The sequence below is a fragment of the Malus domestica genome, chromosome 05, assembly GCF_042453785.1.
Source record: "Malus domestica chromosome 05, GDT2T_hap1".
NCBI classification, from domain to species: domain Eukaryota; kingdom Viridiplantae; phylum Streptophyta; class Magnoliopsida; order Rosales; family Rosaceae; genus Malus; species Malus domestica.
This window is the reverse complement of record NC_091665.1, coordinates 3232325-3291058: the sequence shown is the minus strand read 5'-3', so window position 1 is coordinate 3291058 and position 58734 is coordinate 3232325. Positions and strand designations below refer to the sequence as shown.

Here is a 58734-nt window from a genome sequence, read left to right as displayed (position 1 = left end):
TTGATCCAATTAAAACTTTGTTTCCAAAACTAAAAATCAGTGATTGTTGGTCCCTGTTTTAATGTGGAGTAATAATCGTTTTGGCCAACTCCGTACGAACTTCCATCCAAAATAAAGGGTTTAGAAGGGACAAAAAATAGATGGAAGTTCTAATGGAGTTAGCCAAAAGGACCATTGCTCTACATTATAACAAGTTCAAGGACCAAAGCTCCAATAGGACTAAAGTTCAAGGACCATCCTCCAATTATCTCTTCATGCAAGAGATAATTAGGTCTTGTTCACAATATATATATAAAAAATCATTAGGTTTGTTCACAATATATATCATAGACTCTTTAACATCAGAAATAATGTAGTATCGTCCGACTCATAGGAAAACTTCAAAAACTTCAAATCATAGCTCTGCCCCTGAATTTAACCTAAGAATTTCTCCATATGATGGGTGTGTTTTGACCTACCTAAAAATATTTCTATGTTTGAAGTGAGTTGTTGATGAATGAAAAGTTTGCCATAATTCATTCTTGAAAATCATATGGTTTTTAAAACTTGTTTTTGGAACATTTCATAACTTTCTTGACCACAATCATATATGGATCACCTACTACACTAGATAATTGATATAAATGAAAATCAAGGACAATGCTTGGTTGTTTTGGTTGAGATGTCATTATTTAGTTTACATAAAACATATACCAAACACAGGTCATTACCAAGAATCGGTGAGAGTGGTTAGGTTCAAGTCATCTAATCCCACTACTAGTTAACATAAATAAACCCTATACCAAAGAAAGCTTATAAACATAATTGAGTGTTAAGTGTATCACATCACTATCACCTTTGTTTTTTATTTTTGGAAACACTCATTTTAAGGAGAGATTAGTCAATGTGCCGGAATACAGGCACATATGTTATATGTCATTATACAAGTGGGGTGATACTTGGAAAAAAAAATACCTCCCTCTACTTGTATAATAACATGTGGAGTATCACTCTATATTTCGGTCACATTGAAAGTCTTTAACCAGCCCTTAGTTAATGAGTCTTAAATAGTCTAATAATATTTTTCTTTCCTTTAAAAAGGATCGTCACAGCAGTCCACCCTTTTGAGGGCCGAGAAGACTCACAGAAGCATTTTAACATCTCTTGCCACCATCGTGTAGGATTTTGGCACCTCTCTAGCTATTTCTCCAATAGGTAGGGCTTTTTTTGCCCAAGCACTTATTTGGTGGGGAGAAACTAATCCAATTTGAAGTTGTTGATGTTTATATCCGTCGATCATAGAAGAAATTTTTTTATTCATTTCATTATGATCAAGCTTCCTTCCTATTAATCTAGAAATTCTTTTTAGATACAAGGAAATGGTTCAGTTCCAGAGCCAAGATTTGTAGTTCTTGAACAAGCAATTGAAAAGATTTTGGAGCATTCTCAGGTTTAGGTATTGTTCCTCCAATAATTGTAATACCAATTACTTCTTGGCGAGCTCTAATATGATCAGATTTATAAGTAAGCATCTTTTGTAAAATATGAGCAACACCAAATCCCTCTAGAACCCAAACTTCCATTCTCCTGGCTATTGTGCTGATTGCTTGGCCCTTCCTCTAAGGGGTTGTTGTGTAACAAGTGCATAATGTCCATTGGAACGTCCATGTATTTTAACAACTTGATGAATTAATTTCAAGTTATAAGGCTTTCCTATTATAACAGGTTGTTCAAAAGGATCTCTTGTTCTTCTATTCACTAATGTCAGGAATTGAAGTCAAGATGTGTAGTGTGAAGTACAAACCTAAAAATCGTCTCCAACCTTTGAGTCACACCGTAATGGTTAATAGTCTAATAATATTAAGTTCAAATTAGCATTAGCCTTTCTAAATTTGATAAGTCTCGGAACACGGTAAATGCTAATAAAAAAGATGACATTAACCAAAATTAGGAATTCGACAAAAAAAAAAAAAAAAAAAAAAAAAAAAAGGGAATGAGTAGCTAATTGGTACTCTATTTGACACGAATTAGCTGTCTACATTAGCAGCATGTCTAACATTATGTTTTGTAATTGTATTTTGAATTGAGTGAGATTCTACCCAATCTAATCATTTCGATTTTAAGCGATATAAAGTGTACTAGAAAAGCACACTATTTTAAAGAAGTTATTTGCATCCATGTGTGTAATATGTTTTATAATTAGAGTTTTGTTGCAATTTAGTATTACGGTATAGTTGTATTCTTTTTTATTGTAAGTAAGAGGTTTTCGATTCTCATCAAAAGTTGAATTTGAATCACATTATTACTTATCAATTGTGAAGTTTATCTCGCTTCCTCACACCCTTAATCTAGATAATATCGTTGTTTTGAAATTTTTTTTAAAAAATAATAATAATATTCACAAGGATCTTCCCTTGGATTGGGTCTTGAGCAAAATTACAAAAGAAAATATCTTGTTTTAGGGAGCATTTTTGCTCACCACCATAAACTATGGTGTATGCTCACCATACACCTAATTAATTGACACGTGTTATTTCACTCAATCTTGGTTAATTTTTTTCAAAATTGAAAAACTAAAATTTAATGTGAAAGTTAACTAGAGTTAACTGAAATGACATGTGTCAATTGATTAGGTGTATGGTGAGTATACACCATAGTTTATGATGATGAGCAAAAATGCTCTCCTTGTTTTAATCCTCTGACCAAACAGAAGCCACGTGTCGTTGTTTATATGGCGTTAAGTTTTTTTTAATATTACTTTTCAAGCCACGTCAGTTTGGAGTCGTCCCTATCAATTTTCTAGGTTACTTTACTTTTGTAATTCAGGCAAAAGTCTATATTTTTCTTTAACAAGCCTTATTATTTAAATTAAATGAGGGAAGAGTGGATTAAGTATTACAATGAACTAATAATAATGTGATTTAAATTCACTTATAATGATAATCAAATTAGGAAGTAAAAAAAAAATTATCATATCGTAATACTAACTCGCATTATTATTGTTATTATAAAAATGAGATAAGAATTGTTGTTGACTGTTTTAGGAGAGTAGGTTTGCTTTATATTTGAGCCTAGTCTTCTACATCATTAATCATTATTGCGTAAAGATAGGGAGAGAGGGGCCAAAACAAATGAAAAACTTAGCGTAAAAACTTTGGCACCGATGAAAGAGGGTGATACTAACTAAGGGATGTATTTAATTGAGATTTTAAAGAATTTTAATTCTTTTAATGAATCTATGGATGTTCAATCAGGATTTTAAATGATTCTCTGAAATTTAAGGTGTATTTAATTATAATTTTAAAATAGTTTATTAAAATTCTTAGAAATCGGGTGTATTCAATTAGGATTTTAAAGAAGTTTATAACATTCCAGGTGTATTCAATTGGAAATTGATTTTAAAGAATTTGAGAAAGTTGAGGAATTAGAAGGAATTGGAGAGATTTTGTAGTGGATTTTAAGCATCCACAAATCTCACATCTCCCTATGAGATTTCGAGGGAATTGAATCAAAATTTTATATGGAATTTCTATAAATCAATTAAACTCCATAAAAATCCATAGATTTATAAATTCATTAAAATCTCTCAAATTCTCAATTGAATATACCCCCTAAATTTGTAGATTAAATGCTAATAGAAATTAGCACGTTTATCAATATGTACGTAATAATCAAATCATCAAGTTACAAGTTATCTAGTTACATGATTTTGTTTACAAATTTAGTCTCCTCAATATTAAGAAATGAATAAGACCAAATAGGTGTACCAAAAACCATAATAGGATGACCTAACCCACAAGGCAAAGCCAAAGCCAAGTTTCATGAATTGACCAACCGCCTCCTGACCTCGTTTGTCTCTCAGTGACTCAGCCAACCAAACTCACTCCTTTCCATCACATAACACATCTCTTATAATGACTTCTGTTTGGGCTGGATCTGTCCTTCACACAGCTTCCTGGGGTCTTGCCTATCGAGCAAGGCTACTTGGTGTGCTGCAATATGAGTTTGCTATTAGTTTGAATGGTGCCTTTGTGGGGCATTTGTTAGGTCTTTAAGCTCACAATCAAAACTATTATGGATCTGAGCGTGCCAATGTTATCTTTGTATAACAGATTGTTCTCTTTTTGTTATTATCTGGGTTGATTACTTAAACCACAAGCTACTTAGACTTTTTGATCTTATTGGACTGTTACATATGGGTTAAGTCCGTAAAAGGTTCTTTTTTCTTGCCTTGTAAACAAAGACTTTTACTCATAATATTGTATGTCCAGATAAAGCGAGTTCATGACGCTTCCAACCATTTCTTTGATTACAGTTAATACTAAAGAAGTAAAGTTAATCTGTTTAGCGAGATTAATCATAGATGAAACTTTGAATGAAAAGCAGTTGAAAATGAATTAAAAACACAATGGAAGATGCATTAAACAACAAATCTACTCTATGCAAGCACAAACAAAAAAGACTTGGGCAAGATTATAACCTTGTCATGCAGGGTTCATCTTCTTGCAACCACTTCTCTTTGTGTTTTACAAGGGTTGTAATGTTTGGAGAATGAAATATAAAATGGGTTTACTAAAGGGATTTTATACTATAATACTGGGAAAAGGTAGCAGAGCTTCTAAAACTTGACAAATGATGGCTTTCTATGGTTTGCTGCGACTGTGTTTTGAATTCCATCACACAACACGACTCTTATAACGACTTCAAATCCATTTGTTGCGACTGTGTGTTTGAATTCCATTGTTTCTTTTATATAAAAAAAGGGTTTTCTAACTTTAATCCTTGAAGAAGATTGAAATTTAAAATAAACCTGGTGTTAGATTACATATCATTGATTATAGTTCTTTGATGTGTCTTTAATTCAAAATAATTCATGTGTATTTTATTCAATGTCTCCCATTATTTAAATTTATTAATATTACACATTTTAATATATTTTTTGACCAAACAAAAGCTTTTTTAATTTTTTAATTTTATTTAACATTCTTCAAACTTGAAAGACTCAATTAATTCTACCTAAATATTAGTATCGAAATGTATGTACCGAAATGTATTATATTGAATTAATGTATTTAAATGTTAGTACCCAAATGTATGTACCCAAATATATGCACCGAAATGTATTATATTAAACTAATGTGCCTAAATGTGTGTAGTGAAATATATTATATTAAACTAATGTACTGAAATGTATTATGTTGAATTAATGTACCTAAATGTTTGTATCAAAATTTATGTACTGAAATGTGTGTACATAAATGTATGCACCAAAATGTGTTATAATGAATTTAATGTACCTAAATAAAGAAGACAAAGTATATCGAAATATATTGCAAAATAAAAATTAGCTTATCTAAATGTTTACAACAAAATATATTACGATGAATGAAATGAAAATGAAAATTATAATGAAATAAAATTAATACATTAAAATTAGGAAGAAACAGAAAAATAATTAAAAGATAAAAAATATAATTAATAAATGAGGTGATTAATGTATCAAGGAACTAAAATTAGATTTTGATCTTACTCATGATTTTAGTCTAAAACATAATTGCCGAGGATTAAAATGAAGTTTCCTAATAAATAAAATCTCAAAAACAGCACAAAGAAATAAGAATCGTAAACGAAGAATATTGTGTGCAATAAAAATATTGTCATGTGCACGTAATGTTATTTTTATGTACCGACGAAGGGGATGAATAACTTTGTATTTTTTATTTCAATGGGAGCGAATAACTTCTTTGTGGTCAATGAGAAAGTAATGTTGTTGTTGTTGATGTTGTTATTACTAGCATATGTCCCACATAAAATGAAGTTTCTTATATATAGAGAGAGGTGTGTGTATATATCAAATGAGGAAATGCTTCAGTTGAATCAGCAGAAAAGATGAGAGGCCCCTCCCCTACTACTACTCCCACTGAAACCAGACACCGCCTTTCTTCACCACCTCAGTCAGTCTCTCTCTCTCTCTCTCTCTCTCTCTCTCTCTCTCTCTACAGTTTAAATTTTCATTTCTTAGTGATTTATTGTAGCTTGACTTCATTTTGATTGGAGTGTTTGGTTCTTTTAGCTCCATACTAAGCATGTAAGGAATTCTGTTGGCAAGAACGAAGTCGGTTCTGTATCCGCACATGTTCATATGTTTTGCATGGCGACAATCATATCAACACATTTGGAAGGCATAGGCTTCGTGATTTTAATTACCAAACTCACTAGATGACCTTTTTCGTTACATATATGTGAATGTATAGTTGCAGATGAAGAGAAGGCTAGTTTTGTTAAAGGGAAATAAAATCCACAAGCTTCTTCTCTTGCAAACCCCTTAGTTACTGCTCTCTTTAGTTTTTTATCCATTACATTTGTCACTCTTTGTCCTTTCTTTCACTTGCCATTTAGAATGCGCTCATCTTTTACGTATCCCTTTTGTATTTCAGTGAAGACACCAACAAAAGAAGGCCGCAGAGAAACAAAGTTCTCAAAGATATTGAGAAAGCCCTCCACTTTCACGCTCAAGAAAGAGCCTTAAACTGCAAGCTTACCTTGAAATTGGTGTTGATCATTCTTGTATTCGGGACTTTTATGACGCTATTCCTATCTTCTACTGTTTATAATACAGATCACCTCTCCAGCTCTGTATCTCAGTACGTCCTATGCGCTGATCACCTTGTTTTCACTTCTCATTTCGTGGAATTTATTTACTCTTAATTAGGTATTTTCTTGCTTCAACATTCTGTCTCTTTTCTGATGTTGAGGCTTTTGAAAGTTTTGTTTTTCCTCTTTTGAGGGTTCGTAGTTAACAGGCAAAAGAGCATTGCCTTTTGTTCTTCTTTGCTTTCTCTTTATCTCTCTCTCCAGTGCTAATAGTTGTAACATAAGTTTATTGGCTGCAGCCAAACTTCTCAATGCGGATGGATGAAAAGGAGCGTTCCAGCAGATTTACGTTATATATCATCTTTACACATAAACTGGAGTGAAATTTTGGACTTCGTTGGAAAACTTACTCACAAAAATGATTATCGGAGAATTGGCCTATTAAACTTTAATGACAATGAAATTGACAATTGGAAGGAGCTCTTTCCAGATTCTGAGCAGGTTGTTCTGCATCTCAACCATGCACCAAACAACATAACATGGGAATCCCTCTATCCTGAATGGATAGACGAAGAACAAGAATCCAAAGTTCCTACTTGTCCCTCTCTACCAAAGCTTCTAATTCCTGAAAGTTCACCACTTGGTCTGGTTGCTGTCAAGCTTCCCTGCAACAAGTCAGGCAGTTGGTCAAGGGACGTGGCTCGTTTCCACTTGCAGCTTGAAGCAGCAAGGCTGGCTGCGTTATCGGAAGGATATCACCCAGTGCATGTGCTTTTGTTGACTGACTGCTTCCCCATTCCAAGTTTATTCACTTGCAAAGATCTTGTTAGACGTGAAGGGAATGCATGGCTCTATGAACCGAAACTTACTACCTTGAGGGAGAAGCTACAGCTCCCTGTAGGATCATGTGAGCTTGCAGTTCCTCTCAAGGCTAAAGGTAAGAGTTAAACCAGTGTCTTGTGTTGCTTTTTCAATTTTTCTGTTTCAAAGTTAGATTTTTCTTTTGAGTCGTTTTTGCGCAATGAAAGCTTTTGGTATACCTCTCTTCCATTACTCTTTCTGTTTTCACTTTTAACTTTCCAAAACTTAGCGTTTCAAAGTTAAATGAATTACTGATTTAATAACGCATCTCACAAGAAAATAAATACAAGTCATTGTTAGTTTGAAATTCTACTGAGCTCGTAACTGCATTATACTTGAGAGTGATCAAATACATGTTTGTACACAGAGCATTTTGACTCGGAAAAACCCCACCGAGAAGCATATGCAACAATCCTACACTCTGCAGATGTATATGTTTGTGGAGCCATTGCTGCAGCGCAGAGCATCCGTATGGCTGGTTCAACACGAGATCTTGTGATACTGGTCGATGAAACAATCACTCAGTACCATCGGAGAGGACTGGAGGCTGCTGGGTGGAAGATCCACACAATCCAAAGAATCAGGAACCCAAAAGCTGAACCAGAAGCTTACAACGAATGGAACTACAGCAAATTCCGTCTTTGGCAGTTGACTGATTACGACAAGATCATTTTCATTGATGCCGACATGCTTATACTTCGGAATATCGATTTCCTGTTTCAAATGCCAGAAATATCAGCCACGGGAAACAATGCTACTTTGTTCAACTCAGGTGTGATGGTCGTCGAACCATCAAATTGTACATTCCAGCTGCTCATGGATCATATCAACGAAATTGTATCCTACAACGGTGGTGACCAGGGGTATCTGAATGAGGTATTTACATGGTGGCACAGGATTCCGAAACACATGAACTTCTTGAAACATTTCTGGGAAGGTGATGAGCCGGAGATAAAGCAAATGAAAACTCACCTCTTTCAAGCTGACCCTCCAATCATCTATGTCCTCCATTACCTTGGTAAGAAACCGTGGCTTTGCTTCCGCGACTATGACTGCAATTGGAATGTCGATTTTATGCAGGAGTTTGCGAGTGATGTTGCACATAATACGTGGTGGAGAGTGCACGATACTATGCCAGGAAACTTGCAAAAGTTCTGTTTGCTTCGGACACAGCAAAAGGCAGGACTAGAGTGGGACCGAAGGCAAGCGGAAAAAGCAAATTACACCGATGGTCACTGGAAAATTAAAATAAAAGACAAGCGTCTTAAGATATGCGTCCAGGATTTCTGCTCCTGGAAGAGCATGTTACGGCACTGGGGTGAAAAAAGTTGGACAGATAACGCTACTGTTACTCCCTCACTACCTGCACTTACTACTTCATCGGTCACTTTTTCTTGACATGTTTTCTTCTTTTTTACTCGATGACATAAATCAATAAAAATGGGAGAAAGAAAATTGTATCCCCTTACTTAGTATAGCTCAACAACTGTCTTGTAAAATTCTCTACTCGTATTTCCCTATACCTATTTTCATCAAGGTGGCATTGATTTTTCTTCACTTTTGAGTGCTTTCTTAGGCTGCAAGCCATGATATAATGATCCGTAGTCATCTGAAAAAGTTGTATTTAGATGGTAGCTACTGTCTGTCTTGTTCCAACTTTCCAGACACATTTTGTTATTTTGAGTACCAGAGAAGTATTGGCGTAATTCTTACCTTTGTAGGCAAGAAAAGTTCCATTTTCTTGGTATTTCTGATGTAATTGACACCAAGAAGGTAAAAATCATCAATCGCTGATGCATCAACAAGAGAAGTTTGGAAAATCATCGATGCACTGTAATTCTCTTATCCATCATCTGAAGTAAAACATCGATATATGCTCGAGACTCGAGCAGAAGGCATTGGTTTTCCTTCCTTCATTTCTCTCTCTCCAAAACAAGGACAAACAAGATACTCCCAAATTTGCCAGTCCTGCATGCGTATACAAACGAGTAACGTGTAAGATTAGTTTAATACATAACTGATTCACTAAAACCAAATAACCACTAACCTGTAGAAACCATGTCGGCTAGAATGCGATCGAGATAGGCTTCTTCTGCAACTCGTCAATCTCAGAATGCAATGGCTCAATACTATGGGGCGTGAGGCTCTTTTATTGCGTGTCAATTGAGAGTGCAGGGACCCTATATTTATACCTTATGCAATGGTGTTCAACTAGGAGACTTCCCATAATGTTAGTCCTAATTGAACTCAACCTTATCATGCAATCCCAAGTATCCATATCAGATAATATAACAGTAGTATAGTTTATCAGGATTGTTTAGCTACATTCCTTATCGTACACACCTTTTGGTAGCTTACAAACAAAGTCATACTCGAACTCTATAACCTCAAACCTTAGATACATGTATTAACAAGTGTGCAGCTCTCATGAGACTTACATTCTCCCACTAGAGCCAACACTTGTTAATCATAGTAATACTGAAGAGAGATTATACTTAAGTGGCCATGAGTTTAGAGTTGAACATAAACCTGAAAATCCAGTTTCTGTCATTGCAGAGTATTCATAAAGAACTATAAGGAATTATATGCTCATCTCCAGAACAGCATCCCCATAATCACTTCATGAAACCATACCATACATGAAACTCCAACAAGACATGGAAATATGTAAATGTGACTGTACATATATATTTAAACACATTTGACATGTGGTCCTCCTTATGACTACCAACGTAGGCTTTCTTCATGCTTCATAAGAAACCTCAATGGTTGTTAATCTTTAAACAATAACTCAGATTGATATTCATGTATTAAAACATATCATTATAACTAATGCTGTATGCTTTAAGGGAACTTTGAACAACCAACAGCAACATCTTTATTAGTTATAAATATAACCTTATTCTCAATGCATAAATCTAAACATGCTAAATTAGAACTTAACAAATTGAACAAACACGACTCCCACTATTCCACAGCTTCAAAACCTGCTAGCACACCCATTTTAGCAACATGCCCTTTGAACACTGCAGCTGGCACCGGCTTATTCAAAGGATCTGCAATCATAGAACCAGTTGCCAAGTAATCAATCTTAACAAGTCCTGCCATTACCTTTTCTCGAGCAATGAGATATTTAATCTCCAAATTCCTTGTTGCAGTTGACCTTTTGTTGTTCTTAGAGAAAAAGATGGCTGCATTGTTATCACAGAATATCTGAATAGGCCTTTGAATTGAGTCTACCACTCTCAATCCTGTAATAAAATTTTTCATCCATATTGCCTGATTGACTGTTTCACAACATGACAAGTACTCAGCAACCATAGTTGAGGCTGCAACTATATCTTGTTTAGAACTTTTCCACGACACAGCTCCTCCTGCCATAGTGAAGACAAAACCCGAAGTTGATTTTAAATCATCAGGACATCCTGCAAAGTCAGCATCACTATAACCTTCCAAAACCAAACGTTCAGTTTTCTTGTAAATGAGCATGTGAGATTTAGTTCTTTGAAGGTATCTCATAACCCTTTTCCCTGCATTCCAATGTGCTTCTCCAGGGTTGGACTGAAATCTCCCTAGAACACTAATGGTAAATGCAAGGTCAGGCCTTGTACAGACCTGAACATACATCAAACTTCCCACTAATGAAGCATATGGTTTGTCCTTCATGTTCTCCCTTTCAATCTCGTTTCTTGGACTTTGTTCTTTGCTCAGTTTATCACCCTTCGAAATTGGCATTTCTGTGGTTCCACATGATGCCATATTGAATCTTTTTAACACTTTCTCTATGTACCCTTTCTGCGATAGTCCCAGAAGTCCTCTCTCTCTATCTCTTTTGATTTCAATTCCCAAGACATACGAAGCTTCACCCAAATCTTTCATTTCAAACTTGCACTGCAAGAAAGACTTAGTTTCATCCAATAGGCTAGAACAATTTGCTGCTAAAAGAATATCATCCACATAGAGCACTAATATGATATAAGTGCTCCCACTGACTTTCAAATATATACAAGCATCAGATGGATTTTCTGTAAACCCATGCTCCTTAACGACATGATGAAACTTCAAATACCACTGCCTAGATGCCTGTTTTAAACCGTAGATTGATTTATTCAGTTTACATACCATATTTTCCTTCCCTTCTTCTTTGAAGCCCTCAGGTTGTACCATATAAATATCCTCCTCTAATTCACCATTTAAGAAGGCTGTTTTTACATCCATTTGATGTAAAAACAAATCATAGTGTGCTACCATTGCCATGATGACTCTGAATGCATCTTTAGTAGACACTGGACTAAATGTTTCTTTGTAGTCAATCCCCTCTTTCTGTGTAAAACCCTTGGCAACAAGCCTTGCTTTGTGTCTTTCCACATTTCCATTTGAGTCTCTTTTGGTTTTAAAAACCCATTTACAACCTATGGGTTTTATTCCTTCTTTTAACTCTACCAAGCTCCAAACTTTATTTTCCTCCATCGAGGACAACTCACTCCTCATTGCATCCATCCACTTATCTGCATGAATGTTTGAGGTTGCATCTTTGTAACTCCCAGGATCATTAAACTCTGACATATTAAAGTCTAATTCTGCCATATATACAAAATCTGAACAAAAGGTGGATTTTCTTACCCTACTCGATTTCCTCACAAGCGGTGCAACCTCACCAATACCCATACCATCGTGTCGGTGTTCATTGCCATTCACCTTAACCATCTCCACGTGCTCTCCATGAACATTTGCATGCTGCTCTAGTCGGTGCTCCAGTCGGTGCTCTTGTCGGTTCTCTTGTTGGTTCACATGGCTGCCATTTGCAGCTGCATTTTCCACGTGCCCTTCCTCATTCTCTTCATGTTGTTCATCATTTAATAATGCCTCAATTTCATTACCATTCACCAGTGCATGGTTGCTGCCATGTTGAATTAAGTAATCATCATTTCCCATGCCATGGTCCACGTGATTTGGAAGTTCAACCACTGACTTTAGTACAGTTTGTTGTTGATCATATTCAGCCCCTATATCTCCTTGTTCCTCAAAAACAAATTCTTCTATCCTCGAACAATGTTCAGCATCCATCCCTAGTTCCATAAATATTGCTTTGCCAGTCTCAACAATTTTCATGTCATGACTTGGACAATAAAACCTAAAACCTTTAGACCTCTCAGCATATCCCACGAAATAACAAGAGAGTGTCTTGGGATCGAGCTTCTTGCCATTAGGGTTGTAAACCTTAGCTTCAGCCTTGCATCCTCAGATATGTAAGTGATTAAGGCTAGGCCGCCTACCTGTCCATAATTCAAAAGGTGTATTCACAACTGCTTTGGATGGCACTCTGTTAATAATGTAGTTAGCAGTCTTGACTGCTTCTCCCCATAAAAAATTTGGCAAGTTCACCTTGCACATCATGCTTCTAACCATGTCCATAAGGGTTCTGTTTCTTCTCTCCGAGACTCCATTCTGCTCAGGTGTACCAGGAGTGGTATACTGTGCTACAATGCCATGATCTTGAAGATACAATGCAAATGGTCCTGGTTGCCTGCCAGTTTGACTTTGCTTACCATAGTACTCACCTCCTCGATCAGACCTAACCACTTTGATCTTCCTTTCCAATTGGTTTTCAGTTTCAGTTTTAAAAATTTTAAAGACTTCAAGAGCTTTTGACTTCTCAGGGATTAAATATATACAACAGAAACGTGAAAAATCATCTATAAAAGTTATAAAGTACTTGTTTCCATCGATTGTTTTTGTAGGAAAGGGGCCACAAATATCTGTATGAATGATCTCTAAAAGTTGTTTGCTTCTAGTTGATCCTTCTTTTCTTGAATTAGTCATTTTTCCCTTGATGCATTCTATACAAAGTTCGAAATCATTAAAATTCAAGGGTGGTAAAATTTCACTTTTGATCAAGAGTTCCATTCTCGGTTTTGAAACATGTCCGAGTCTTTTATGCCAAAGATGGGATGACTGTTGTGGTTTTTCATGGTTCTTTTCAACATTAAAAATCACGTTTTCAACTCTTAATTTGAACTGAAACATCCCGTCACATATAGAACCAGTGCCAATGTGAGAAGAATTGTAAAAGATGTTGAAGCCAATTTTATTTAATGTAAAATAATAACCTAGCAAAACAAGTTTTGAAACCGACACTAATTTCCTCCTCATGGAAGGTACATAAGCAACATTTTCCAAATCCAAATGAAAACCAAATTCTAACTTAAGTCTAACAGTTCCTAAGGCTTTGACTTCAACCCTTCTTCCATTGCCCACCAAGACCTTCACTTCATCTTTATTTGGTGTTCTCCTTATTGTGAAGTCCTGCAATGAATTCGTAACATGAATAGAAGAGCCAGAGTCAAGCCACCATGCATTACTAGGTATGTCAACTGAATTAGACTCAAAACAAACGAAAACATTTTTACCTTTTTTCGTTTCTTGCTTGGCAAGCCAAGCTTTGTATTTTGGACAATTTTTCTTCATGTGGCCTGCCTTTTTGCAGAAAAAACATTTGAAAATACTTGGTTTGTTAGGTTTAAAAACTTTCTTAGAGGAGGAAGCACTTCTGGTAGCATCTTTTCTGACAATATCATGGTTACCATGCTTGGGGTTTTGGTTGTAGCTTTGGACATAATTCACTGATTCAGCCCTTTCTTTCTCAGCCCTTTCTTTCTTAATTCTGACTTCCTCACCCACACATATGGAAATCAATTCATTGATGTCCCACTTAGCTTGCAGTGCATTATATGAGACTTTTAACTGAGTGTAACTTTCAGGTAGAGAATTCATAACTACATGAACCAAAAAGGTCTCAGAAATTGGTACCTCAAGCATCTTCAATTTTCCAGCAATGTCCACCACTTTGAGAATATATTCCCGAACACTTTCAACTCCATCATATCTAATAGTGGTGAGAGAATTCATCAGGTTACCTGTCTCGGTCTTCTCAGACTCCTTGTATTTTTCTTCAATGGATTTCATAAGATCCTTGGCTTTGGATGTTTCTGGGAAACCCCCGCGCACAACATCAGTCATGGTCCTTCTGATAATCATGAGAGAGATTCTGTTTGCTTTCTGCCATTTCTCATGCTTAGACCTTTGACTTGCTGTGCATCCTTCATCGGGCAGCAGTGGTTCATCACTCCTTAGTGCCAAATCCATATCCATCACCCCAAGAACAATCTCAAGGTCTTGCTTCCACTTCTTATAATTCATTCCAGTCAGTGGCTCAATGGTATTGAGATTCATGGAGCTTGGATTGACACCTTTAAAACCGCAATATGCAAGGAAATTAAACTTTAGTCCCATATCCATATGTCACAGTTTCAACATCTTTGAATGTTAAAATTTATGAACAATTTTCTTTATCACAATGCCAACATATCCCATGAACGAACCTGACTTTGATCATGACTATAAACCTTTGTGGTTTTGTGGTCATGTCGGTGCTCATTCATGGTTTTAATGAAGCATTCTGCCACTTAGAATTTGATATATAAACAACGGATCATCTTTAGATGATTAGTGTTTACATATCAAACTCTAGTGCAACTACTGATGTCCAAGTTTTTGAAGATATGCATTTGAACACAAACAGCTTTAGCTGATATATGCTTAATACATGAATTCCCTGATAACCTGTCATCAGTCCATAATCTGCAGTAAAAAAAAAATTGTTCTTGATGCTTTCATCTTAGGGTTAATTGGTATGTGAAAGCTCTGATACCAAATGTAAGATTAGTTTAATACATAACTGATTCACTAAAACCAAATAACCACTAACCTGTAGAAACCATGTCGGCTAGAATGCGATCGAGATAGGCTTCTTCTGCAACTCGTCAATCTCAGAATGCAATGGCTCAATACTATGGGGCGTGAGGCTCTTTTATTGCGTGTCAATTGAGAGTGCAGGGACCCTATATTTATACCTTATGCAATGGTGTTCAACTAGGAGACTTCCCATAATGTTAGTCCTAATTGAACTCAACCTTATCATGCAATCCCAAGTATCCATATCAGATAATATAACAGTAGTATAGTTTATCAGGATTGTTTAGCTACATTCCTTATCGTACACACCTTTTGGTAGCTTACAAACAAAGTCATACTCGAACTCTATAACCTCAAACCTTAGATACATGTATTAACAAGTGTGCAGCTCTCATGAGACTTACATAACGTCCAGTCCATTATTGCTCGTTTGTATTTGCCTGACCACCTGCAAATTCCAGCCAAATGGATTCTTATTCGTCTCAAGTTTCAAACTCTTGGTATGTATCTGATGAAAAGGGTCACCTTAAGTTGAGTGATCAATGCTTAAACCCGAGTGGGCGGGTTTTTTCTTAGTCGTAACCTGCACGAATCCATACCCAACCAAACCAAACCCAATTGGTAAACCCAACTCAACCCGATTGTAGCCCAAATTAATTGGTGCACATGTTAAATCCAAGTCCAACAGCCAACACCCTTCATAATATCATTTAAGCTTTTGTATGAATTAAGAGCTTTTATAGTTAGCCTGAAGCTGATTGTCAGACCCTTATTACCATTTCATGTGACAAGTGATGTATAATTAGGGATGACAAAGTACAAATTGGGTTATGATGTGCCACATCCCCATAACATAATCCGTTTATTTTCTTAGAACCTAAAACCTTTTAAAGAAAAAAAAATGAAAACAGGATGGTTTCGGATATGAGTTTCGAATAAATACCCCAGTAATCATAACCGAACTAAAATCGGACAGTTTATCCGGCAATTACCCATAATTAAAATATGCTCAAAATTTGATCCTCAAAATAAAACTATTAGGGTCAATTATTTGGAGATCAGATTTGACGGGTTAAATTAGCATTGCAACGTCAACTAATATTTAATAAGATAAGTACATTAATTAAGGTGTTATATACACATTATTTGTTACGTCAAATGATACTCAAATATGATACAAAAGAGTAATTTTCTAGATTTTTCCTTGATTGAAAACATTACCCTTAATATCCCAATCCTAATTTAATCGGACGCATTCCAACTCCGCCGTCGGTCTGCTGAAGCTGGAGCAGCCCAAGGGAATTCAATTCAATTCAAATACTGAACTCTGTTACCGCTTTTCTCACTGTCGGAAGGAGAAGCAATGGACTCAACATTGAATTTCATAGCCTCTGCAGTTACATTCTCGCCAATCACATCCTTCGCCAGGCCTTCTCTCTCACCTCTCAACCTCTCTTTCCAATTCCTGCCATGCCCAATTCCCTTTATTCCAAACAAGTCCTCTGCCCTCCGCGCCCGCAAGCCGAACTCAGAGCCCGAGCCACTTCTCAAACCCACCATTATTGATGAAGTTTCAGAGGACGACGAAGATGACGACGTTATCTTGGACGACGAAGACGACGATGGTACTTCTGTAAATTCACCTGTTTCCTCTTTTTATCTATAATTTTTTTTGGATAATATGTCAATTGCTTTAGGGTTCTGGAATTTGAATGTTTCTTTGTAATGCTGTTTTGGTGCTTGTAAAGTAGTTAAGGAGATAATGGTGGATTATGCTTTGATGGGTAGCTGTAAAATCTAAGCAATGGCAAAAATTACCATGCTTTTACTCATATTTTTATTATCCGAAAATTCGGCCACAACTGTTTAATGTTTTAAGTGTGTTCTTAATCATATAGACGCATTAATGGATGATGAGGGTGATGATTATTACGAAGAGGATGAGTTTGTGGCGGATGCTGCTGAGCACTACGTAAGTTGTGTGTGAGTTAGTGGCAGTGCACTGTAATCTTAGGGATTGATCGTATCTAACAACCTTTTGCTTGTGTATCAAGGCTGGAGACGGAGGCGGAGGTGGTGGAATTTCTCTTGCTGGGACGTGGTGGGATGACAAAGCACTAGAAATAGCTGAAGAAGTTATTCTGTCCCTTGATGGCGACTTGAAACTTTATGCTTTTAAAACGTTGCCAAATTTCAATGTTCAAGTGCGCATTGAGAAGCTTTCGAATAAGTAAGCATCGTACCAAATCTAAATGTGACTAGTAACATACTTGTTAACCTACAACGTATAGGATATTAGTATGTGATGCATATTCCGTGCTTGCCATGTGTAAGAGCGTATCTTGACAATTTCAGATTGCAATCAAGGAGTTGATTGATATACATGCTGAGTTGATTGATATACATGCTGAGTATGTCAAAATTTATGTTTGATGTTATGGAAGTGGTGTTACCTTGTGTAAACAGATCTCGATTTGCAAATGTCGTCAGAATTCTTCATTTTCCTTTGTTATAACAACTCGTCCTGACTATTTCTGTACGCATCTAATTTCCAATCATTTTCAATATTGCTGGAAATGATTAAGAATTTAATCAAAGCATGTCATTTGTTTTTCTTGTGGTTTAAAAAATCGCTTTTAGATGATAGTACTGGATAATTCTGGATCCTTTGCAACATAAGTTAAATGGTAAAAGTCTGATTTGTGGGTTTAATTATAGAAAAAAACCACATCTTTTGCTAAAGGTTTCATCCGAAATTCTCATTTGGATGTGGGACTTTAAAGTTCATTGGAACTTAAGCTAAATTTGTTAGGAATGCACTACAAAAGTTAGATAGAGGGACTTGAAAACGACTAGAAGCAATACATTTAAGAGATTTTTGAAAGGTGTCTTTCCAAAGTCCTTTGTTTAGTGTCTTTGTACCGCGTGTAGTGTTTTATTGGATGCTTGGGTAGTTCTTTGGTACTGTTCTTGTAGTTCATTTTTAACAATCGAGTTTGAAATCCTTGCTACTTTTAACGTCCCTTATCCAAACATAGCATAAAGATTTCATGTATGCAAATTTAAAGGGGGAATAATTGACCTAAAAAGATTAAGCTTTTAGGATAAGAGATAACAACGCATATGGAGCACAACTTAACTGCACACAATAACACTTCCTCTCATGTGTAGGGTGTCCACAGAAACTTAACCAAACTGGACCTTACACGTGCACAATAGAAGTTACCAGAACCAAGACTCGATCCACGACTCAAGTACATGTCTCTGCAACTATGTTAACTTACCGCTGCTGCTGAAAAGCTTAAGGTATTATATGAGACTACCAAAAAGCAACATCAAAACAGGTGTAGTCGCCAATTTAAGTTTTCAACAGCCAGGAACCAGTTTAATAATCCATCTGGAGTCTGGGAAAATCGTAAGATTTATATTTTTACCAGTAAAACACTTGAATGCTTATCATGCATTAAGAAATAGGGATTACTGAAATCTTTGTAGACTGTAATCAGACCGGTTCATCTAATATCTAATGTTGGTGTGACAAAGTACCATAATTTGTTGAATTTCAGTTCCTAACTTTTCTCATTTGTATTTGTTTTTCCATTTTCTTATTAGTAGACAAACCAAACGTGTCTGTTAATAAGTCTGTCTCCACAAATTGTGTAAGCTGTCATATGAATGCCCTTTGAGCTCAAACCACATGGATTTACTACAGATCTGGTTCCCCGAGTATGGAAGATATTGAAGCTTTTTCTAGAACCTATAGAGCAAAACTGGATGAGGCAGAGCTTGCTAAATCAGTTCCTGAGAATTTATCTTTGGAGGTATACTTCTATTTCTCGCTCTTTACTTTCGTATTACCCTTTTCTTGGTTTTCTATTCTTTAGCTTGAGATTTTTCAATGTTAAGTGGTTGCAAAGACATACAATTACAGATTATTAATCTTGGAACGAAACCCTAAGTTAAGACTTGTGCTTGGTTGCTTCAGTTCATAATGCCAACTCGTCTGCCTATGTTTTTACCACCATGGATTAAGCTGTAAAGCTGAAACTTCTGAAATTTGTACTCCCTCATAGTGAGTGTTTTTACCTTGTGGTTCTAAAGACATAAGTTTGCTTTCAGGTGTCATCTCCAGGCGTTGAAAGGGTAGTTCGGGTTCCACATGAGTTGGATCGGTTCAAAGAACGACCGATGTATGTGAAATATGTCTGTGAGACAGCTGAAACCGGTGCTCTGTCCGAAAGTGACGGTGTTTTCAGGCTGGTTTCTTTCGATGTGGAAACAAAAAGTTGCGTTTGGGGTTTAGCAGATGTGAGGATTAATAGAGAAAAGGCAGGAAAAGGAAGACCACTCAGCAAAAAGCAGCGGCAGTGGCAATTGAACACACCATTTGATTCCTTAGTTTTGGTTCGATTGTACTCTGACATTTGATAGTTCTTTCTGTAATTTACATTTTGACTCAACAAATGCTGATGGTGTAGTGCAAATGTGCAATAGACAAACGAATTCGAGTTTCTAACACGCCTCTTCTCTCGATTGACTCGATGGTTATCCATGGTTCGTAATTCTATTGACACTAGGAAATACAGGGAGTAAGAACCCTATAAAATGGCGGCAAGCCCCTGCACGCCTAGATGATTAGGCGTTAGGCCCCTGCCGCTGTCCGACTAGCGCCTTTTAGAACCTAGCTAGTAATGCATGTATTATTTTGGAGATACAAGAAGAGGGATAAGGCTCCATGCTGTCAACAAATAGGAGGGTGAAATTCCAATAAGCACGAACAGAAATCCTCATTGAATATATCAAACTTCAACATTCACACATTTAACTCTACTAGATTTTACAAGTAAACATGTCATTAGCGTACTTAGGTTAGGTGTTTTTGGAAGCAGCAGCTTTGTCGAGAGTGTCGAAAACCTTTTGAAGGGTCACGTCCTCCACAATAACAACCTTGTCTCTTGATTTGGAGCCCGACCCGATCGAAACCTGCCGTCTTTTTACCCCTAAAACCGAGCTCATGTACTCGACCAGTGCAGCATTCGCCTCCCCGTCCTTCGGGGGCGCGTCGATTTGCACCCCCAACGCATCGTCGCTGAAATCCGTGATGGCGGCGATTTTGGAGCCGGGCTTGGCGTGGATGGTGATGGCCACCGACGAAGGAGGTACCGACCGAATACAGGCCGGGAAGTTGTTGTTGTCGGACTGAGTTGGCTCCGCAGGGCTCGCCGACTTCGCCTTGGCCTTGCCTTTCTTGCCCGGTGCCATTTTTACCTTTCTTATATTCTGTTTTCGCATTGGCCCTTTATAATGTCCCTTTATACGGTTCAAAACAGTTTTAATCCTAAAGTCCCTGTACAGAGACCTACAGCTTTGATTTAGATTCAAGTTATTTTTATTATAATGCCCATTCTTCTTGTTCAATTAGTTTTATTCATGAGATCCTAGATTTATTATTGAATATGTTTGTTTGGGTTCTTGTTTTTTATCCTGTTTTTTGACTTGAATTTATTTTTCTCGTTCAAGGTAATCTATATTGGATAGTGTTTGTAGACTGTCACTTACAATGACATTTATGTTTTGTTTTAGAAGAGTTTCGGTCCTATGTCCTCCCCCTTTGTGTTCTTTTTCTTTATGTTTCAGGAGGGGTTTCTCCCTTTTCCTTTTTTGTACTCGTTAACTTATGAGGGGCATGAGAAAGTTTATCCTACTAAGGCAATAATTGCCTCATCAATTGGGAAAAGGTCATTATTGGCCTAGTAAATGGTAAAAGTCTGAGTGCATTTTTGCAATTGACATTACAAAATTATGTTAAAAAAAATTAATATTATGCTTAATTTCGAATTGAACTTTTAATTAATCCTGTTATGCTACATGTTATTATCTGCAATTACAATCTCGTTTTGTCACGCTACAGTTTATATTATCTTTTTTGGCACTTTTATGTATTTTTATAAATTTTTAGATTTTTACAATCCGACAATCCATATAGTCCACGTTGGCCCAATAGTAAAAATATAATTTTTTAGATTTTTTTTTAAATAGAAAAGGATTGTTTTTGTTGAAAAAATCTGGACCGTAGGATAGCTAACCATTAGAAACCTAATGGTTGTTGGGTGAGTGTGCATGCAGTGCGGACCCCATCGTTTGGGTTTTGGTCGGCTGACGCACCATCATACGCGTGCCTGACACCAATAAAATATATAATGTATATGATGTCAGGCTAGACGTCAGCCTAAAGTCACATGGCCTTAGATGCTCACTCGAGCTATCTTTGGATGATTGTTCAATCCGTTGGTCTTGGGCACACATGTGGCCCGACTAATTGAGTTGGGGTGGTGAGGATTGTTGGGGTTTTGGGGGATTCAATTGCCCAATTTTCAAGGCAATTGTGTAGGGGGTGGGCTTGCTCTAAGGTTTTTGTCCATCCTTGATTAGGTGTAACTTTATCAATAAATTTCTCTCATATCATTGAGGTTAAAAAAAAAAAAAAACTCAAAATCACTAATGTCACAGCCCGTCCTGAAATATTTAGTTTTGACGATGTGAAATGACTATTTTGCCCTCGGACGTTTTGTGTGATTGTGTGATTTAAGTTTGGAAGTGAACTAATACCTTAAGTCCCTTATATTTGGAACCAATTAGGACTTAAAGTTGTTATGATTTTGTGCTTGTTTGGAAGTCAAACAATTTTGAACCACACACACACTCCAACACCCTCTCTCTCTCTCCTTCTAGTGCACTCTCTCTCTCCTCCCTCTCGATTTTCTTCTGTTTCCGTCAACTTTGTACGGACAAACTCCAAGCCTTCCATTTCAGGCACGTATCGACGTTAAAAAGGTAATGTTCTTGTTCCCTACAAGCTCATGAGTCCATTCGTACTATATTTAGAACTTGAAACCTTTGAAAACCCTAGTTTCTCTCGAACTCCGATTTAGGTGATGTTCATGCACTAATTATTGTGAGGTTTTTAGGAGTTTTTAAGGGTATATGAAGCTTTAGATTGTCTTCATGAAGCTCGGAGAAGAAAAATGAAGTGATTTGGACGTTGGAAAGTTGAATTTCGACGAGTTGCAGGTTTAGCCGGATTATCGAGGGATTTTCCGACCAGTTCTGTGGGTTTTAGGGCTTTTGAAAGGTATGGTTGTGTTCTATTCGTATTAAGCTTTAAATTGGTTTAAGTTTCATTCAAATTGGTTGAGAAATGGATGAGAAATGAAGGTTTTAAAGTTTTCTAGTTTCCGGTGACGGCAACGGTCGCCGGAGTTCGAAGGTAGGGGATGACAAAATATTTTGTCAACTTTGACGGAATATTCCTAATGGCGTTGGTTAGTTTAACGGATTTTGTTACTATTTAACGGAATATTCTTAACGAGGTTAAGGGATTCCGTTAGGATCCCTGCGCGTGGCTGTTAGTGTTGCCATGCCCTTGCCGGCGCGTGGCGACGCGTGAGACGTCCAAAAATTATTTTAAAAATATGGAGATGTTTGTGGAGTTGTGTAGATCACGATGGTTATGTGCTTTAAATTAACATTTTTATAGTTGTTTCACATATAGGGGAGACTTATCACGAGGACGAGCGCAGTCAAGGGCGACTCGGGGGCTACGACCCTTTGACATACCAGTGAGTGGGCATTTGATTTTAAGTATATACGTATATGCTTGATATTTTCCAAAAAAAATGCATTTAAATGAGTTATGCTTTGAAAATGCCATGCCTATTGATTTATGCTTAAACCATGAGTTACACTTGTCTGCATAAATGTGATTTGGTGTTGTGGGCGCTCAGGTAAGTTCCAAGTGAGTTTATGAATTGTGAATGTGAATAACGGTTGTGATTAATTGAGAAGCATAGAGCTCATAAACCTGCACCTCGGTGTTAGTGATTTAGCCAGAGATATGACACAAACCTGTTTATAATGTCACATCCTGCACCATATGCTCACATTGGATCCAATTTAGATGCACAGTCTTGTCGTACAAACCATTATAGGTGGTTCCGACTCGTAGGTGACTAGCGATTTATCGCCCAGCTATCATGATAGCATAGTATTGAGCATAATTATATTACACTCAGTTTTGTCGTAAGTGGTTTCGACTTGTGTGCAGTATAGTGCCGTATGGGTCATTTGTAGTGACTTCTGCTAGATTGAATAATGAGCTATGAATTGAACCGTACAGACTTCTACAGGGGTTCCGGCTAATATGTTAATTTCCATGAATTCATTTGCACCTGAGTTACTTATTTTGTTTTATATTTTGGCATGGCGTACTTATGAATATGGTTATGTGAAGCATGATTTGAATTGATATATATATATATATATATATTTATTTATTTTTATTTATGCATATGTTTATATTCTATTTCTAAGAAAATTATACATGTTTTATGGCAAAGGGTTAGAGCATTTTAATGATGAAATGGTTTTGAAAAACATTTGTTTTTGCCCACTCACATTTTATGTTTTGCGCTCCTCCGGGTTTTAGGTAGACTTGCTGTTGGTGGCTTTGAGGATCTTGGCGGTTCTAACATAATAAAATATTTGTAGGACATTTTCTGGTACTGTATATATAATTAGTACTTGTCCTATTGAACTGCACCTAGACTTTCTATGCTCTGATTAGGAGTATTTACACTTGTATCTCACTCCTAGCACTTCCTGTTTATTAGTGCACATTAGTAACTTTTGGTTTTTATTTATTCGTATATTTCTTATCTTTATTGCTTCCGCATTGTGCACATGGCTACGTCACCCTCACGTGACGCCCAGCATGCCTCGATCTTGGTCGGGGTGTGTCAACTAAACAAACTTATAACAATGAGCAAAATTTTATCAAGAATTATACAAATTAATTAGGGCTTGTTTTTATTAACAGAAGTTAATACAAGTTAAGTAAGGCTTGTGTTTTTTTACAATTACATTAAATTCATTTAAACTACCAAGAAAGATAACACAAGTTAATTAGGGCTTGGTTTTACTAACAGAAGTTAGTTTAAATGAAGAAGATCGCACAATTTTGAAGCCAACACCAAACGACGCGCACCCGTCTCGGTTAAGGCTGGCACTAGTGCGTCATGAGTCAATGCGTTTCAGACCTCCTCCCTCCAAAACCTTACACTTCTTCCACCGAAAGCAGAGCCTCTCTACTATTCCGTCCGAGTCGGTCTGCCAAGATGGAGCATCTGAGTCCCATTACACCCCTCTCTTGCAGATATGTCTACAGCAATGCAAGTATATTAAGACCCATAAGGTGTTCGACGAAATGCCTGACAGGCTGCTGGCTCGTGCTTCCAGGACCTGCAAGGCTGTCCACGCCCGCAGCTTGACATTTGGGATTTCATCCAAAGGGCTTCTGGGAAATGCCATTCTGGGTTTTTATGCCAAGTGCGGTAATGTGGATTTTGCCAAGAAGGCATTTGACTGCCTTGAAAACAAGGATGTGTTTGCTTGGAACTCAGTTTTGTCAATGTATTCGAGTAAGGGATTGCTGAAACAGGTTGTTAAGTCATTTGGATCGATGTGGAATGGCAGGGTTATGCCGAACGAGTTCACTTTCGCAATGGTTTTGTCTGGTTGTGCAAGATTGGCTGGTGTTGAATATGGTAGGCAAGTTCATTGTGGTGTTATTAAGACGGGGTTTGAGTCGAGTTCATTTTGTGAAGGTGCACTCATTGATATGTATGCCAAGTGCAATTGTATAAGTGATGCACGGCGGGTATTTGATGGCGTGTTGAAGTTGGATACAGTTGCTTGGACAACAATGATCTCAGGGTATGCTCAAGCTGGATTGCTCGAGGAGGCACTTAAAGTGTTTATGGAGATGCAAAGAGTAGGTGGTTTTCTGGACCAGGTGGGATTCGTGACTGTCATAAATGCATGCGTTGGTCTAGGAAGGCTAGATGACGCATGTGAGTTGTTTTCCCGGATGCCCAGTCCTAATGTTGTAGCATGGAATGTGATGATTTCTGGGCATGCCAAGAGAGGCAATGAGGAGAAAGCTGTTAACTTTTTCTTGAGGATGAGGAAATCTGGCGAAAAACCGACAAGATCCACGCTAGGAAGTGTTTTGAGCGCAATTGCTAGTTTAGCTGCTCTAGACTATGGCTTGCTAGTTCACAATATGGCAGTAAAACTGGGGTTAGATTCTAACGTTTATGTGGGAAGTTCTTTAATCAATATGTATGCCAAGTGTGAAAAGATGGATTCGTCAAAGAAAATATTTGATTATCTACCAGAGAAAAATGTTGTCTTGTGGAATGCGATGCTTGGGGGTTATGCCCAAAATGGGTATGCCAGTGAAGTTATAGAATTGTTTACCATTATGAAGGGGTGTGGTCTTTGCCCTGATGAATTTACCTACACTAGCATTCTTAGCGCATGCTCTAGCTTGGAATATCTAAACATGGGTTGTCAGTTGCATTCACATATCATCAAGAATAAACTTGCATCAAATTTATACGTGGGAAATGCATTGGTTGATATGTATGCTAAATCAGGGGATCTGAAGGAAGCAAGGAAACAATTTGAGCTTATAAGAAATCGAGACAATATATCATGGAATGCAATTATTGTTGGATACGTACAGGAAGAAGATGAAGACGAGGCTTTTAATATGTTCCGAAGAATGAAATTGCATGGAATTGTGCCTGATGAAGTCTCCTTGGCAAGTATACTAAGTGCGTGTGCAAATGTTCAAGCACTAAAGATGGGACAACAAGTCCACGGTCTCTCAGTTAAAAATGGGCTGGAAACAAGCCTCTATTCTGGGAGCTCCCTTATTGACATGTATTCTAAATGTGGGGTCATCGGCAATGCACGTAAAGCTCTCTGTTATATGCCCCACTGGAGCGTGGTCTCTGTGAATGCTCTAATTGCTGGTTTTGGCTATAGCAACTTGGCAGAAGCCATTAATTTGCTTCATGAGATGCAGGAGATAGGATTGAACCCAACTGAAATTACTTTTTCAGTCCTTCTAGATGCATGTAGTGGACCTCTCATGTTAACTCTGGGAAGGCAAATCCACTGCATAGTACTAAAGAAAGGCCTTTTGTGTGATGTTGACTTCTTGGGTGTCTCTCTCCTAGGCATGTACATGAACTCCCAAAGCAAAGTAGATGCAACAATTCTTTTCTCGGAGTTCCCAAAGCCAAAAAGCAAAGTATTATGGACCTCTATGATCTCAGGACTCAGTCAAAATGATTGCAGTGAGGAGGCGCTACAGTTGTATCGAGAGATGCATAGCAATAATGCCCTACCTGACCAAGCAACATTTGCTAGTGTTCTTCGAGCATGTGCTGTCATTTCTTCTTTGAAAAATGGTAGAGAGATCCATTCCCTCATTTTTCATACCGGTTTTGATCTGGACGAGTTAACTTGTAGTGCCCTCGTAGACATGTATGCTAAATGTGGGGATGTGGGTAGTTCTGTGCATGTTTTTAAAGAAATGGGTACTAAAAATAGTGTCATTTCTTGGAACTCAATGATAGTTGGGTTTGCTAAAAATGGTTATGCAGAAGATGCATTGAAAATCTTTGATGAGATGAGACACTTTCATATTTTGCCTGACGATGTCACATTCCTTGGCGTTCTCACTGCATGTAGTCATGCAGGGAAGGTAGCTGAAGGCCGACAAATGTATGATTCTATGGTTAATAAGTATAGTATCCAACCCAGGGTCGATCATGTTGCCTGCATGGTTGATCTTCTAGGCCGGTGGGGATTTCTTAAAGAAGCAGAGGAGTTTGTTGACAGACTAGATTCTGACCCAAATGCTATGATTTGGGCCACATTACTTGGTGCTTGCAGATTACATGGAGATTACATAAGGGGACAGCGTGCGGCTGAGAAACTCATTGAGTTAGAACCACAAAATTCTTCAACATATGTGCTGCTTTCTAATATACATGCTGCATCAGGAAACTGGGATGAGGCTAGCTCTTTGAGGAGAGAAATGAAAGAAAAGAAATTGACAAAGGTTCCTGGTTGTAGTTGGATTGTAGTGGGACAGACAACAAGTTTGTTTGTTGCTGGGGATAAGTCTCATCCAAATGCTGGTGAAATCATTGCGGCTTTAAAGTATTTGACAGCAGTAATGAAAGAAGAGGGCTATGTTGATGAGACAGATTATTTCTTCAATGAAGAATAGTGAGAGAAGCTCCTATCCCTATGGTATTGAGGCCAATTGCATATTGTAACACTATGCATGAACATCCCAAGGCCTCTCCCTCTGCAAGACTGAAACCCGAATGAATATCCCAGTAGTATTCTTCAACTTCGTGGGAGAGATGTTAACCAGGGTCAGACGTCATGCAGGGTATGTTGATGCCAATGTCAGTTCCTGGAGGAACTTTGATTTACTATTTTGTTGAAGCCAAAACATACACCGACAAGGAAGCCCCTTGCACTTTGTCTTGAACATATACTGGCAAGGGAGCCCCTCACTTTGTCTCTTTGGTCGTTGGTTCCTTTTGGTCCTCTTCAACGGAATCCAGTGAACATATCTTGTAATAGTGAGCCTCTTCATGTTTCTTAAAAAAAATTTGAGTTTTAAATTTATAGGTTCCTTATTTTTTGTTTAATATTTTATGAAGCTGTTGCTTTGTATTTATTTTGGTGTTTTTTCATTGTCTTCTTTGCCATATCGACGATTCACTTTACCATTTTTTACTTTTGATAATTTTGTTGCTCAATGCTTCAGAGATGTAGCGACCTTGTGGCTTTAAAAGTTTGCCATGGAATTTGAATAGTAATGTCTTTGTGGCATGAAATATGTTCCTGCTAAGTGCCATGATTGTAGGGAAATAAATTCATCTATAGCATGTTAAAAGGGAAACACAGGTTTTAGATGAGCAAATTCTCATTCATAGTAGTGTCAGATTGTACAATTCGGACATGCACCAAAGCTTGCTTGTCTTAATGATGACTTCTGCTCAGTATTGACAATAGTTATATGCTGCCTACTTTTTTTTCCAGTATTTTGTTGTCTTCTGCTGCATTCGGTTTCATGTAATCCTATATGATCATGCTAAACCATAACAACCCTTTGCTTGTGTTGTAAGGCTGGATGTGGAGGTGGAGGATGTGGGATTTCTCTTGCCAAGGCATGGTGGGACAAAAAGCTTATAAAAACAGAAGAAATTATTCTGTCCTTTGATGACGAGTTGAAGATTCTCCAAGGACATTCTCTTTAAAGTGAGACTTTTCAAATGGACTGCCACCTCATGTTTTTATCGCATTGTTTTATAATGTTACCTCTATGATAGGATGAGAAGTTATTACCTACTTTAACTATCTCGGGTCAAGCTGTAAATTTTAGAAAACCATAAATGGGGTTCATAACAGATTGGACACAATGCAATATTACAAATTTCATATAACCAGATACAGTCAATCATTCGAAATCCATGGTATTTTTTCACATATAATTAAATTTTTGTACATTCATTGCACTTCCAATTTCATCCTTAAGAAATTTGGAAATTTACTTTTTTCTTTTGACAAGCAACGATATTTGGTATTTCATTAATCATCCGAGAGCAATAAATAGGTGCCAATGGGGGTACAATTCTTCAGTGATCAAGAAAATGATCTGGAGGTGAATTTGCACAAAAGAGACTATAATAGTATACCCCTAGACAACTACCACATGTACGAGAACTTCCCACTACACCCATACAAACCTATCACAGAAGTGATATATAACATATTTATATAGGTGAATGCAAGCCACATAAAGTCATCGTGAGAGCGAGACCACATAAAGTCATCGTTAGTAGACGATACCACATAATACAACGCTCAAAGCAAAAACCAAGTACAACCATCTTTGTAGCGCGGCCACAACACTCGTTAGGCGATACGATATAGTTAGACTAAACTAACTCATTACTAAACTAGGCTAAAAAACACAAAACGACACCATCTGGTTGGGGAAAGAACCCGCAGGCAAGGATCACAGTCGTGTTGAGGCACAAGATGGCAAAAACCCTAAACACCATTCGAGTCCGCCACATCCATAAGTCCAGCAGAGATGCAATATGAACCCCAGGCGACACAAATTCCAGATCTAAAAAATGCAACCATCAACAAGAACGACCCAAACAGAGCCACCGCCAGATTTTCAAACCCAAACCAAAGCAACACCACTAAGGAGGCGCTGTGCTCAAATCTGAGCATGGATTCTGGCAAATCAAAACACCAAGCAGAGTGACGAACACGTGATTCCAATGCACCAGCACCCTTGGGAGGGCAAGGTCCGGATCTGAATGTAGGGGAGAGACAAGTGAGAAAGGCTAGGGTTTGGCTCTGGTTCAAGGGGGTTTCTGAAGAGAGTTTCTAGAGAGAGGGTTTTATTAATAGCTTATTGATTTGGAAATTTACTAGTTGAGTTGCAACTGGTGAATTGTCCTGATGGTTAGAGATTTCTTCCTCAACCTTATGCATTTTGGGTCTAGATCCTCATCCCTCTTTATGGATTGTACCAAAACAATTGACGCAAAAGTTTTGTCCTAACTACATATGAAAAATACTTGACTCTTATACATAATATGAATCATTCACATATAAGATAAATGATAATTGCAAGAAGTGGATGCTCTCGTGTTTTAGATATTCTTCTTCACCCCATTGCGTTTCAAGTTCAAATTCTCTCTCCTATTCCTTAGTGATTATTAGCTTAAGTCTAGTATTACATTTTCTCCACTTTCATTTTTTTATACTCATTTTACATTTTTTTTTAAATTTAGAGATAAATTAAAATCCTGTAATTTCATGCATCTTCAAATTCCAATAAATCTACCTAACTTCTTCTAACAAAAATTAATATACTAAGATAAATTCATTTGCAAAACATACGGTCCAACTAAAAAGTAGTAAAACATAATATACTTACAAACAAGACATATTAATTTGTGATACAAGTTGATTATAAAAAGAATCTGTTATATATAGTTGATTACAAAAATTTAAAATAAAATCTATAAATGGTGTTTAGAGCAAGAAGAAAAACACTAAATAACAAAAAAAAAAAAGAAAAAAAAAAAAGAAAAAGGAAAAAAAGAAATGCCAATGCGACTATTACTATGTAATATGTATGCCAGTAATTTCCACTTCCCTCCCCAACGTCCCTCTCTCTGTGTAAAAAAACTCTTACAAGCATGACTGCAACTCCTGCAAAGCACAGTAAAAAACCCAACTCTGGTTTCTCTGCACCTTCCTTAACGTCTCTTTCTTTCCATTCGATTCTTGAGAGGCTGCATTTATGCATTATTCTTACCTTTCATACCAAATCCTAGATCTGGCATTTACCATTAATTATATTTATCCACACAAACGCCTTTCTGTTAAAGCAGCCTAGATTTCACGTTTCCAGCCATAATTTGAATTTGTTTCTTTAAAGTTAGGACAAAACTTTTGCGTCAATTGTTTTGGTACAATCCATAAAGAGGGATGAGGATCTAGACCCAAAATGCATAAGGTTGAGGAAGAAAAAAACATGCACATAGCATTTTGAACTTAGGACCTTTTGTTAATTTTAAACAACAAAAATCATTGTTTCTAATTAAACTTCTTTATCCCCAAATTTTATAAATTTATACTCTTATAAAAAGAAATTTGTAAAAAATGGAAAGTAAATAAGCACACATGGTGTTTTGAACCCAAGATCTCCTCATTATTTTCAAATGATAAACCACCACTTCTAGTTAAATTTCTATGTCTTTGAACCAAATTTTATATATTTATACTCTTATAAAAATATATATAAATACCCCTAATTTTTTTGGACCCTGAACGGTTGCCCTGCCTGCACTGGGCCTGGGCCGGCCCTGAGTGGTAGAAGCTACCAGTTTCAGAAGTTCATTTCTTTACCGCAAGGGCAATAAAGAAAGTTGATTTGTTTTTGGCAAGAGTACGGAAAAAAAAACAGAGGGAGGGGCGATAAGTGTCGAAAAGAATATTTCAACCGCATCTGCAAAAGCATTCATTTGAGGCCAATCAAGAACTCTGCATTCTTTGTTTCTTGTTCATTAACATTTCATCGATAGTTCGTGTTTTTGATACATTTTTTTATGGAAAGATCTGGAGTGAGTCGACAATCACTTAACTATGGTGTTTGAATCATACAAAATGAAACTGGGAATCCCATTCAAGTGGCAGTCTTACGGTAGAAATTGATCGGCCAGATGAGTTTGTAACACCGGTCAGATGTATCAACACAACAAATGGACAAACACGATGTTTCTAAAAGAAATAAATGTTCATGATTATAATCACATGATCCCAAACAATTTTGAATACAATGACGCTTTGCAAGGATTATTTTTAGATGGAGATCTAAAAACTAGACGGTTTCGATCATTCAAATTCAACGCGACGTGTGTAATAACTAGGTTGCAAGTGATTGGAGCAATTTGACTCCAGGGATCGTGAAATCCCATCAGAAACCACTAGGAAGGCTCAGTTTTCAGAGAAACTTGATACAAACATACAAGCAATCTACCAACACAATTAATCATGTTTTAACTTTAAACAATCATCCAAAGCAACGACACAGCTTTTCTGTTGTTTAAATATCCAGAGAGCGGTTTGAAGCTTGAAAAGTAATTGATCAAAAAAGAGAGAAAGCAAGTTCTTTAACTGTTAGGCGGAACATCGCGCTTAAGTCCCACATCGACCGCATCCAAAATAGTATAGCTGTTCATATACCTGAACGAAGGACAACAGTTCACGACCTTACTTGAACAGGATCTGTTCTATAGAATCGTACCTCTGTATCCTTGATTTCTAAGGAGACAGGAATCCCAACCTGGTGGATGAATAATGACCGTGCGATCAGAGCGTGATTAACAGTTTCTGGATCCTAGGTTCCATCAAGCAGTGGATGATCGTTTTCAGCCAGTTTCTCTGTCTGGGGTGGTCGCACGGTAGTCTGACAGGTTCATTTTTTTCTTTTTTTCCCTTTCTTTTTCTCTCTCTTTAACGTTCGCTTTTGGTTTATTTCACCAGCTCACCCACGGAAATCAATTATTTCTTCTTTCGTTTTTAATATTGATTTTTCATTTCTGCAGACTAAATAGAGATAGAAAGAAAATCGCAGGATTGATAGATAAAAAATGTAGGACTGTGTTCAGCAGCGGATTCACATGGGAGCCGGTGGGCTTGGGACCCTTCGAACGCTGGGAGAAGCTCCTATTGATCGACCACACAGAGGGTTTTAAGCACCTGACCATTTCCTTTTTTTTTTACTACATCGATATTTTTACACTAAGTGTAGAAGGAGTTCGACAAAGCCACACAATGAGCGGACTATTTCGTTTTTAATTTCGTGTTTTAAATTTTTTTTTCTTACTAGATATTTCATGTTCCTTGAAGACTGTAAATTTTAATTGTACTCATAATTTAACCTGGTTCCTCCTTTTTTGTTATTTCATTTGAAGCTCTACATTGTAGTTGTTTTCTGGTGCTTTTGCTTCCTTTGCTTTTCCTAGAAAATGAAAGACTCTGCCTGACTGCCTCATTCATTTTCATCTTTGAAGCAACAAAAAGGGGTTTGATATAATGATTGGTTGCATTCGGAAAGAAAAAGGTTTACTCTTTCTTTTATCTACATCCCGATAGTGATGGGGAGCGACAACTTGTTAGTCAAAACGACATGAACCATTTTTTAACTAATTGATGAAAAAGAAATCTATTTATGATTGCAATTTTGGAAATATTATGCAGTATGTACAACAATCTAATTGTCAAACTGCTTAGCATAACGATCTAGTGGCATTATTTTGGGGTTTAAGAGTAAAATCCCATGTTCGAATCTCGTAATTTGTTATTATTAACTTATTGTGAGACTTACACCAAATTTCTCATATTTTAGTATAAATATATTGTGTGCTTCCAATTGGCTCTTAAATAAGCACCCAGTGTTAGCAGCAATCATGATAGTACGAGCAGGCCACGTGTTACACCAAATTCCTCATATTTTATTAAGTCATGTTAGCATGCATAGATTGTTATCTTGTATGTAAGCTTTAAATCAACAATTAATGGAGCTGGAAATTTTAAGAAAATGAAGGATTCAAGAAAGATAGATTTCAGAGAGAGAGAGAGAGAGAGAGAAAGAGAGAGAGAGCTTGAAGAAGAAGTAAATGAGAAGCTTGCTTTCATTCACACGCACACTGTGCACATGTAATCGTTGGGAATAGAATATTCCCTCATTACATCATTCAAATATAGCCATTCATTCATCTACCCTATAAAGTAATGATACATGACATAAACTATCACTTACTCTAAGATTACATTTTAGTTGCACACTTGGACTGTGATCTAAGGGTTGACATTTAAACTGAGTTCTACTCTTAGTTCTTATAACATTTCATCATATACACTTATAAACTAACACTCCCTTCTAAGTGTTGTGCTGAAATCACTTCTAAAGCTTTCCTCAGAAATTCAGATCGATCCCTTGCTAAAGCTTTGGTGAAGATATCTGCAATATGTTCTTCAGTCTTGCAGTATAGCAGATCAATCTCACCATTGTGAAGTGCATCTCAGTTGAAATGAAATCTTTGATTGATATGTCTGGTTTTGTGATGATGAATTGGATTCTTTGATATGGCAATAGCTGAAGTGTTATCACATAGCAACTGAGTTGGTTCTGCTTGCTCTTCTCCAAAATCAAAGAGCACAAATCTTAGCCAAATGGCTTGTGCAGTGGCTTCTGCTGCACTGATATATTCTGCCTCTGCAATTGAGAGAGCTACACTGCTTTGCTTGATTGAGGCCCAAGAAAACACCCATGAACCAAGATTAAAAGCATAACCTGATGTGCTTCTCATGTCATCTTCATTTCCACTCTAGTCACTGTCACAATAACCAATCAACATTGCACCTTTTCCTTTCTCATAGGCAATGCCATAGTTCACAATGCCTTGTATGTATCAGCACTATTTTAGTTGTCCCCATATGCTTCTTGGTAGGATTATGCATGAACCTAGCCAATAAGCTTGCTACAATCATGATGTCTGGCCTAGTTGCAGTTAAGTATAGCAAACTCCCCACATTTGCCTATACAAAGTCTCATCTGCTAGATCACTTCCATCTAATTTTGAAAGCTTCTCATTCACAGCCAATGGTGTTACAACAAGTTTACAATCCATGAGTCCAAATTTTTCAAGCAAAGTCTTTGTATACTTCTTCTGGTGCAAGAAAATGCAGGTATCTGTCTGCAATACTCCATGACCAAGAAAATGGTGAAGCAATCCTAGATCAGTAATCTCATACTGTCTCATCATCTCATTTTTAAACTTAGTCATCATTTCCTTCGTTCTTCCTGTGTAGATAATGTCATATACATATAGTGACACAATGAAAATGCCACTGTGAGATGCCGTGGTAAACAGTGTAGTTTCACTTGGACTTCTATTGAATCTATACTTTGTAAAATAAGAGTTTATCACTTCATACCAAGCTCTTGGAGCTTGCTTCAGACCATATAAAGCTTTCTTAAGAATGTACACTTTATCTTTTTTGCCTTGTATCACAAAGCCAGATGGTTGGTCTACATACACCTTCTCATTCAACACTCAATTTAGAAATGTTGACTTTACATCTAACTGAAATAACTTCCAACCTTTCTGTGTAGCAAGGGCCACCAAGGTTCTTATGATGTCAAGTCTTGCCACTGGAGCAAAAGTCTCATCAAAGTCTATTCTAGGCGTCTGGGAATAGCCTTTTGCAACCAACCTTGCTTTCTTTCTCTGCACAGATTCATCCAGATTCAATTTTGTCTTATAGACCCATTTAACTCTAATGATTGGTATATCTAACGGTCTATCAACTAGCTCCCAAGTGTTGTTCTTCTTAATCATGTTTTCATCTTCCATAGCCTTCTGCCATGATTCATCCTTGGTAGCTTCTTCAAAATTTTCTGGTTCTATAATGCACAAATTGCACTTCTTATACACTTTTGCAATACTTTTGTACTTGAGAGGAGTGTGATCAATATCCTGTGGACTTATCATCCTTCCTTGATCATAGATTTCAGTGATTGAGCTTAGCACTTCACTATCTTTATTTATTTCACATTGTGCTTTAGAACCATAAGAACTCCCTTCATACCCTTGTTCTCCTTCTGACACTTCAGTAATTTGAATACTCACACTTCTTTCCTTCTGTGCATTCCAATCCCAACATGCATCTGCATTGAATACAACATCTTTGGAAACAATCACGTTCCCAGATTCAATTTTATATAGTCTATATCCCTTCTCACAACTACTATACCCCAAGAAAATGCACCTCTTGCTTGCTAAATCCAATTTCTGTTTCTGTTGTGTTGGCACATGAGAATAACACAATGAACCAAACACCTTTAGATGCTTAATTACTGGTTTTCTCCCACTGTATACTTCAAAAGATGTTTTGTTATTCAAAGCTTTGGTTGGACATCTATTCAGGATATACACAGAGGTATTGACTGCCTCAACCTAAAAATCAAGTGGAATCTTCTTCTCCAACATGAGACACTTAGCCATTTCCAAAATAGTCATGTTCTTTCTCTTTGCCACACCATTTTGTTGTGGTGTGTATCGAGTGGTGAGTTGTCTTTCCATGCCTACCTCTTCACAGAATCTATCGAACTCCATTGAAGTGTACTCTCTTCCTCGATCACTTCTAAGCTTCTTCAGCTTATAACCATTCTGCAACTCCACAATAGCTTTGAATCTTTTAAACACACTACGGACTTCAGATTTGTGTCTTAAAAAAAATAAACCCAACATATCCTTGTGCAGTCATCTATGAAGGTGAGAAAATATCGATTCTCATCCTTTGTAGTTGTCTGCATTGGACCACAGATGTCACTGTGTATAAGCTTTAGAGGAGTTGATTCCCTAGTAGTAGCTTCCCTTGGAAATGCCTCTCTAAATTGTGTACCAAGAACACAACTTTCACGCACTCCTTTAACTGCTTTGATTTCTGGTAATCCTACCACCATTTCTTGTTCCTCATCAACTTCAAATTGTTCATGTTCAGATATCCCAATCTTCTGTGCCACATAGTAGTAGAGTGGCATACACTTGCCTTAAAAACAATATGCATTCCATACTGCAATTTCATTGGAAAGCTTCGATTTCCCCTCATTGGTACTCTTGCAACCATGTTGGAATATGAACTGTCATCATAGATTTCCACCTTGTGATCTCCAAACACCAAGTAGTAGCCATGCTCCATCATTTGACCCACATTAAGTAAATTTTCTTTCAGTCTAAGCACAAGCATAACCTCCTTGATGTATCTCTTGCTTATTTTAGTTTCAACCATAAGACTCCCTTTACCAGTCACTTCAACAAGTTGTCCAGTACCCAGTTCAACCTTTGCAGTCAATTCTTGTCAATATCAACAAGTAGATCCTCCCTACTTGTCATATGATTACTATACCCACTATCTACAAACCATACATCATCACATCCTTTTACACTAGTATTAGTTTTATTACTAGCATAAAACATAGTTAGTGTAGATTATACCTGAATGGCATAATTGAGCTGTTGCACTGGTTTCTTGCTATTGTAGTCCCTTGCAAGATGACTAAACTTGTCACAGTTGTAACACTTTGGCTTTCCTTTGAATCGACACTCACTGAAATGCAATTTGTCATAATGTTTCCAAGGATTTCTAGCACCATCAGTGGGTCTGTTATCCCAATTTTTACCTTTTGCCTTCCAATTCTTCTCGTACTTAGCATTTTGATTTCCAGTGAACTTAACTGGTTTGGGATTCACACTAAGACTAGCAAATGCTCTCTCAGTTTTGTTTTTAGAATGCCTATCTAGTCTCAACTCAAAACTCTTCAAAGAGGCTACCACTTCTTGTACCTCAATCACATCCAAATCCTTCAAATGCTCAATAACAGAACATATAGAGTCATAAGCTGATGGCAAACTAATTAACAACTTTTGAACAACTCTCTCTCGAGATAATTCATCTCCATAGCTCCGCATTTGATTTATTAAATCAAACAGTTTTGTAAGATAAACAAAAAGTGATTCATCATCTCTCATTCTTGTATATTCAAACTCCCTATGAAGACTTTGCAACTTAACACTTCTAACATGTTTATCACCATGGTATTCTTGCTGCAGAATGTCCCATGAACCTTTTGAGGTTTCCTCATGAGAAATTATGGGGAATATCTCATCTGAGACAACTCCCTAGATCAGACCGAGAGCTTTAGCATCCTTCATAAGTCTCTTTGTAAGAATCATCTTCCCAGTGCAACTTGATTCCTCATTTTCTTTATTCTTCCCATCAGATTCACTATCGTTCTTCGAATCTGAGCTTTCGAACCCTTTTTCAACTAGATCCCACAGTCCATGAGACTTGTAAATGGTCTTCATCTTAATACTCCATAACTCATAGTTATCAAAGTTGAAAATCAGTGCTCTCACCTCACTACTACCTGATCCTGCCATGTTAGACTCATATCACAATCAACTCGAGCTTAATTTTGAGTTTCTTGGTAGCTCATTCATATATCCAAACGCCCAGTAGCATTTGATCGAACTTGGCTCTGAGGCCATGTTAGCATACACAGATTGTTATCTTGTATGTAAGCTGCAAATCAACAATCAATGAAGCTGGAAATTTTAAGAAAATGAAGGATTCAAGAGAGAGAGAGAGAGAGAGCTTGAAGAATAAGCAAATGAGACACTTGCTTTCATTCACATGCACACTATGCACATGTAACCGTTGGGATTAGAATATTCCCTCATTACATTATTCAAATCTAGCCCTTCATTCATCTACCCTATAAGGTAATGACACATGACATAAACTATCACTTACTCTAGGATTACATCTTAATTGCACACTTGGACTGTAATCCAAGGTTGACATTTAAACTGAGTTCTACTCGTAGTTCTTATAACATTTCAGCATATACACTTATAAACTAACAAGTCATTGTGTGAGTTACACCAAATTCCTCTCATGTGTAGAATCTCCACGGAAACTTAACCAAACTGAACTGTACACGTGCAAAATAAAAGTCAGCGGAACCAATACTTAATAGTAACATGACTCTGCTCCTATGTTAACCTTCCATTGCTCCGGTCTTGCCAATTTAAGTGTTCAACTGCGAAGTCTTAGTTTCATCTGTCTGATTTGGGACTTCATAGGAGTTGCCATGGTCTTTAAATTAGTGAAGGCAAGAAGCATTAGTCTCTCAATGTTTTTCGATCTGGACTTTGGAGATAGCGGATCTAGCTGCTGCTACTTGTCCTCCATGGATGTAGTCAAGAAGAGATAATAATCCATCTGGAGTCTGGAAAAGTCGAGATTTATGTTGTTTTTGTCAAACTAATTGTTCTTGGATACACAAGTGAATTCTACTGGTAAAAAACTTGAATACTCTCATGCAGCTAGTAAAGAGGGATCATTGAACTATGTAGGTTGTAATCAGACTTGGTTGTCTAATATCTAATGTGGGCGTGACAAGGTACCAATGTTAGTTGAATGTCTGTTGCTATCTAATCTAGTGCAGTGGAAAGATAAGAATAATAGAGATAAATATCATTTTCTCAAGTAGTCATCTTCGCTCTCCGTTCGCTCTTTGACATTTCGAGCTTTTATCTGTAGTACATTTGTATACAAATCTAACTTCTTGTTCCGTCTGTTGGTTGTGTGTTAGGGCTCAAGCGAGTAGTGGCAGGTTAAGTTTTTCAAGCCTATTAAAGGTGGTTTTATTTTGGTTTGTAGCCCTAGTTTTGATAGTATATATAAGATATTATGATTGAGGTTTATATTGTGTGAATGCTTGTGGAAGAGTGGAAAAATCGTGATCGCTTATCTTTGTCTACTGTTTTTGCATTCTCATTTGGCTTCTTGAACTCCATATTTTGAGTACCTAGAAATTAGAACATATGCATTTTGAAAAGCAATAAGCTAAGTTGAGGAGTGATTGTAAAGTTATAACTGCCTTTAATACAGGGTTTACAGTTATTCTGCACCCTCCTTTCGGGTGTTAATAACAGCTCCCTAGTAGAGGGTGTTGAAATCCCCAACAAGAGCAACGAATGATAAGCATTAGTAGGGGATTAAAAAGATGGTATGGCGATGCATTGTGTTATTTGAGAGAAACTTATGGTTCGAACGGATGACTAACTACGACAGTTTCCACACTTGATGAGATCAAAATACCGAAATCTCTCATGCTTTTATGAGAGTGGTCTAATTAGGCGCGTGGTTAGGTTGCACAGTCCGAGTTTTCTTCTAGCTTTCATGCTCCCCAATGGTAGCCATACAAACTCCACAAAATGCTCCTTGATATTGATCTTTACCAACTCAAGCTCTTATTTTCCAAATTTCATGATTAATGCATGACCATTATTAATTTAGAGAATTGTTATTGGCACTCTAAATTCCTCATTCTATACTCCTAACTTTCTATATTTAGAAAGAAAAATACACTTGTGAGGAGTGTAGAATGAGATTTTTGGAGTGCCAATAACACTTTCAGTAATTTATTCGGAGAAAGCGATGTACATTGGTTTCATAGTCAAATATTTATGTTCTTTTTCTTTGAATTCTTTGTTATGAGATCCAATTGGTCATGCTTTCCAGTTTTATGCCCGTTCGTGTTTGAAATGGCAAATACATAGAGGGGAAGGAGATATCTCAATTATTTGTCCTAAACCCTAATGAAACAAAGGCAGTTTCTAATTCAAATTCAAGTAAAATGCTTTCCTTATTTTGGCAAAAAAGCAACATCCATTGCCTACTTTTCTTTTGCTTGACTTTCCTTTCCATTTGATGTTCTACAAGACACGTGGTAGCATTAAAGTATTTCTACAATTACAACGGAGAATGTAGGAGTACAACGAATATATTAACGGTTAAAATTTTCAAAAATCAAGATATAATAATTACAACACTCGGAATATCTCTAGTCCGGAGCACCCTAGAATTTTTGGTAATAGCAATTGCCATCCTGTAGAGTAGAAAACACTCTGAGTTTCCAATAGGGTTTCTTTTCCCTTTCAGTTGACCAATTCAGTGTTGTAACTTTTGCTTGTACAGAGTCTTTTTTCCTGGCTCATGTGTTATCTTGTACTGGCATTTTTGGAAAATACTAGCGCCACTCTCCTTTTTTAACTTTTGTTCCCAATTTTTCTCATGTAGGGTAGGGTTAGGTTTTATTTTCATTTGCTTTGATGGTTGGTCAAATCCTTTCCTTCATTTGATTGTTAAGTCTTTTTTGTCACGATCACGAGGAGTCAAATTTTATGTCCTCCATATTTTTTGTATTTTTAGATTTAGTTTTTATTTATTTTGATGAGTAAGGTTTATTTCTTCATCTGACTAGTTGTTATTTCTTTTTCCATTTCAATAAAACTTCTTCTCATACTGTCAATGCTTATTTATAAAATAATACATAAATAGGTGAATAAAACTCATTGCACTCATTAGCTAATTAATTAGCTAGTGGTCTAATGTTATTTCTCTTTCTAAGTTTGAAGCCATAACTTAAATGTATGTTAGATTTTGAAATTACCATTCTAAAAATCCTAGACGACGTTAGGCAGCTGGTCACCGTCCCGATTAATGCCTAGATGTTTAAAAATTAAAAAAGGGCGCTTAAACCTGCTGAGACGCTTGCCTAGCCGCCTAGCCTGCCCAGACGCGCTACTCACTTAGCAGAAAATAGATAACTTTGATTTTGCATTTATTTTTTACAATAAATTGTAAGATACTTGTTGCATACTTAAATGAACACTAACACTTATTTACAAGACAGATAATAGATTTACTTAAATCCACTTAGTCCGCCTAGGCGCTAGGCCCTAGCCCGCCGCCCGACTAGCTCCTAGCGTCTTTTAGAACCTTATTTGAAATACTCTACTAATGACAATTTTTCCATTTTTCAACAATATAATCACATGAAAGGCAAGAGTCTTGTGTTTTAATATCATTTCCAAAATTCCAATTTATCCTTACATATGCCACTTGTGAGCTAATTATGTAAAAAAACTCAATAATAATAAGTTATTATTCTTGAATTGCAGCATTGGTTTGATCGCGAATGCTAAAAACTTCACTAAAAATTCCACTAAAAATATATTAAGGGGCAAGAAATCAAACACAAAATCTCAAAGGAGTGAAAAATTGAGGTGAGGTGATACTGGTACTAAAAAAATGTCATCTTGTGTTTCAAAATTCAAAAGTATAAAAACATAAAATGAAAATTTACTTGAAGAAGTGTTTCAAAATTCAAAAGTGTAAAAACATAAAATGAAAATGTACTTGAAGAAGTGCAAAATGATTAGTTTAGAACTTTCATCCTACATTTGAGGTTTTGATTCGAGTCCTCATTCTCTCGATAACAAGAGATTTTTTTTCAATTTGATCGAAACACGAGGTAGTAAACAGTGACGGATCCAGGATTTTAATATTGGGTGGTCCCAATATACATAGACGAAGCTACATGAGGGCGAGGAGTGGCTGCCACCCCTCCCCTCGCCGGAAATCAAGCCTAAGAGCGGTGGTTCACCCCTCTGGTCCAAACGGAAGTGATGAAATTTCTAGTTTTCTGGCCTTTTGGGTTTCCCTGCTCTAACATCGCGCAAGCTGCGTGCGGGTTCTCATTTTTTTTCTTAAAGAGTGAGAAAAAAGAAAAAGACTTGGAAGTGCCCAAGGACTAGATGGTGGAATTTAAAAGGAGAAAAACAAGCCATTTTCAAAGAGAAAGTAATCACCCAGTATGGGTGGGATAGAGAGGGGGAAGCTAACCAAAGGTGGGATTCCATGGCTAGTTGTATCCGAAAAGTAGCAAAAGAGGTATTAGGAGAGTCCAAGGGCTCTACTCCACACCAAAAGGAATCTTGGTGGTGGAATGAGGAGGTACAAACAAAGGTGAAGGCTAAGAAGGAATGTTGTAAAGCCTTATACAAGGACATGACCGATGAAAATGGTGAAAGGTATAGAAGAGCGAAGCAAGAGGCGAAGAAAGCTGTGAAAGAAGCTAAGTTAGCGGCTTATGACGACATGTATAAGCGACTAGATACCAAAGAAGGAGATTTGGATATCTATAAACTAGCTAGAGCAAGGGAAAAGAAGCCAAGGGACCTAAACCAAGTGAGGTGCATCAAGGATGAGGATGGAAAGGTTCTTGCTACAGAGAATGCAGTCAAAGACAGATGGAGAGGTTATTTTCATAATCTTTTCAATGAAGGACATGAAATGAGTACTTCTTTAGGGGAGTTGAGTAACTCAGAAGAGTGTAGAAACTACTCATTTTATCGTCGAATCAGGAAGGAAGAAGTGATTGTAGCTTTGAAGAAGATGAAGCATAGAAAAGCAGTGGGCCCAGACGATATACCGATCGAAGTGTGGAAAGTCTTGGGAGAGACATGTATAGCAAGGCTCACTGACATTTTCAATAGGATTTTGAAAACGAAGAAGATGCCAAATGAGTGGCGAAAGAGCACTTTGGTGCCTATCTACAAGAATATAGGCGACGTACAAAATTGCATGAACTATAGGGGTATTAAGCTAATGAGTCATACAATGAAGCTCTGGGAGAGAGTCATTGAGCATAGATTGAGGCAAGAGACACGGGTTTCAGACAACCAATTCGGGTTCATGCCAGAGCGCTCAACCATAGAGGCAATCTATCTCTTACGAAGATTGATGGAAAGATATAGAGATGGGAAAAAAGATTTACACATGGTCTTTATAGATTTGGAAAAAGCGTATGATAGGGTCCCAAGAGATATTCTTTGGAGGATTTTAGAGAAGAAAGGAGTACGAGTAGCATATATCCAAGCTATAAAGGATATGTATGAAGGAGCAAAGACTGCCGTAAGAACTTATGAAGGACAAACCGAAAGCTTCCCCATAACTGTAGGATTACATCAAGGCTCATCCTTAAGTCCTTACCTTTTTATGTTGGTAATGGATGAGTTAACAGGTCATATTCAAGATGATATTCCTTGGTGTATGCTTTTCGCAGATGATATAGTGTTGATAGATGAAACTCAGGAAGGGGTAAATGCAAAGCTTAACCTTTGGAGAGAAGTGTTGGAATCTAAAGGTCTTCGCCTAAGCCGATCAAAGACAAAATATATGGAGTGCAAGTTCAGTGCAAATGGAGGCCAAAATGAGTTAGGGGTGAGGATCGGAGATCAGGAAATGCCAAAGAGCGATCGTTTTCGCTATTTAGGATCTAGCTTGCAAAAGAACGAAGAATTAGATGGAGATCTCAACCATAGAATACAAGCTGGATTGATGAAGTGGAAGAGTGCATCCAGCGTGTTGTGTGACCGCCGTATGCCACTGAAGCTCAAGGGAAAATTTTATAGGACGACAATAAAGCCGGCGATGCTGTATGGCACAGAATGTTGGGCGGTGAAGCATCAACACGTACACAAAATGGGTGTAGTGGAGATGAGGATGCTTCGTTAGATGTGTGGGTATACGAGAAAGGATAAGATTAGGAATGAGGATATCCGAGGTAAAGTAGGAGTAGCCGAAATTGTAGGAAAATTGAGAGAAAATCGGTTACGGTGGTTTGGACATGTGCAAAGAAGGCCTACTGATGCTCCGGTTAGAAGATGCGACTACGGGACAGAGGTTCAGGGCCGAAGGGGTAGAGGAAAACCTAGGAAAATTTTGGAAGAGACTCTAAGAAAAGACTTAGAGTATTTGGATCTAACGGAGGACATGACACAGGACCGAGCACAATGGCGTTCTAAGATTCATATAGCCGACCTCACTCAGTGAAGAAGGCTTTGGTGTATTTAACACAATACGTTGAAATAAAGCAAAGCTTATTTATTGATATCTCCGATAAGTTACAAATATGTACATATACATGAGTCAAAATAAACAAACAAGAGGGAGCCTTCACAAAGGTTGCTTAGGAGAAGTCTCAGCAGTCGGTAGAGCCCCAGAAAGATAAGGCACCGGAGGAGGATCATTCGGAGCCTCAGTACTGGACAGAACCCTAGAAGGAGGAGGCATCAGATGTTGATCATTTGGAGCTTCATTACGTGGTACAGCCTCAGAAGACGAAGGCAATAAATGCCTTTGAAACAAACCCACAAACCGCTGATGATCAAGTAAAACCTGACCATCAGATTCCTTCATCTGGTCAAGCTTCCTCTTCATGTTTGTAGCATAGTCATGTGCGAGCCAGTGCAACTGTTTATTCTCATGCTTGAGCCCTCTAATCTCCTGTTTGAGACTCATCACTTCAGCCGCTAATGATTCAACTTGGCGGGTTCGAGCAAATAGGCGTTGGGCCATATTAGACACAGAACCTGCACACTGAACACTTAGAGCCAGAGAATCCTTAACAGCCAACTCATCAGACCATTTGGAAAGTAGTTTGTTATCTTTGGGAGTGAGAAAGTTCCTGGCCACCACCGTAGCAGTCATATCATTCTTCATCACGGAATCCCTAACGGTAAGAGGACCAGTAGGGGATAAGAAGGATGGGTGCCATATGATGTCTGGAGAAGGCGTGGCTACCTCTTCAACAAGGTTCAAGTCAAAACGACGGTCGGAGGGGCCAGACATTTTCAAAGGTGTTGAAGAGAGAAAAGGTCGGACAAATCAAGATCTTAGAAGTGCAAGAAATGAGCTTCTACTGGTGAAGATTCAAGTGTGCTTTGGAACTTAATGCCAGCCTCTATAAAAATATGCACTCGACGGAGCCTCAGAAATCGAACAGGTGCCTTCCTAGAAATCGAAGAGGCATTTGCTTTCTCAAAAGTTGGGCTGCTCAGAGACCACGAAGGCCGATCTCAGAAATTGAAGAGGCGTTTGCTTTCTCAAAAGCTGGGCTGCTCAAAGACCACGAAGGCCGATCTTAGAAATCGAAGAGGCGCTTACTTTCTCAAAAGCTAGGCTGCTCAGAGACCACGAGGGCCGATCTCAGAAATCGAAGAGGCACCTGCTTTTCTCAGCCTTGTCAGCACATGTCACATGCACACTCAGCTTTGCTGAAATTATGGGCATTTTATTGAAGATTTCTGGTGAAGTAGAAAGCACGTGAATTTTACTGTTCAATCATCCACTTTCCATACGCACCATCAGCTCATGGGTACCACAGATAACTTTGCCAAAGATCTCTGACAAAGTTTAGACATGTGAAGCTTGCAGCTCTCACTACATCGCTATGACCAAGAAGGGTAAAAGAATAGCAAAGAAACAATACTAACAAAGTTTAGACACATAAATTTTGAAGGTCTAGCTACCATATTATTACCCACAAGGGTAAAGGAACAGCACCACTGCTGGATAATTGGAAAGTCCATATGTGTCAACCTCTATGCTCCGTGGCAAGGTAGACTAGCAAACATGCCCAACCTTTACTCACATTCGAGAAAACACTCCCAACAAGATTGCTTGCGCCAAAATCGAAGAGGCACCGTCATTCGAATCTCGAGAGCCAGACTCCCAACATGATTACTTTCTCAAAAATTGAAAAGACACCACTCTCCGAATCTCGAGAGCCAGACTCCCAGCAGGATTGCTCTCTCAAAAATCGAAGAGGCACCGTTCTCCGAATCTCGAGACCCAGATCCCCGACAGGATTGCTTGTTCGAAAACCGAAGAGGCACTGCTTTCTCAACTTCGAGAGCCAGATCTCCTTGGATAAAGCTTGTCTGTAATCTTCACATGCAACATCAGCTTTCCAGATACCACAGACCATTTTTTCAAAGTGCTCTGACACACGTGAAGCTGGCAGCTCCCACTACCGTGCTATGACCAAGCAGGGTAAAGAAATAACATTACTACTTGTTGTTAGGGAAACTCCTATATATGTCAACCTCCATCCTCAACGGATAGGCAGACCTGCAAAAATGCTCAACCTTTCCTCATATCTGAGAGGGCACTCCCAACGAAGCCTCTCGAAATACTCAGCCTCCTTTCCCCCCGATAATCCCTCTGCAAACAAGCTACACCATAGCAAGAATATCTCATATCATCAGGGTTAAAAGCAAGAGTATCCCATATCATGCTTTTTCCCTGTCTTTTCCTTTGGCCTTGTTCTTACCTGCAAGACAAGGAGAAAGAGAGCAATCAGTTAACACTTGGAATCAAGCTTCCAGTAAGGAACTGACTGCCTGGAACCCCTTACTTGATTACTTACCTGGCATTGCTCTCGAGTACTCATCTTCAACATCTTATGCTTCCAGAGAAGATACCACATCTGCCTGAGGAACAGATAGGGAAAGTGAGAAGGATACAAGGAAGCATGTGGAGACAAGCGTAACAGAACACGTGCTGATACATCCACTACTTTGTCAATAGCAAAAGTATCCCATATCAGCAGGGTCGAATGTACTCTAGATTTGATGGACTTGTTTTGACCCTCAAATTCTTCAGTCGGCCTTATACTCTGGAGGAAACCAGAAAATCCTCTAGCCCAGTTCAAGAATAAGCCTGTGGAAAGTTACTTTTTCAAAAGCAAAAGTATCTCATATCATATATTCTCATTTTCTTCTCTTTATCCTTCATAATGCCTGCAAGATAGGGAGAATAAGAACAATCAGCCGAAACTCGAAATCAAACTTCTGATTTAGGACTGATTGCTTGGAGCTCTGATTGCTTACCTTGTCTGTCGCCTCTTTCAGCAGATCCCCTAGCTCGGAGACTTGGGGGACTCCTACTACATGGTTTGTATCGCGCTTGACCAAGCCTGAAACTACAAGTAAGCTTCAAGTGAACATTACCTTGTGCATCTCCACCAGTTAAAGATACCACCCCTGGACGGAGGAAGAGTACTTCCAGAGAAGATGCCACATCTACCTATGAGACAGATAAGGCAAGTGAAGACGAGAGCTTGAATCTATGTCATTTGTACTAAATCATTCACTTGTACTCACTAAAGGAGAGCTTGAACCTATGTACTTGTGTAAACCCTTCACAATTAATGAGAACTCCTCTACTCCGTGGACGTAGCCAATCTGGGTAAACCACGTACATCTTGTATTTGCTTTCCTGTCTCTATTCATTTACATACTTATCCACACTAATGACCAGAGCAATCTAGCGAAGATCACAAACTTAATACTTTCTGTTGTACCAAAGTCCTCACTGATTTTGTGCATCAACAATCCTTAAGTCCTTACCTTTTTGCGTTGGTAATGGATGAGTTAACAGGACATATTCAAGATGATATTCCTTGATGTATGCTTTTCGCAAACGATATAGTGTTGATAGATGAAACTCAGGAGGGGTAAATGTGAAGCTTAACCTTTGGAGAGAAGTGTTAGAATCTAAAGGTCTTCGTCTAAGCCGATCAAAGACAGAATATATGGAGTGCAAGTTCAGTGCAAATGGAGGCCAAAATGAGTTAGGGGTGAGGATCGGAGACCAGGAAATACAAAAGAGCGACCGTTTTGGCTACCTAGGATCTATCTTGCAAAAGAACGAAGAATTAGATGGAGATCTCAATCATAGAATACAAGCTGGATGGATGAAGTGGAATAGTGCATCCGGCGTGTTGTGTGACCATCGTAGGCCACTAAAGCTCAAGGGAAAATTTTATAGGACGGCAATAAGGCCGGCGATGTTGTATGGCACAGAATGTTGGGCGGTGAAGCATCAACACGTACACAAAATGGGTTTGGACATGTGCAAAGAAGGCCTACTGGCGCTCCGGTTCGAAGATGTGACTACGGGATAGAGGTTCAGGGCTGAAGGGGTAGAGGAAGACCTAGGAAAACTTTGGAAGAGACCCTAAGAAAAGACTTAGAGTACTTGGATCTAACGGAGGACATGACACAAAACCGAGCGCAATGGCGTTCTAGGATTCATATAGCCGACCCCACTTAGTGGGAAAATGCTTTGTTGTTGTTGTTGTTGGCGAATGAAAGAAGGAATGAAGATTTGCATTTTGCAGCTTCTGGAAATGGAGTTCTGGTTCTAACGAAGAAGAAAAGGGAAGAAGAAGAGGGAGGAAGAATAGAGACTTTCTCTCTCTCCCATCCCACCCACGTGCCCTTTCAAAATTATCCCAATTTGTTTTATTTTTTTTAGCCATTTTCCAATCAATGTGCGCCACCTAACTTGCTATTTAATGTGTTGATTTATTTTGAGATTTGTTTTGTTTTTTATTATTGTCCAATTAATTTGACCATTTTTTCAATATTTTTTAAGCCACACAATGTTATTTCTCTTAAAACTTAAGGAATTGAATGATTGCTTCAATGAAGTAAATACCAAGTTGCTTATTTGTATGACATGTTTAAGTTCGGTGAATAACTTTGAATCTTTGAATAATTAAGCGAGAATTTCTGTTTGGACCACAAGGTTTCAATTTCAGCATTTTATACCTAATTAAATGTCTTTACTTTCACTTTTATTATTGGTTTTAAAACGAAGCAAACAATTCAAACTTTTTTTCCTTCTCTTATTGCAAAATAAGTGTAGAATTTTCCTCTATAATTAGAAAACAAAGGAAACAAATGAAAATGAAAACACAAAAAACAAGGAACGAAAGAGAATAACACACAGACAACCAAGATGAAATTGATCAGCAATGAAAAATTAGACTAGAAAAGGGAAGGAGGATGAGGGAAGCGGTGGAGAACCAAAAGGAAATAATTTCAACAAAAAACAGAAACGCAAAGACATAAATAAAGTGACGTGGCATTAGTTTCTATAAGCTAGGGCCCAAAAATAAATAGCCTCGCAAATACTCAGTAAATGACTAGATGAATCTCTATAAGCCAAGGCCCAAAACAAACGGCCTCGCAAATACTCGTTAAATGAATAGATGAAACGACACCGTACAGTCGAGGGTTAAGAAATAAAGAGCAATTTTTCTCCTTCTTCACCGGCCGCCATTACCATAGCACACCCAGACTTGGGTGGTCCTTGGAGGTCATTACAACCACTTATTCTAACTTCCGGGTGGTCTTGGGACTACCTTGGTCCCTTAGTAGATTCACCCCTGGTGGTACACTATGTGTCATTATACAAATAGTGGAATATATGTGTTAAAAATTAATAACTTAAAAAATAAAATTTCGTACTATTTATATAAAAACACATAATATACCACTCGTGTTCCGATCATAATAAAAAATTTCTCATCGATAATGTCTGTATAGTGGGAAATAAAAAGTAGAAAGATGAAGAAGGTCCCAATGAACTCCTCCAAGTAGGGAACTTTATTTTCACGTACATGCACATAACTGCATGTTACTACTAAACAATACACTAGAGTAGTCACTAGAGTAGTCAAACTTCACTTTAAAATGCGTTATCTTAATATTGACTAATATGATTAGTTTTGTTTGTTTGTTACGGTTTGACAAATGAGGGCGGCTATGTTGTCTTCTTTCTTTTTTTCTTTTCGGAAACGCTATGTTGTTTTCTTTCCACGCTTTTTGTCCATTGAAATCTTGTTTTCCACTTCCTCCTCGTGATTCAGAAGAATGCTAAGAGCGTCTCCATCCGTTACTAGAAAGTAATTGTGGAGATTTTTTAAGGACGCTCTTTCTAAAGGGAGACTTTTTATGGGTTGCCACCTCATGTTTTTGTCGCATTATTTTATAATGTTACCTCTATGATAGGATGAGAAGTTATTATCTACTTTAACTATCTCGGGTCAAGCTGTACCTTCATTTTAGAAAACCGTAAATGGGGTTCATAACAGATTGGAACAATGTAATATTACAAATTTCATATAACCAGATACAACAAATCATTTGAAATGTAACAACCCGTCCCGATTATTTTTAAGAATTTTGAATCGGGAGGGTATTGCTATAATTTCACAAAAATTGGGAGATTTTATTTTGAAAATATTGTTTTTGGGTCTTAATAGGTGTGCCCAAGAGAGGCCCACCTTTGGTTTGTGTTTCCTCGGCCCAAATTGCTCTCTCTCTCTCTCCCTCACCTCTCCCGTGAACCTCTTTGTTCTCTCCTCACTCTTTCTGTTTTCCCCTCTCGAGCTCGACACCTCTCCCTCAACTCACTCACCCTCTTCCCCTAATTGATCTGAAACCATCAAGCCTAAAGAGGCCATTTTCCATTGATCCTCACTCCTCTCATTCTTGTCAACATTACAACCTTGGATGCAGGGAGGAACACCGATAACTTAACTTGGAATCTGATGAATATGAGGCGAGTCGATATGTTTGGGGTTGTACCCTTGTTCTAGTGAGTCTTTCGAGCTGTTTGGGTGATTTTTGGAGTTGAAATCCCTTGTGCATGCGTGTTCTTCATTCCCCAGATTCCGACGAGGAAACCGTGGCATTGTCAGCCATGACTGGACATATTTATGGTATATTTCTATTCTACACTTAATTGTGTTCGGGCAGGAATGTTGCTGGTGGGTGTTCTTGGCTTGAGCACACAGCTCCTCGTAGAGTTGGCACTTTTGTTGATTGTCAGGTTCTCGCTTTGTTCGTCGGGTTGCAAGAAGAGGACAAAGTTAATTCTGAAAGGTGCATTTGTAGAGCCTTAAGCATAGGCCGTGAGGCTCACAATCAAAACCAACTTAAGTGCTAAGGCGTGCCACTACCATCTCAATATGGCAGATGTAAAATGAGTAGATTTAAGTCGATTACTTGCGCCCCAAGTTACTTTGCCTTCTCATTATCAAAGAATTGTCGTGGATGGGTTAAGTCCACATTAGATTCTTTTCTATGCCTTGAGATCAAGGACTTTTGTTTATCTTGTATGGTAAAAAGGCAGAGGTCCGGATCTAATCAATGCATTAAGTGGATTCACTCTTAAGATAGTAAAATCATTTAACTAAACCAGATCTGAGAGTAAGCCAAACTTAAAATGATTTGAATATACACTAGGGAATTCATTACAACACCAGATCTATTAACCAAAAGATAAAACAAAGGGAATCGGGCAAGATTGAACCTTGTCAGGCAAGACTTGACCTTTCGCCATTTCTTTTCTTTGTAACTACAGGGACCTGAGGGCTTTAAAAGAGGATGGATGACAAATAAACTTACACAAGAGAATCGATACTACTGGTGAGCAGCAGAGCTATTAAACTAGACAAAAGATGGCTTTTGTGAGGGCTGATCCTGAAAAGGATTGAGGTTGGGGCTGACTACAGCTTTATATGCAAATCTGGCTTGAGCAGAGCTTGTGTATTTGTTTGTTTGATTGGTTAAGTGTCCTTGTCTCTGGGCCTTCTTCCTCCTTTTATAGGCGAGTTAGCCTAACTGCTTGCAGCTTGGTTCCTGCCCGAAAGCAGCATGGGGGGTAGTGACTCATTAGCAATTTACGTACTCTGCCATTAAGAAAGTGCTTTGGGATGAGAGTAGGCCGATTTCCATCAAGTGTCACTTCCATGTAGGCCACTTACTCCTATTTGCTCTTGCATTAATGTGGAATCATCATTTTTCCTTGGGCTGGGTGAATGAGTTTGATGCTGGACTTTCGGGCATAGTCATGCTTTCTGGGCTTCTTTTTTCAGGCTTCTCTTCCTTCCACCCAAAGTTCAAATATTTAACCCAAACAAATTGTCTTCATGTTGGTGGCTAGATCGTAGGTTTTAGTGTAGAATCAAGGTTGATCGAAGCTTGGGAAGCTTCGGCTTTCTTCTCATTCGAAATACAGCCAACCTGGCCTAGAAACAGGTCAAACCCGACCCACCAGTTTAGATCGGCCCAACTCGTTGGGCCATGAACCCAGCCTAGTTGTTAAAGCCCAAACCCAAGGCCTTCGACCCACTAGCCCTCGGCCCAGCCCAGCTGACACGACCCGTGACCTAACCTAGTTGACCTAAGTCGAACCCGTTAAACCGGTCTAACTCGTTGACTTTGACCGTTGATCGGTCAACGTTGATTTTTTCTAACCCGTTGACTTCGGTCAACGCTAACTGTTGACTTTGACCGTTGATCGGTCAACGTTGATTTTTTGTTGACTTTTTCGGGTTTCAGTTGGGACCCTCCTAGGCTAATTTTGACGTCTTGGATCTGTTTTTTACATCCGTTTTTCCAAATTCAATTGTTTTAATAGAGTTTTATTAATTGGACCATTTATGTGTTTTGGTGCAATTATTAGCAGCGTTTCCGTCCAGCCTATTTCGTACGGCTCTTCGACGACAGAGTATCTGTGAGTGGATCCCTTCTAAAATGCATATTTTACTATTAGAAATGCATACATGAAAAACATGATAAACATGATTTAATGGTTAAATCATTGTCTGACTTACACCAAATTCCTCATATTTTAGTATAAATATATTGTGTGCTTCCAATTGGCTCTTAAATAAGCACCCAGTGTTAGCAGCAATCATGATAGTACGAGCAGGCCACCGGTTACACCAAATTCCTCATATTTTATTACGTCATTGTGTGGCTTAACTAAATTTCTCTCATGTGTAGAGTCTCCACGGAAACTTAACTAAATTGAACTGTACACGTGCAAAATAAAAGTTAGCGGAACCCAGACTTAATAGTAACATGACTCTGCTCCTATGTTAACCTCCCATTGCTCCGGTCTTGCCAATTTAAGTGTTCAACTGCGAAGTCTTAGTTTCATCTGTCTGATTTGGGACTTCATAGGAGTTGCCATGGCCTTTAGATTAGTGAAGGAAAGAAGCATTAGTCTTTCGATGTTTTTCGATCTGGACTTCTGGAGATAACAGATCTAGCTGCTGCTACTTGTCCTCCATGGATGAAGTCAAGAAGAGATAATAATCCATCTGGAGGCTGGAAAAGTCGAGATTTATGTTGTTTTTGTCAAACTAATTGTTCTTGGATACACGAGTGAATTCTACTGGTAAAAAACTTGAATACTCTCATGCAGCTAGTAAAGAGGGATCACTGAACTATGTAGGCTGTAATCAGACTTGGTTGTCTAATATCTAATGTGGGCGTGACAAGGTACCAATGTTAGTTGAATGTCTGTTGCTATCTAATCTAGTGCAGTGGAAAGATAAGAATAATAGAGATAAATATCATTTTCTCAGGTAGTCATCTTCGCTCTCCGTTCTCTCTTTGACACGTCGAGCTTTTATCTGTAGTACATTTTTATACAAATCTGACTTCTTGTTCTGTCTATAGGTTGCGTGTTAGGGCTCAAGTGAATAGTGGCAGGTGAAGTTTTTCAAGCTTGTTAAAGGTGGTTTTATTTTGGTTTGTAGCCCTAGTTTTGATAGTATATATAAGATATTATGATTGAGGTTTATATTGTGTGAATGCTTGTGGAAAAGTGGAAAAATCGTGACTGCTTATTTATGTCTACCGTTTTTGCATTCTTATTTGGCTTCTTGAACTCCATATTTTGAGTACATAGAAATTTGAACATATGCATTTTGAAAAGCAATAAGCTAAGTAGAGGAGTGATAGTACGTAAAGTTATCACTGCCTTTAATACAGGGTTTACAGTTATTCTGCACCCTTTCTAGTGGAGAGATTTTTCAATATGACGGGTACATGGGGTGGTACACCACATGTCATTATACAAATAGTGAAATATGTGTGCTAAAAAGTTAATAACTTAAAAAATAACTTTTATTAAAACACGTGATGTATCACTTGTGTTCCTGTCACAATTAAAATTTTCTTTTTCTAGTGTTAGTAACAGCACCCTAGTAGAGGGTGTTGAAATCCCCAACACGTGCAACGAATGGTAAGCGTTAGTAGGGGATTAAAAAGATGGTATGGCGATGCGTTGTGTTCTTTGAGAGAAACTTATAGTTCGAACGGATGACTAACTAGGACAGTTTCCACACTTGGTGAGATCAAAATACCAAAATATCTCATGCTTTTATGAGAGTGGTCTAATCAAGCGCGTGATTAGGTTACACAACCCGAGTATTCTCCTGTCTTTCATGCTCCCCAATAGTAACCATACGAACTCCACAAACTGCTCCTTGATATTGATCTTTACCTACTTGAGCTCTTATTTTCCAAATTTCATGATTAATGCATGCCCGTTATTAATTTATTAGGAGAAAGTGACATTTGTTACATAGTCAAATATCTATGTTCTTTTTCTTTGAATTCTTTGTTTGAGATCCAGTTGGTCCTGCTTTCCAGTTTTATGCCCGTTTGTGTTTGAAATGGCAAATACATAGAGGGGAAGGAGATATCTCAATTATTTGATCCTAAACGCTAATGGAAACAAAGGCAGTTACTAATTCAAATTCAAGCAAAATGCTTTCCTTATTTTGGCAAAAAAGCAACATCCATTGCCTACTTTTCTTTTGCTTGACTTTCCTTTCCATTTGATGTTCTACAAGACGTGGTAGCATTGAAGTATTTCTACAACTACTACGGAGAAAGAAGGAGTACAACGGATATTTTAACGGTTAAAATTTTCAAAAATCAAGATATAATAATTACAACACTCGGAATATCTCTAGTCCGGAGCACCATAAAATTTTTGGTAATAGCAATTGCCGTCTTGTTGAGTAGAAAACACTCCGAGTTTCCGATAGGGTTCCGATTCATTGTTGTAACTCTTCCTTGTACAGGACAGAGTGTTTCTTCCTGGCTCATGTGTTTTATCTTGTACTGGCATTTTTGGGGGATCCTAGCGCCACTCTCCTTTTTTAACTTTTGTTGCCAATTTTCTCATGCAGGGTAGGGTTCTGGTTAGGTTTTCTTTTCATTGGCTTTGATGATTGGTCAAACCCTTTCCTTCATTTGATTGTTAAGTCTTTTTTTATCACGATCACGATGGGTTAGATTTTATGTCCTTCATAATTTTTGTATTTTTAGTTTTTGTGTTTATTTATTATGCAGGGTGAGGCTTATTTCTTTCTCTGAATAGTTGTTACTAGAAATATGGCCCTCGCATTGCTGCGGAATTAGAAATCGTATGAAAAAATATGTTTCAAAGCTATAATATATTGTTACAGAATGATATTGTTATTTACACTGAAAGATGTTTAAGCTTTTTGAAAGAATTTTTACATGAAGAGCATAAATTGGGTGAATGAAGCTTTTGGAATTCTTTGAACCACTCCATGAATAGCATTACCTGTGAATGATTGATTGTGTAACAAAAATTAGTAAAAGAGTGTAATAGATGAAACTTTCATATGTATAATTCAAGTTCTACACATGTATCCGTACTTTACCAATTGTTAGAAACTGCTAAGATAACAATTGGTATCACATAATTAGTATGCTATTAAACATAATGAATTCCGTGAAGCAAAAAAATGATACGCAATTTTAACTTACGATGCTAAAGAAGCTTTATAAGAGTAGCCGGGTCCTATGTGCTTTATCCATCAAAGGCATTGCAATTGTAGATCCTACAAACTATAAAAATCCATACAGTCAAGAGACAAAATTCAATAGTTATGGGTAAAGTGAATATGGAACCAAGAATGTAAGATATACTTGACAAATTTGCAAATTCATTACAATTTCATAAAAAAAAATACTAAAACTCAAGATCTTAAATTCATAAAATATCCAAAATTTGATAAGTTTGTCAAAATAAGTATTCATCACAACAATAACACTGAAATTGAGTTCTTTTGTTTGCCAACATTCTTCCAGCAACCAAACAGATGAAATTATAGATAATGAAACAATCAATTCAATCAAAGACATTGACTTCAATCTCTATGACAACAAAGAAGACAAACAATTGATGTCGTTGTAGGTCATTTTAAATGAAACGAAGAACGTTGTCTTACATAGTTGGACGCATGTAGCTCATACGAAATCTATCATCTATGAATCCTGCAAAACATTATGAAAGTAGTAAAAAACAATCTTCACAGATGACAGTAAAATAATAAGAAGACAAACTTGTACCAAACGTACAAACAGGACAAATACATATTAAAGGGGAAATAACCAAGAATAAAAAGATGAGGCTTTTCAAAGCCTGTCAAATAGAATCACCAAGGAATTTTCCAAAGCATTAAGTGATTTTTTGTATTTTGGTTCAATGGTTCAGGCCACATGGAGAAAAGTTAGATTGGTTTTCAAGCCGCATGCTTCATCCATTCAAAAGTAGGAAAAAAGTCGGATTTTTAGTTGCTTTACATAATTTTTTATAGAAACTCTTAAAACGGCATGCTTGATTCCTTTAAAAGTATGGAAAAAAGGGATTTTTGCAGTCAAACTGTCCCGTTATGGTTCAATGCTTTAGGCAACATGGACAAAAGCTATATTGATTTGCAATTGCTTTCTCTTCACATGGCTATATTAACTACATTGCAAAAGATGAAATTGGTACAAAGGAAGAGAAAGAAGTGGTAGAGAGAAACCAAGAGAGATTGTATTGATTGATTAGAGAAAATGTATTCAATTGAACTTAAGGAAATGATAGCTACACAATCTCTTATATAGCCATATAACCCAATTACAATAATACCACTCTAACTGTATTAACAAATTTAACTACTAGAATAATGCCATGTGGCATTTTTGTTATTACTAAACATTTCTGTTATTACTCCCCCTTAAACTGAACTTGGTGTAGCCAAGTGAAGTTTGAACCAGCTAGAGCTCTGAAACTGATCTGGAACTGCAAGACGTTTTGAATGCATGACAAAGGCTGTGGTGAAGCCTGGGATTTGGTAGGAGGACCATGTGACTAGGCCTGACAATTCCTGACACGACTTGATAACCCGACACGACACGACACGAAATTAACAGGTGTTCGGGTCGACACGATAACGAATCGGGTGTTATCGGGTAACCCGATAAGCACCTATTAAGATAACGGGTTGGTTCGGGTATACATGTGGGTAACACGATACACGATAAGCAGAATATTAATTTAATAATTTTATAACCCTAAAAAATAATATAATTATATATATATATATATTAATTTAACAATTTTATACCCCTAAAAACAATAATAATTATACGTACAAAATAAATAGATTTAAATATGCATAATAAATATATATATATATATATATATACACACACCATTGAACTTGATGGGATACACGAAACTAATTTCAACGATCCAACTGTTAAACTTGTTTGTATATGCTTCGAGATTGCATCCGCAAAAAATCGCAAAAAACAAACATTCAGAGATCAAGTAACAGAACGAAACTTTTCGACGGTTTTAAAACAAAAAATAACGATTTAATGGTTATTTTAACTCCAATTTTGATGATTTTTTACAGCTACACTCGTTGACCCTATATAAATACAATGAATGAATTCGATTTTCAATTTAAAATATTTACACTAGTGGATACCACAAAATCTTATGTTATGCTTAATGAAAGTATAAATAAACTTTAAGTGTTAGTGTGATTCTATCGTTTTGATGGGATACGAATTCTATGAAACTAATTTCAACGATCCAACCGTCAAACTTGTTTGTATATGCTTCAAGATCGCATAAGCCAAAAATCACAAAAAACAAACATTCAGAGATCAAGTAATTAGACAAAACTTTTCAATGGTTATAAAACAAAAAATCACAATTTAACGGTTATTTTAACTCCGATTTTGATGATTTTTTACAACTACACTCCTTGACCCTATATGAATATAATGAATGAATTCAATTTTCAATTTAAAATATTTACACTAACGGATACCACAAAATCTTATGTTATACTTAATGAAAATATAAATAAACTCTAAGTGTTAGTGAATCTATTGTTTTGATGGGATACGAATTCTATGAAACTAATTTCAACGATCCAACCGTCAAACTTGTTTTCATATGTTTCGAGATCGCATACGCCAAAAATCACAAAAAACAAACATTCAGAGATCAAGTAATTAGACAAAACTTTTCGACGGTTATAAAACAAAAAATCACGATTTAACGGTTATTTTAACTCCAATTTTGATGATTTTTTACAACTACACTCCTTGACCCTATACGAATACAATGAATGAATTTGATCGTTAATTTAAAATATTTACACAAGTGGATACCACAAAATCTTATGTTATACTTAATGAAAGTATAAATAAACTCTAAGTGTTAGGTAATCTATCGTTTTGATGGGATACGAATTCTATGAAGCTAATTTTAACGATCCAACCGGCAAACTTGTTTGTATATGCTTCGAGATAGCATACGCCAAAAAAAAAAAAAACAAACATTCAGAGGTCAAGTAATTAGACAAAAAATTTCGACGGTTGTAAAACAAAAAATCATGATTTAATGACTGTTTTAACTCCGATTTTGATGATTTTTTACAATTACACTCGTTGACCCTATATGAATACAATGAATGAATCCGATTTTCAATTTAAAATATTTACACTAGTGGATACCACAAAATCTTATGTTATACTTAATGAAAGTATAAATAAACTCTAAGTGTTAGTGAATCTATCGTTTTAATGAAATACGAATTCTATGAAACTAATTTCAACGATCCAACCGTCAAACTTGTTTGTATATGCTTCAAGATCACATACACCAAAAATCACAAAAAACAAACATTCAGAGATCAAGTAATGAGACAAAACTTTTCGACGGTTATAAAACAAAAAAATCACGATTTAACAGTTATTTTAACTCCAATTTTGATGATTTTTTACAGCCACACTCGTTGACCCTATATGAATACAATGAATGAATTCGATTTTCAATTTAAAA

At 37.3% G+C, this 58734-nt stretch overlaps 5 protein-coding genes, 1 long non-coding RNA gene and 1 other non-coding gene across 9 annotated transcripts in view; 4 read left to right on the top strand and 3 right to left on the bottom strand.

Moving 5' to 3' along the window:
* The first annotated feature begins 5813 nt into the window (after positions 1-5813).
* On the top strand, positions 5814-9068 carry LOC103437227 (putative UDP-glucuronate:xylan alpha-glucuronosyltransferase 3). Of its 2 annotated transcripts, none has more exons than XM_008375698.4 (4): positions 5814-5933; positions 6417-6623; positions 6873-7510; positions 7802-9068. In XM_008375698.4, the coding sequence occupies exons 1-4, from the start codon at positions 5869-5871 to the stop codon at positions 8830-8832; spliced, it is 1941 nt and encodes a 646-aa protein (XP_008373920.1). In that variant the 5' UTR covers positions 5814-5868; the 3' UTR covers positions 8833-9068. The 2 variants fall into 2 exon arrangements, with proteins under 2 accessions (XP_008373920.1, XP_008373921.1); XM_008375699.4 differs by having other exon boundaries at positions 5849-5933; positions 6417-6691; positions 7802-8991.
* A 7318-nt stretch (positions 9069-16386) lies between these two features.
* On the top strand, positions 16387-19707 carry LOC103437225 (uncharacterized). Its single transcript, XM_008375696.4, has 5 exons — positions 16387-16814; positions 17088-17161; positions 17244-17419; positions 18902-19010; positions 19309-19707. Exons 1-5 carry the CDS (start codon positions 16553-16555, stop codon positions 19615-19617), a joined length of 930 nt encoding a protein of 309 aa, XP_008373918.1. The 5' UTR covers positions 16387-16552; the 3' UTR covers positions 19618-19707.
* A 250-nt stretch (positions 19708-19957) lies between these two features.
* LOC103437226 (uncharacterized) lies at positions 19958-20601 on the bottom strand. Its single transcript, XM_008375697.4, has one exon. The coding sequence runs from the start codon at positions 20479-20481 to the stop codon at positions 20059-20061; it is 423 nt and encodes a 140-aa protein (XP_008373919.3). The 5' UTR covers positions 20482-20601; the 3' UTR covers positions 19958-20058.
* A 3496-nt stretch (positions 20602-24097) lies between these two features.
* On the top strand, positions 24098-28589 carry LOC103437224 (pentatricopeptide repeat-containing protein At3g09040, mitochondrial). 2 transcript variants are annotated; one of them, XM_070822106.1, is made up of 2 exons: positions 24098-27692; positions 28248-28589. In XM_070822106.1, the coding sequence occupies exon 1, from the start codon at positions 24272-24274 to the stop codon at positions 27332-27334; it is 3063 nt and encodes a 1020-aa protein (XP_070678207.1). In that variant the 5' UTR covers positions 24098-24271; the 3' UTR covers positions 27335-27692; positions 28248-28589. The 2 variants fall into 2 exon arrangements, with proteins under 2 accessions (XP_070678207.1, XP_028957677.2); XM_029101844.2 differs by having other exon boundaries at positions 24098-27698.
* Positions 28590-31914: 3325 nt separating this feature from the next.
* On the top strand, positions 31915-32126 carry LOC114825316 (small nucleolar RNA U3). Its single transcript, XR_003773958.1, has one exon. It is a non-coding gene; the product is annotated as a small nucleolar RNA U3 (small nucleolar RNA).
* A 2097-nt stretch (positions 32127-34223) lies between these two features.
* LOC139196003 (uncharacterized) lies at positions 34224-37658 on the bottom strand. Its single transcript, XM_070821664.1, has 6 exons — positions 37409-37658; positions 36714-37342; positions 36268-36558; positions 35805-35885; positions 34817-35513; positions 34224-34516 (listed from the first exon to the last, which is right to left on the bottom strand). The coding sequence occupies exons 1-6, from the start codon at positions 37656-37658 to the stop codon at positions 34224-34226; spliced, it is 2241 nt and encodes a 746-aa protein (XP_070677765.1).
* A 17345-nt stretch (positions 37659-55003) lies between these two features.
* The window catches only part of LOC108173515 (uncharacterized), a 12431-nt gene continuing 8700 nt past the window's right edge, over positions 55004-58734 (bottom strand). The window contains exons 4-6 of the long non-coding RNA XR_001790234.3: positions 55835-55880; positions 55371-55451; positions 55004-55164 (exon numbers count right to left, since the gene is read on the bottom strand). This is a non-coding gene — a long non-coding RNA (uncharacterized lncRNA). The remainder of the gene's footprint in view (positions 55165-55370; positions 55452-55834; positions 55881-58734) is intronic.

Coding starts and splice junctions, on each gene's coding strand:
- LOC103437227 (XM_008375698.4), top strand. CDS start 5,869: ATGAGAGGCCCCTCCCCTACTACTACTCCCACTGAAACCAGACACCGC. Junction 6,624..6,872: donor CTCTCCAGCTCTGTATCTCA/GTACGTCCTATG, acceptor TATTGGCTGCAG/CCAAACTTCTCAATGCGGAT. Junction 7,511..7,801: donor AGTTCCTCTCAAGGCTAAAG/GTAAGAGTTAAA, acceptor GTTTGTACACAG/AGCATTTTGACTCGGAAAAA.
- LOC103437225 (XM_008375696.4), top strand. CDS start 16,553: ATGGACTCAACATTGAATTTCATAGCCTCTGCAGTTACATTCTCGCCA. Junction 16,815..17,087: donor GGACGACGAAGACGACGATG/GTACTTCTGTAA, acceptor TTAATCATATAG/ACGCATTAATGGATGATGAG. Junction 19,011..19,308: donor CTGAGAATTTATCTTTGGAG/GTATACTTCTAT, acceptor GTTTGCTTTCAG/GTGTCATCTCCAGGCGTTGA.
- LOC103437226 (XM_008375697.4), bottom strand. CDS start 20,481: ATGCGAAAACAGAATATAAGAAAGGTAAAAATGGCACCGGGCAAGAAA.
- LOC103437224 (XM_070822106.1), top strand. CDS start 24,272: ATGCGTTTCAGACCTCCTCCCTCCAAAACCTTACACTTCTTCCACCGA.
- LOC139196003 (XM_070821664.1), bottom strand. CDS start 37,658: ATGGCAGGATCAGGTAGTAGTGAGGTGAGAGCACTGATTTTCAACTTT. Junction 37,343..37,408: donor GAAGGATGCTAAAGCTCTCG/GTCTGATCTAGG, acceptor AAACCTCAAAAG/GTTCATGGGACATTCTGCAG. Junction 35,886..36,267: donor GAATGCATATTGTTTTTAAG/GCAAGTGTATGC, acceptor GTGGAGTTGCAG/AATGGTTATAAGCTGAAGAA.